Genomic DNA, 72089 nt, shown 5'->3' with positions numbered 1-72089 from the left:
GCTTAGCCTTCTGAGAAGGAAGCTGTTCCCTAATGCTGTGCTGCCAGAGGGACCCAGGGTTCCCCACTGGGACCTGGGTGCTGGGAGGTGAGAGGCACCAACAGCAGCCATGGCTATACAGGCATTAGGTGAGTAATGAGCCTTCCTGAATAACGAATATAGCCACAGCCAACTGTTGGCAATTAGTTAGAGCAAAGCCATGCTGTGCTCTGGATGTGTCAGCTGGGACCTCCGGAGGAGCAGAACAGTGAGAAGAGTTAGAAAGGAAGGAAGAGTTGAAATTCTACCTTCCCTGTCCTAGGCCAGCACTCTGGGTCTGTAATGATCCTGAGTTAAGCCTTCCATAACCATATGAATCTGATACCTCTTTGATTGGAAATACATATATAAAGCAGTGAGGGGCCTTATGGGGTCATCTTGTCTACCTTCCTGCCTCTGCTTGGGACCACTCAGCAGCGCTTCTCAAAGTTTATTCTGGGTATAGTTCACCTGGGAACCTGGGAGCCTCATTTCCAGGTGATTGCTGATGCTTCTGATTTGGGGACTACACACTGAGTGACAAGACCCATAGCCAGAGGCTGGGGGCAGGGGTGAGGGAGGAGAGAGAGAGAGAGAGAGAGGGACTTTATTTCATTAAGTTGAGATCTTAGTCTTTATACTTAATTCATCATTTATATGTTCATTCATCCAACAGTGCTAGGCAGCTGGATTCACTTGTATTGATACAGAGATGGGTAAAAATAGCCTGGAGGAACCGGAGAGATGCTCTGGGGCTAGGAAGAGGAGACTCGGGAGGCTGAGTGGGTAGTGGACTGTCACACTGGAGTGAGCAGCCGAGGCCTCTGGGGGCCTGCGTGTCTCCTCCCTTCCAAGGATGCCCTTCTAAAGCAGCAGTGACAGCTACCAAGGGCCAAGGTGGGCAGTGGGGACAGAGAAGTAATGCTCATTTTCTCTTCAAGAGAGAAAATGCATCTTAAAAGCAGTGGGAGCTAATTTGCTCTCTATAATCAATCACCCAGTACAGAAAACAGAAACACACTGCAGCAAGCCTGGGACAGCTGAGAGGGGGTGCGAGGCTGGCAGGCAAGGGGGGTGGGCCTGCAGAGAGGATCGTTTTCTCCTTACGGGTTTAAAATAAAACGAATCTTAAAGACGTGTGGCACGTGTGTGCATAGGCGTGGCCGTGTGCATGTATGTTGGGGCTCATGTCTGAAGTGGTGCCCGTGTTCTGGTTCCCAAGCAGCTCCAGCCTGCCCTGTCCTCCTGCCTCTTTTTTGATGTATATGTGGCAGCGGGGAAATGATGACTTCCGTTAAGGCTTCTCTGTACTTCTCCCTCCGGAAAGGGTCCCCAGCAGCCTGGAGCTTCCTTTTTGAAGAGCTTTCCCTCTTCAAGCTCATCCCTGGATAGCTTCTGTTCCCTCCTGGGTCTTAGTTCCCTCCTCTGTGGAATGGGGATTCATTCTCCCTTCCCTGTTCACATCGCTGGAGTGAGGAGAAGTGGGGCATGACTAAAACTGATGTAACATGAACTGCCAGAGAAGCTGGTTGCTCTGGCTATTACTATCTGGGTCTTGGGTTTGGGGTGAGGAGGACAGCCCCAGCTAGTCTTAGGCAGTAGCCCTGGAGGAAGCACCCTCTCAGAAATGCCATGTGGCACGTGTGCCATCTCCAGCTGCCCCTATCTCACTGTTAGAGACGTGTCCCCAACCAGCTCCCTTCCTCCTCCTTCCCTGTCTTTTCTTCCTCTTTCTCTCCCTTTCCCTTCGTGCCCTCTCCTTTACCCCTGTATCTAGCATGACCATATTTTTCAAATTAAAAATTGGAACACAGCCTGATAGTGGGTCAGAGTATTTGAAATCTGGATGTTTACAGGCATTCTAGAATGTACGATCACTCTAAACCCTTCTTTATGCTTCCTCCTTTGCCCTACTGCTGCTCTGGGCTATAACTACATGGCCATAAGACAACCAGTTGGGGTCATCATGATGCCAAATATCCAGATGTTTAGAAATGTCCAGATGGTAGATTTAATTTTGCAGTTTTGTTTATTCTGGGTGCTTCATGCCCTGTGGACACAATTCAACAAAAACAAAATAGATGAATAAATAAAGATGACCTCTATAGCCTAAGCAGTGAGTTGTTTAGCATCTTGTCTTCAAAACAACTGGTAGACAGACTAGGAGTTTTTTCTTCCTGTTGACGTTGTTTTGGTGGTGTGTTGTGCAGACTTCACATAACCTGTCTCTGACCGTGCTTTCTGGGGACCCTCCCAGGAAAGAGACTCTTCCAATGAATGAAAGAACAGCCTGAGAAAGAAAATCATGGCTTGGTTTTCTGGAGCCATAGGGTCTGTGTAATAGTGAGTGGAGTCCCTCATCCAAATCCCTATTACATCATCCACCCATCCATCCACCCACCCATCCATCCATCCATCCATCCATTCATCCATCCACTTATCCATCTATCCATCCATCCACCCACCCACCCATCCATCCATGTACCCATCCATCCATCCATCCATCCACCTATCCATCTATCCATCCATCCATCCATCCACCCATCCACCCATCCACCCATCCACCCATCCATCCATGTACCCATCCATCCATCTATCCATCCATCTATCTACCCATCCATCCAGCCATCTATCCATCCATCCACCCATCCACCCACCCATCTACTCACCCACTTGCTCATTTACCCACATGCTTCTCCTCCCTGTTTCTCTCCCCTCTCCCTTCTTTCCTTCTTTTCTTCTTCTCTTCTTCCCTTTCTCCTTCCTGCCTGCCTTCCTTACTTTCCACCTTTAAAACTTATATGCCTACTATTTGCTCTGCACTTAGCTAGATACTAGTCTTAGTCTGCTATCACTGAGTTTACTGGCTGAGACAGATGTGCACACAGCTATTAAAATGATGTTGTAGAACATACAGGAGTGCATTTCTTCCTTGGACCCATCCCTGGGCATTCCCACCTTCTCCTGGCTTTAGGTTTCCCCCCTCCCCAAGGTGGGGGCATTATGTCCAGGAGTTCAAAGAATCATAGAGAAGGGCTGCTCCTTTGTGGTAGGTAGGTCTCATTCCAGACAAGGTGGGTGGCTGGAAGAAGGACAATTTGTATATAAAAATTTGAATGATATCTTTTATTTATTTATTTTAAAGATTTTATTTATTTATTTGACAGAGAGAGAGACAGCGAGAGAGGGAACACAAGCAGGGGGAGCGGGAGAGGGAGAAGCAGGCTTCCTGCCAAGCAGGGAGCCCGATGTGGGGCTTGATCCCAGGACCCTGGGATCATGACCTGAGCCGAAGGCAGACGCTTAACTACTGAGCCACCCAGGTGCCCCAAATGATATCCTTTTATTTCTTCTCCCTCTAGAGCTCTTAATTCATGTTTCTTCACAGAATAGCCACCCTCCAGTATGGGGAACAGCAAGCCTCTGATGAGGTGGAGGACATTTCCTCCCTCAGAAGGTCCTGCTTTAACATCATCACCCCCTAGTGAGAGCAGATGGACAGGGAAGCACAGCCATTTATTTATTTCAGTTCTGGCTGGTGTCTGGCCTGGTGGGAGAGTATAACCCAGAAGACAGAAGGCTTATGGCTTTTGGACCTTAATTAAACATACTTACAAAACCCAGGCCTGGTTAGCTAGTTAGGCGCAATGAGAGGCTGGTATTGTGTTGTAAGATTAATAAACCAATTAAATAAAGATTGCAGCGCCTTGGCAACCCCATTGGGGGCAGGAGGCGATTTTGACAGCTGTTCCTTTCTGATGATTGCCACAAATTTTAGAAGAAAAGACAGCCTGTGCTTCCCCCCTTCCATGAGAGAATACCCCAGGCTGTTGTCTTGTCTAATGGCTCACACTGCAAGTCAGGTTGTTTCCCGAGCCTGTAGGTCGGATGTCATGTTTAGCCAACTGGGAAAAAAGAAAACAAAAGCTATTTCTTCCCCTCTAATCCTTTAAAAAAATATCAAAACCCACCACTATGAGACCATTTATTTCTCGCTGCAGTGTAACATTTCTGGGGGGCAGGGGAATGGGGTAGCAGGGGAATTCTGGGAGTCCCAGCAGGAAGCTGAAGAGGGGGCTCCCTGTGGATGGAGGCCCCAGCTCCAGCTGGTCTGTTCCTTGTCCCCTTCCTCTCAGTGTTAGCATGCTCCCTCAGAGCTCTGCTTCTCTCAGAGTCAAATCACTGTTTGGATTTTTAACAGTGCTTTATTAGGTTCAAATGTGCCCCCCCTCACCCCCCCCCCATTGCCTGGGGCATAATTTGTAAAAACAGCCCCCTTTGCTAAGTGTGATGAGGACCTTTCTTTTGTGAAGCAATAAGTACCCTTACTCAGGAATGGCCGGGAGGAGTGAGCCCCACACACCTCTCTTTCCTCAAGACCTGTAGGCAAACCCTTCTCTCTGCTGGCGGCCAGAACCAAAGGCTTTCTGCTTAGAACCCTGAGTGAGACTGTGGCCAAAGAGGTCCCCACCTGATGGGACATGTCAGTTAGGAGCCCTTGCCTTCAGGGATATCCAAAAGCATGAAAGAAAGAGTGTTAGGGACTTCCTACCCTGGCCCAGGTGTGGGAGCCCTGTGTGCTTTGGGGGGCCTGATGTCACACCAGCTTGCCTTGGCTTCCTTCCCACAGCTGTCAGAAGTGCTCTAGAGGATCAGGAGTCTGGAGAATGTTGATGGGGCTGGGCAAGTCAGAAAAGATTCTGCGCGGTTTAGTTTTCTCATTTGCAAAAATGGTGGAGGGATAGTAATTATATAATTATGGTAATAAAAAATCAATTATAATAAAATAATTATAATAAAAAATCAGTTCTGTCCACTTTATAAAATTGGCAAAGAAGCAAGGTAAATAATGGACTTGGAGGGTTCTAGATAAATGTGAATATTTGTAGTTAGCTGGCAGTCCCTCAGTTCCTTTGTGGAACAAAATAGAGAATGAGTGAATCAGACTCACCTGGGACGTACCAATTATGATCTTGCCCAGTTGTTTAAACTCTGAGAGCTTCATTTTAAGTGGGTGTGGATTTTGGCATCACGATCAAACCTTACTTACCGGCTGTTTAACTTTGGAAGATTTATTTGTGTCTCATTTTTCTCATCTGTAAAATGGGAATAGGCATAATCCCTGCCTTTTAGGGTTATTGTAAAGATTCATTAACATCGCTCATATAAAGTTTACAGCTCAGTGTCTGCTACTTAGTAAGTGGTTAGTATAATAATAATAATAATAATAATAAATAACCTTAATTATCCTCATTAAAAATGAGATTATGTCTATAAAGCATCCTGCACAGTGCATGGCACATAGCAGATGTTCAATATATAAATAGGTCCCATCTCCTCTCCTTCCTAAGTGAACCATCCAATCCATGCACTAAAAAAAAAAAAAAAGGTCCAGCTGTGTTTCCTGTTTAATAGAAAGGCTGTTGTAACGTAGAGTGAGTAGATAGAGCCCAAAAAGTCCCATGCCTTTGAAAACCCTGGCCAACACGGTAACGGCTTTCTCCAGGAGAAAGAAATGCCTTTAAGGAACGAGCTGGGGAGAACAAAGATAGAAGATCACAAGCCACAAGTAGCCCCAGGGTGGCTGCTGAGGCCAGGATGCACCCCCCCCCCCGCCGCCCCCCGCCATGGCAAAGGCAGTGAGAGCTCTGCAGATGTGTTCACTTGCCTCCCACCATATCCTAAAATCTAGGCAGCCCCTCAAGCACCCTTAAGTTAACATCTACAGTTTTCTCCCTAAGTTGAAATCATTTCAAGATATAATTTCAGGGTATTATAAATATGACTCTTTAAAGTGAAACCATTATCCCTTGTTAAATGTATTCAGTGGAATCCAGATACCACAGTGATTTGATAGCCATCATCATCCAGTTAAAAAGCATATGAGCAAACTGTTTCTTTAACATCAGGAAATTTTATTTCATTCTTTTGCTTAACTCATCTTTCTCTTCTGTCTCTCACAGAGAGATACTACTACATTATCCTAATGTAGTATGTTTTTATGTTTGATAGTCCTTGATAGTCACCAAATATGCATTTCCTAAATATTATGTACGAAATAATATATATGCAATATAAAATATTATGTATGAAATAATATTATATATGCAATATATAATATTATGTAAATACCAAAAAGCTTTTTCTAATTTAAGTTTTAGTTAGTTAACATACAGTGCAATATTGGTTTCTGGAGTAGAATTCAGTGATTTCATCACTTACATACAACACCCAGTGTTCATCACAGTAAGTACCCTCCTTCATATCCCCCATCTAGCCCGTCCCCCACCCACCTCCCTCCATCAACCCTCGTTTGTTCTCTGTCATTAAGAGTCTCTTATGGCTTGTTTCCCTCTTTCCTTTTTTTTCTTTTCCCCCTTCCCATACATTCATCTGTTTTCTTTCTTAAATTCCACATATGAGTGAGATCATATGGGATTTGTCTTTCTCTGACTGACTTATTTCACTTAGCATAGTACACTCTAGCTCCACCCACGTCCTTGCAAATGGCAAGATTTCATTCTTTTTGATGGCTGAGTAATATTCCTATATATATATATATATATATATATATATATATATATATATATATATATATGCCATGTCTTCCTTATCCATTTATCTATCAGTCGATGGACATTTGGGCTCTCTCCATAGTTTGGCTATTGTTGATAATGCTGCTATAAACATTGGGGTACATGTACCCCTTCAAATCTGTACTTTTGTATCCTTTGGGTAAATACCTAGTAGTGCAATAGGTCATAGGGTAGATCTATTTTTAACTTTTTGAGGAACTTCCATACTGTTTTCCAGAGTGGCTGCCCAGTTTGCATTCCCACCGACAGGGCAGGAGAGTTCCCCTTTCTCCATGTCCTTGCCAACACCTGTTGTTAATTTTAGCCATTCTGACAGGTGTGAGGTTGTATCTCATCATGGTTTTGATTTGTATTTCCCTGATGATGAATGATGTTGAGCATCTTTTCATGTGTCTGTAAGCCATCTGGATGTTTTCTTTGGAAAAGTGTCTATTCACGGTCCAGTTTCATTCTTCTGCATGTGGCTGTCCAATTTTCCCAGCACCATTTGTTGAAGAGTCTGTCTTTTTTCCATTGGATATTCTTTCCTGCTTTGTCAAAGATTAGTTGACCATAGAGTTGAGGGTCCATTTCTGGGTTCTCTATTCTGTTCCATTGATCTGTGTCTGTTTTTGTGCCAGTACCATACCGTCTTGATGATGACAGCTTTGTAATGTAGCTTGAAATCTGGAATCGTGATGCCTCCAGTTTTGTTTTTCTTTTTCAGACTTGATTTGGCTATTTAGGGTCTTTTGTGGTTCCATACAAATTTTAGGATTGTTTGTTCTAGCTCTGTGAAAAATGCTGGTGGTTTTGTGATAGGGATTGCATTAAATATGTAGATTGCTTTGGGTAGTATAGACATTTTAACAGTATTTGTTCTTCTAATCCATGAGCATTGAATGCTTTCCCATTTCTTTGTGTCCTCTTCAATTTCTTTCATAAGTGTTCTATAGTTTTTAGAGTACAGCTCTTTTACCTCTTTGTTGAGGTTTATTCCTAAATATTGTTTTTGGTTCAATTGTAAATGGGATTGATTCCTTGATTTCTTTTTCTGCTGCTTCATTATTGGTGTATAGAAATGCAACAGATTCCTGCACATTGATTTTATATCCTGCAATTTTGCTGAATTCATCTGTTAGTTCTCGCAATATTTTGGTGGAGTCTTTTGGGTTTTCTACATAGAGTATTATGTTGTCTGCAAATAGTGAAAGATTTACTTCTTCCTTGCTGATTTGGATGCCTTTTATTTCTTTTTGTTGTTTGATTGCTGAGGCTAAGACTTCCAGTACTATGTTAAATAGTAATGGTGAGAGTAGACATCCTTGTCTTGTTCCTGACAGTATGGAAAAGGCTCTCAGTTTTTCCCCATTGAGGATGGTATTAGCTGTGGGTCTTTGGTATATGGCCTTTATGATGTTGAGGTATGTTTCATCTATCCCTACTTTGTTGAGGGTTTATATCAAGAAAGGATGCTGTATTTTGTCAAATGCTTTTTCTGCATCTATTGACAGGATCATATGGTTCTTATCCTTTCTTTTATTAATGTGGTGTATCACATTGAATGATTTGTGAATATTGAACCACCCCTGAAGCCCAGAAATAAATCTCACTTGATCATGGTGAATGATTCTTTTAATGTGCTGTTGAATTCGACTTGCTAGTATTTTATGGAGAATTTTTGCATCTGTGTTCATCCAGGATATTAGCCTGTAATTCTCCTTTTTAGTGGGATCTTTGTCTGGTTTTGGAATCAAGGTAATGCTAGCTTCGTGGAATGAGTTTGGAAGTTTTCCTCCCATTTCTATTTTATGGAGCAGTTTGAGGAGAATAGGTGTTAACTCTTCTTTAAATGTCTATATACCAGAAAATTTTTAAAAAATATTTTAACTATGTTAAAAAAACACATAACAAAATTTACCATCTTAACGATTTTTTTTTCGGTTGGCTCTATACCCAATGTGGGGCTTGAATTCACCACCCTGAGATCAAGAGTTGCATGCTCTACTTACCGAGCCAGCCAGATGCCCTTCCCTCTTAACTATTTCTAAGTATATAATTCGGTAGTGTAAGTACACACAAAGTGTTGTATATAATGAGAAATGTTAATATTAAAATATTTCCATAAGATTCAAATGTTAAAATTAGTTCTTGAGTGGGTGATCCTTATAATTATTATAAATGTACAAATAATCAAAATAACATAAATATAACATTTTTAAATACTAAATTAAATAGAAAAAATGTATTGGACTACATTTCTCAGTGAAATTAACATGATTCTCCCAATTAGATAATAAATATCACTTACAGAATAAGGAAGGGTCCAACATCACTTCTATTCTTTTTGGAAGACTTATCTGTTTTGTTTTAATAGATGTGAACAGTGACAAATCTTGCTTACCTGAACAAATTGGTAGGAACAGAAGGTGTTCTATTGTGATAACTTTACTAATTATTTGAACTCTCTTTGGGTTCAATGCCCCAGATCACACAGTGGCCCATTATCAAAAATGATATTTTCCTTCAATTTTGTTGAAAGAGAAAAATATTTCCTAAAGGATCTGTTATCCATCATTTGAACCATTCACTTTCTCAATTTTTGGAATATCCAAAAAGCCTTTTGTAAAATGTATTCAGTGACCGCTAATTACATTTTTTATGTTTTCACCTTGTCTAATCCAATTTATGAAGAAAGGGTTGGAAAATTAAAATAGTGTTAATTTCAATCCACTTTCCCAATGCATTTAAAAAAATAAGATGCTTTTATTTTATTACATGCTTAAGTATCGTTTGTCAAATCTTAGAACTCAGATTTAGCTCATTCAATTTATGGAAAATGCCTGTGCATAATCTATTTAGCAAAGCCAGTCTTCCTTGTCAAACCAGTTTTGCAAATCAGACTTACTTCTCTAAGCAAAAGTCTGACTTAAATTTTTAATTTAGATCAACATTACAGTGTATTTTGAGGAATATTATGAAAACCACCGTAAGAAGGATTACTTCTAATCTTATAAAAAAGATTACTAGAAGCAGTCAGATTAAAATCATGAAAGATATAATTAATGTTTTATGACAAGTTATAAAAGCAAGAATAAATCTATGTTTCTCATCAGTTTCCATAATTCAGTGTTATGTGCAGCCCAAATTATAAGCTGTTTATGAAACAAAAACATGATAAAAGGTATGTCATTTTTAGGTGAATGTGCATGCATGTGTGTACTAAATCTTGGAGCTGACTTTTGGGAATAATTAAATAAGAACCTTGTATGAAAACACAGAACTAACTCCTTTAATTTCATTAGACATCGAGATAAGCTCTCCAACACATTCATGAAAGAGAAAGGTATATATTGCTGACAATAAATGTGTCTAGCAGCTAGTATTTAGTTTTCTTTCTTGATTAATAGGAGGTGTAGGAAGAAAAAATTTTAAACATTTTATGAGATAAAATAGTCTCAGGATTGATTGTAATTGTAATACATATCTCGTTATTTGATAAAATAGGTTTTAACTACCTATTGAATAATTCATATTGCATTTGAAAGTAATCACATAAAATTTTTATCGGTGGGTTTTATCCAGTACAACTTGTCAAATTTAGTAGCCCCTGAAAACGTTTCAGTTGTGTTTAAAAGAATTAGCAAACCGATCCTGGTTTGACTGTTCAAAGATTTTTCTTTTTTCTTTTTTCTTTTGGTTCCTGCTAGGGTTGCATATTGAGAATAGCTGAAAAGGGATGCTTATGTTTAACATGGGGGAGGGGAAGGCATTTTAGTCTTTATTATTCCTTACAGTGTTGTCTTTTCTTTCTTCTCCCCAGACCCTGTCAGAAACAATGCATTCTTTGACAGGACTTGAGGAATGCAAACATGACATCCTTACCAGAAAATTGCCACCAGGCCCACTGGCGGTACTCTGTAATATACTAAAAACCACTTCTATGAAAGCCTGTTAACCAAGGTTGTGGCTTTCTCCTAACTAAAGAAGGGGTAAAACAGGGAAGGAATGGAAGTCCCAAAGCGGGCTCATTGCACCTTAAGTCATCAATAGGGAGACTCACCCCAAAATAATATTTTTTAAAATTTTTAAAGGAATTTATTTATTTGAGAGAAAGAGTGAGTGAGCCCAAGAGTTGGGGGGGGGAGGGGCAGAGAGAGAGAGAGAGAAACAGGCCCCCTGCTGAGCAGGGGGCCCTACATGGGGCTGGATCCCAGGACCTTGAGATCATGACCTGAGCCAAGGCAGACACCTAACCGACTGAGCCACCCAGTTACCCCCAAAATAATATTTTTAATTGTCTTTTGTGTTTGGTGCCCTGAAGGATTTTACATCCTAGGAGTACACCATAGTAAGGTTGGGAAGGAGGAAAGGAAACACCTTTCTTTTGTAACATGGTACAAGGGCAGTTAAGAGGGGGGCAGAGTGAGAAAAGGAAACCCATATAACACCAGGAAGTAGCATGGGTGGGATTTGAGAGCCTGCACTTGATAAAATTAGCCACATCTGCAATCCCCTTGGAAAGTCCTATTGTATGGAACGTCTTTGTCCACCATCTATACACCACACCCAGACACACATACACACTCACACACACTCACAAGCTCACACTCACCAGGTACTCCCACTCTCATACACCTTCACGCTTACAAACACTCGTGTACTCACGCACACATATGCACTCAGAGACTCACATATGCATGTACCTTCATGCACACCCTCACTTACCCTTATGTTCACTCACAAAATCTCACATGCTGAAACATACAGGGCATCCACACACATACTCATGCTCACTCCCACACTTGCGTACTCACATCCGTACACACCTACAGTCACTAAGTCACACACATTGCAGAGGTTGGTGGAAGGCTCAGAGATGATTTTTTAGTTGCTTGGGTCACACAGTACGACTGTGTGTGTTCTGGTTTTAAGACCACTGCTTTAGGACAGTATCTAGAGCTTCCCTCACTCAGGCTATAAGTCTTGCTTCCTTTCGAGGAGACTAGTGTATTTGAGAACAAGAGTGTTTTTAAGTGTGAAGGTGTATGAGTGTGTGGTGAGTGTGTGTACATGTGAGTGTACATGTGGATGGTGGAAAAAGGGAGGGTGAGGCAAGAGGGCATCTTTAAAGGAATGTTGAAAGCATCTCAGTATCTCCCAGTGATGGGTGAGGACACATGAGATAATGCTTCTTTCTTCAACAGACACTGATGTGGTCCATATGGCCCATGTTTGCTGCTGGGCTCAGTGTTGGAGTTTAATGGCAAACAAGACAAACATGGTCCTTGCCCACATGGAACCTACAGTCTGGGACTCAGATTGGAACACAGGCTCTAGCAATTGAGTGTGAGAGTTACGACAGGAGCTGAGAGCACTGAGGAGGAGCACCTGGTTGCAAGAGGTAGCGTCCCTTCTGTCCGTTGGGGCCTGAACAATGGGCATGAAGTGCTGGATGGAGTAGAAGCAAAATGTGTTTGGCCCGGTGCCATCCAGTATGGCAGCCACTAGCCATTATGTGGCTGTTGAGCATTTGAAGACATGGCAAGTCCAAATTTATATGTGCTGTAAGTTTAAAATACACATGAAATTTTGAAGACTTTGGCCTGAAAAAAGAATGTAAACGATCTCAATATTTTATTCGTTAATTACATGTTGAAGTGATGACATTTTGGATTGAATGAGTTAAATAAAATACATTGTTAATGATAAGATTCCCCATTTCTTTCCATTTTTTTTCCACTGTGGCTGCTAGGAAACGTAAGATGGTGTAAGTGGCTTGCATTCTCCTGCCCTTTTCCTATTGGCCGGCACTGCCCGAGGCAACGAGAACCGTCTGTGCAGAGGCTCAGAGATGGATGAGGGTTCAGGTGTTTGGGGACCAGAATTGCCAAGCTCAGGGTTTGAGGGAGGGCTGCTGAGAGCCGAGGCTGGAGCGGTCATGGGGCAGCGGCAAGAAGGGCCCACAGAGCCCTTTCTGAGCATCACTGATGCAACAGGAAGGATTTTAATCAGGGACAGGCCTTGAGCAGATTGATGTGCATTGGAAATTCTCCTCTGGCTTCCTTGTGGAACATGGAATGAGAAGTGACAGCACAACTGAAACCAGGACGACCAGGCAGAAGATTCTAGCAGTGGTCCAGGTAGGAGAAGATAGTGGCTGGGCTTGGGAGTGCTGGGTGTGGTTCAAGAGAAGTGAACCACCAATAGGAGTATGTTTATTATAGACACACAGGAATTGTTCCAGCAAGGAATCCTACAAGAACCAGTCTGCAGTGTTTGCCTCTGACAGTCATGGACTCCCCAAACCACAGACTGAAAGGGAGCTTGCATGTTGCCTGGGCATTCTTCTTTAGGGGTTCTGATAAATGGGGTTGGTTAATCCCCAACCCCCCAAACCAGATGAGGTAGGTGCTTGGCTTCCCAGGCTTGAGAGAGGGGATTTTCTTCCCACAGAGGCTTGTTAAAACAGAAGCAGCTTGAGTGCACCCCAGGAAGCATGCCAGAAAGCCTAGTGGGCCCATCTGGTGTGCCACGTCCTAAAGGAAGCTCTGGGTGTTGCTATGCCATGGAACATCTGGGCTGGTGGCTTTAGGTTCCCTTTCTGCAGAGACCTGTGCTTTAGCTGATGCTTGGGGATTGATGGGTGTCTGTCATGCCTGGCTCCTGGCTGCTGCCCACTTTTCCAGCCCCCAGATAATAGCCCCTGGCATTTGATGCACTTGACTTAGAAAATTAGACACTGCTTGGCAGCTGTCCTTAACAGTTTCCCAACTGCTTCTCCCATGCTGATCTTTTTTTTTAAAGATTTTATTTATTTGAGAGAGAGAGAGCAAGCACGAGTGGGGAGAGGGGCGGAGAGAGAGAGGGAGAAGCACACTCCCCTCTGAGCAGGGAACCCGACGCGGGGCTCGATCATAGGACCCTGGGATCATGACCTGAGCTGAAGGCAGATGCTTAACCGACTGAGCTACCCAGGCGCCCCTCTCATTGCTGATCTTGTTCACTACCCCCAACTTTTGATTTTTGTTTGTGATGCTGATTCTAATTACTTTCTCCTTGCCTCCAGAATCTTCCAGGATGCTCCAGAGATGGAAGCCAGCACTCCTTAGCAGGCTATTCAAGGCTCTCTACCATCTGGTCCTCTTTCCTTCAGACCTCATCTCCCATTGTTCTTTCCAAGTCTCTAACCCTCTAATGATGCCAACCACCTGCTAGTTGCAGAACACGCCACATCTTGATTCATGCTGTTTTCTACCTGCTGTTACCTTCCCACTTTCTCTCCCTAGACCTAGTCTGCACATTTTCCAGGGCCCAGGGAAAACTATTTCCTTCTTGAACCCTTCTCTTCTGTCTCTTATAATTGATCCCACCTCCTCCGCCCTTCCACATATACCTGTTTAGCACTTGTCCTAGCCAGCCTTGTGTTATCGTTTCTTGTTGACATGTTTTCTTTCCCTATTATGCTGAGTTTCTTACAGGCAGGGACTCTGCCTCCTTTGTGCCTATAACCTAGGGCTATTTAATAAATTTTGGCTGAATAACTTTATGGAGGCCTTCGGATTGATCGTGTCCCACTCTTAGTCTTGCATTGGGACCTGGAGCATTCATGGCAATCTGGAGCAGGAAGCAGGGCTGGTGAGGAGTCTAGAGCATAAAATTTAAGTTGCTCTCAGTTGCTGACCTTGTGCTTGCCTGACCCTGAGAGCTAGTACCTCCTAGGTGCCTCACTTGCCTTATCCTTAGTCCCAGCAGGAAGGAAAGATTGGAGTCTTGGGGTTTAGAATGAGTCCATTAAGAGGGACAGGCCAGGTTCCACAGACTCCAGTTTCTCCTCTCATACTGACATGTGGCGCTATCTGGACAAGCAAGCCCAACCCATGCCCAAGGGCTCCCAGAACGATCCCAGAGCCCACTGGCACTAGCAAAGTGGCAGGGTCCCAGCAGATGGGAGGGTCTCAGGAATCTGGAAAGGCTGATGTTTGGAACACTGTAAACAGGCAGAAGGACAGCCCTCACATGCAGTTTCTTGAAAAGCACAAGGTACCAGTCTGTGGGCTGGGGCATGGAGCCAGATAACAGGCTTAGGTTATAGAGCTAGTAAAAACAGAGCCCCTAGCTATTGACTGGGATCTAGGGCAAGATCAGGCCTTATGGGACTTGTGGTACTAGGGTAACTAGTTAGAACTTATGAGTGGGGCCACATTTCCATGGGCTGACCTCAGTGGGCTTGGGGGTATGTGTAAGGATGAGAAAGGGCTACGTCCTGGTGGGAATGGGGATAGTGAGGACATTTAGCCCATGTCACTGGGAGCACTATGCCCTGTATCTGATGGTATCAAAGGAGAGTGGGCGTGTCACATGAAGCCCAGCACTGAACTCTTGGCTCTGGAGCCTGTCTCTGAGGGTGTGAAAGACTCCAGGTCAACCTGAAGAAAAGAGGGGTAGAGAAAGGGAGAGAGGGTGAAGCAGAGGCTGTTTAAATATAGCCATGGTATATCAGGATTGGCTTGGGGAGGGGGCCTCCCTGGACTTTCACGAAGAGCAGCCAACAGGTCCAGTTCTAGGGCTCTAGTAGTGGTCCCCTATTGCCAGGTCATGGACTAGCTGAGTCAGAATACCCAGGGACTCATGTTAAAAGTAGAGTCTTATGGGCTTCAAACCTCAGAGATTCTGGTTCCATCAGCCTAGAGTTCATTTTAACTGAACTCTCAGGGGGATATGCAGCCTGATTTGGGAGCCACTGGCTGGGAACAGAGTTAAAGGAGGCAAAGTGGCTGTCAATTCATTTGGAGTTAGTCCCATGTTTTCCTTTAGGCCTCATTTAAGCCATGAAAGACTTCAATAGGAATACCACTGATAGGTAAAGCAGAATAGGTAAAGCAGAATATTAAGGGCACAATTCTAAGACACACTAAATGTTTCCAGTTGTTATACTTCCCTTTTCTCTGTATCACCCTCTTTTGAATATCCTGGTGCTCATTTTCCTGCTTTGGTGTAGTGGTTCTCAAACTTTAGTGTGCAAAAGATCCCCCTTCCCCCAGAGGTCTTGATTAAACATCCATTAATGACCCCCTCCCCCGGAGTTTCTGAGTAAATGGGTCTGGGCTGGAGCGGGGCTTGATTATTGCATTTCTAACAAGTTTCCAAGTGAGGCTGGTGTTCTTGGTCCAGGGAATATACTTTGAGAAACACTGATCCAGTGGAACAAAAGGTGGAACATGCACGATTGAATGCCAGAAGGAGAAGAAAGAGAGGAGGAGAAGAAATATTTGAAGTAATAATGGACAGGAATTTTCCAAAATTAATGACAGGTACCAAACCACAGATCCAGGAAGCTCATAATAAGTAGGATGAATATAAAAAAAATTTATACTGGCGTGTATTATATTCAGTCAGCAGAAAATCAAATCTAAAGAGAAAATAGGGAAAGATGTCAGAAGGGTAGAAACACCTTCTTATAGAAGAACAAGGATAAGAATTAATATGGAGGTGTCAGAAATCATACAAACAAGAAGAGAGCAGTGAAATGAAGTGTTGAAAGAAAAAAACCCCACCAACCTAGAAGTCTACATCTAGTGAAATTATCCTTCACAAGGGAAGGAGAAATGAAGGCTTTCTTAGACAAAAGCTGGGGGTATTCGTTGTCAGTGACTTGTTCTGAAAGAGATGTTAAAAGATATTCTCAGAGAGAAGGAAAACAAATAGTTTAGAAACTGGATCTATAACAAGAAAGAATGAGTATCAGAGAAGGAATAAGTGAAGGGAAAATAAAATCTTGTATTTTTCTTATTCTCACTTGATCCAATAGATAAGTGTTCAAAGTAATACTAGTGACAATGCCTGGTGTGATTACAGTATATGATTAAATGAAATGAACTATAGCAATGTTGTAAGAGACAGAGGAGGAGTGGGGAATACTCTGTTAGAAGAAACTTAACGCTACCAGTGAAGTGATATAGTGATACTTGAAAGTAGCCTTATGTGAGTTATAAATGTATATTGCAAACTGTAGAGCAACTGCTAAAAATATATTTTTTAAAGAGATATAACTGACATGCTAAAGGAGGAGAGAAAATGGAATCCTGCAAAATACTTAGTTAAAACCAAAATGGCAGAGGAGCACCTGGGTAGCGCTGTTGGTTATGTGTCCAACTCTTGGTTTTGGCCCAGGTAGTGATCTCAGGATCGTGAGGTTGAACCCTGCATCAGGCTATATGCTCAGCAGGGAGTCTGCTTGATAGTCTTCCCTCCCCCTTTTGCCCCTCTCCCTGGCTCTCTCTCAAATAAAAAATAAATCTTTAAAAAATAAAATAAAAAACCGAAATGGCAGAAAAATAAGGAACAAAGAACATGTGTAACATTTGCAAACAGTTGAAAAAAAGGTAGATATTAATTGAGCTACATCATTAATCACTTTAAATATAAATGGTATACATATATGAATTGAAATACAGAGAATATCAGAGTGGATACAAAAAAAAAAAGCAAGACCCAACTGTGTCATCTATAAAAACTCACTTTGTATATAAAGACACAAATAGGTTAAAAGTAAAGGGGTGGAGAACCACCACTCTGGCAAAATCAGTTCTTAGGAAAGAGTATCAGGAATTTTTACTTTTAGTGAATTTAAGTGTTCCTTTTCACAGGAGTTTTTTCAGCTTAAGCTTCTTATGAAATGAAAGGACTTGTTACCTGTTATAGGAGTATAAGTGGGAAAGATGCAGGAAACTCTTAAAATGGCCAAATCAAATGCCAAGGCTGAATTGGTCAGGCTGTGTGTACGTGTACACTCACAGTTAGTTATCATGAAGGAGAAGCTAATGGCTGGGTGATTTTTATTCTCCTAGGTCTGCCAGAGAAATGGTTTTGTGAACAGAGCTTCATTCTGAAGGCTAGTTCTTGGGCAACTTTGATTTTTGTTTACATTCCTGGAAGCCTTCCAGGTGGGCCAAAGTGAGAAAACACAGGTTAGTACACATCATGGTGCTGAGAGCAGAAGACAAGCTGGGAGCGATTGACAGACAGCTAGAGGGAGAAAACTCACTGGGGCCATTTTGGATTTGGGTTGTTGGAGGTGTTTCTGAGCAGGGCACTTGTGGTTTTGTCTCTTTGATGCACCAACAACTAGGTGGAAAATAAAAACATAATGGGTTGCTCTGTGACATCTGATATGAAACATTTGATTGATGTTTTCTATTAATGCTCAGATGTTAGGTATTCCGGAATTTCAACAGGTGAATACTGATACATTTATATTAGAGATTCTCACATAATGCGCTGAAGAATAGTTTTATGCAAAATTAAGAGATGCTTTATATGCTGTGCTTGAGTGTATATGTGTTGTGGGAAGGGAGTGTAGTGTAGGCCAGGTTTTGAAATGCCAGGTTCGATAAAGTGAACAGGCTTCTTTGTTATGAACCTTTAATATGGGCAAATGTGCAATGGTAGTCTTGACAGGCAAGGTGGGGGAACTATACTGTGGTGTGCAATATTTCCCAAAATTATTTGAAGGACTCCCCCTTTTTTTTTTCCCCATAGAATGCCCATATCAGAGTCAAATAATCTCTGATGTGTCGCTTAAACAAAGTTAGGTTTTTATTTTACATAAAAGAAATCCAGAAGTAGGCAGTCCAAGTGACTGTGACCTCATGATAATCATCTGGAATCCAGGCTGCTTTTATTTCTCTGCTCTGATATCCTTAGTTCATTATTTCCATCCTCAAAGTCACTACATGGGTCCAGGTGACCAATAATGTGCTGCTATCACACCCTTGTTCCAGTCAGGAAGTTGGAGGAAGAGGCAAAGGGCATAAAGGATATTCTCCCTTGGTGAGCATCTCCCCCCTTAAGGAGATTTCCTGGAAGTTCCATCCCATGACTCCTATTGGCATTTCACTAGTCACATGTGGCTGCCATGGAGGCTGGCAAATATGAATTTAGAGCTGGGCACACGGCTGCCCTAATTAAATCAGAGTTTTATAATCGAAGAAGAAAGAATATTGAGTAGACAAATAGTCTCTGCACAAATATCCAACTGAACATTCCTCAGGCCAAGTTTGGGAAATGTTGATGTGTGTTATTTTCCCACTGGTCTCCAGTGTTTTGTCTTTACCCATATGCTACATGGTCTTGATTGCTTGCTATGTCTCCCATCTTTCTCTATCTCTGCGTACCTCTGTCTCTCTTTCTCACATGTACATATATACAGAAATACACATATATGTATTAGATTATCCATTGAATATAAAAGCCTGATAGAATGTTAGGGCAGGAAGAAGTTTTAGATATTGTCTAAGTCGATGATTCTCAACCCTCTAACACACTTTAGAGTCTCTCGGGGGAGCTTATAAAAATATCTATACCAGAGCCCTCTCAGTTTGAATTGTAATCTTTGGGGTAATGTCCAGATAGTCATCTTATTTTCTCTTCTAGAGTTTCCCAGTTGATTCCAATCTGTAGCCAAGGTTGAAAGCCTCTAGTCTAGACCAACTGCATCATTTTATAGGGAAATTATCTGTGAAATTATTTCTTTCATGTCTGTTTCCCCCAGTAGACTACAAAACCTATGAGAGCAGAAGAAATAGTATCTATTATGTAGTCACAGTATTCATCCCCAGAGCTTAGCACAACACTGGCACAAAGTTGAGTGAGTGAATGAATGAATGAATGAGTAAACCAAGGCCCCCAGAGAGGAAGGTCCTCATGCAAGGTCATACAGCAAATACACATACAGCAGAACCCAGATTAAAACCTTTGTCTTTTGGCTCCCTATTCAGGGCTCCTTCCGTTATCCCAAGACCTTGGGATAGTCAGATGGCCGGACCTTGGATCACTTTACTCCAGAACTGATAAATGAGCTCTTGTGTTCCTACAGCAGTTATTGTATGCTGTTGTAATTAATTTTGAGTCTCAGGTTAAGAACTGTATCTTATTTCTTCAAGCATCACCAGCCACCCACCATGCCTAGCTCACAATAATGACTGATGATAACAGCTAATTGGGGATGGGGTGGGGAGAAAAAGAAATGAAAAGCCCATGCAAGTTCAGTGCTTCTGAACACCATACCTTCCTTTCAGGGTATCCCTTGCCAAAGGCCACCTTCCTGTCTTCAACCCTCTCCTACCATGCCCTAAACCCAGATTCTACATCTTCTCTAGCCAATTACTCAATTTGAATTACCTGTCTTGTTGAAAATTTCTGAAAACTAATTCAGAGTAAAGTATTAAAAGATTGGTAAGGTTTGATGGAATACACCTTCTTGGTATGTTTGTATATTAACTAGGGACAGTGTCCTGATCCAAAAGAAGAGAAGTCTAATTGCAAAATTTTAAGCATAAGAGAACAGACCTCATATGGGGCAATTTGTGGTGTAACCAGGGGGCCTTCCTGGAAGGGTATAATTCAGTCAGTCAGAGGAAGGCAGCTAGTTGTTCATCTTTGAGTAGGGCACCTGGCAGGCACCCCTGGGGGAAAAGTTCTTGAGTTTGCCAGGTCTACTTTGAACATGGGGTTGTCATTTAGCCCAACCGTGATGGTTTAAGAGACCAGCATCATCCCTGGGATGCTGCAGGGGCTTGGCCACAGAGGCTCTGACCCACTCCCATCAAGGAGGAAGGGAATGTATATTCAGTGCCTGAGGTGGAGCTCTTAATAAATGTTAACTCTCTTTCTTCTCTCTGCAGGGATTGCTCAGCCAGCAGCCCCAGAGGGAACAATTAGGTTGTTTATCCAAACCTCAGCCACTTTGCTATGTAATTGATTTTTCATTGAGTGTATTTAGGAAATGGTTATTTACATGAATACAGGCACACCAGGGACAGAGCTGCATCTGATCATAGGAAATGGGAGGGAATCTAGATCAAAGTGTGGCATCTAGGGGGAGGGAGGGTGGGCTTTGGAGGCAGATAGCCTACACCAACATCTGTCTCTGCTCCTGACTGTACATATTTGAGCAAATTATGAGCCCTCCGAGTCTTGGTTTCCCCATTTGAAAAGGGGGCAAATTTACTTCCTAGTAGGGTTGCTCTGAAGGTTAAGTTAATGCTAGGAGTTGGGCTTTGCTCCATCCTGTATATCAGTAAGATATTGTTATCTGCCTTTATTGTTATTAGCATTACTACTGTTACTGCTCATCCTAGGGAAGTTTCCCTTCCTTCCCTTAGCCCACCGCAAGCCCACCCCCCCCCCCACCCATCTCAGCGCTTGGCCTCAGTCCCGCCTCTTCCCCAACATCTTCCTGACAGCTCCAGTCTAGTTCCTTCCACCTCCCATGAACATCTGTGACATTGAGTCTGTAGCACTATATTTTAAGCCTTAGTTATAAGCAACAGGATTTTATTGTCTTTTTTTCCTATCTCGACCAGGGCTTGGCAGACTATAGTCCACGGGCCAAGTCTGGTCTACGGACTGTTTTTGTATGGCCTGTGAGCGAAGAACAGTTTCCACATTTTTGAATGGTTGAAAAAAAAAGAATAATGTTTTATGACACATGCAAAAATATTTTGTGACACAAGAACATGATATGAAATTCAAGTATTCGTGTCCATAAATAAAGTTTTATTGGAATATCGTCACCGCCATTCCTTGGAAAGTCCAATGGCTACCTTCAGGCTGCAATGGCAAAGCTGAGTAGTTATAGCAGAGATCGTATGACCTGTAAAGCTGAAAATATTTACTCTATGGCCCTTTACAGGGAATTTGCTGAGCCCTAGACTATCAGTTTCTTACCTGGCGGGCGGGGGCGGGGGGCAGTGTGTGCCACCGACAGCCAAGGCTCCATAAATCCTGCGGGTTGCTGATTGCAACAACTCAATCTTGCCACAAGGGGGCTCTTGTCCATCCTTCCTCTGCTCCCCTGTTGGGGCGTGGGTGGAAGATTATTTGTAGAGCAGGTACCTGTGATGAGTTGTTCCCAGGGTGGATAGGAGGTCCTTAAAGACAGAGAAACCAGTTCTTATTGCAGAGCCAAGGGAAGGAAATGCGTGTTAAGGGACATCAATATGCACAGGGCACTTTTCATGCTTTATCTTATTTAATGCTCATTCATTCATTCAACAGATTTTTATCAAGTGCCTACCAATGGGCCAGGCACTGTTCTGGGCGTGGAAATGCAGCTGGAGCAAACAGACAGAACATTTTTTCTGCTATCATGGAGTTTACTTTCTATACTGGAGCCAAGTAGGCATTCCAAATAATAAGTAAGCACAATATATTGAAATATATTTCATGTTAGATGGGATTAAATGGGAAAAATAAAGCAGGAGTGGGCGACAGTACTTGTCAGCTTTTTATTTTAGGTGGGAAGAGTGTAGGAATTTTAAATAGAGAAGTCAGAGAAGGGCTCTTTGAAAAGGTGACTTGAGCAAAGACTGAGAGTATGAACTATGTGGACATTTGGAGAGAAGGATATTATAGGCAGTGGGAACAGCCAGTGCAAAGGCCCTGAGGCAGGAGAGGACTTGGTGTGTCCAAGGAACAACAGGAAGAGCAGTGTGGCCAGAGCCAAGATAGAGAAGAGAAAGTTGTAGGAGAAGAAGGTAGAGTGACAGGAGGGAGGGGAACAAGAGAAGGAGGTAGATTATGAAAAGCTTTTCGTGTCACAGTGAGGGCTTTGGCTTTTACTCTGAGCTGGGAAGTCATTGTAATGTTTTGAACACAAGATTGAGGATATTTTATTTTTATTTTATTTTATTTTTTAAAATTTATTTGACAGAGAGACACAGTGAGAGAAGGAACACAAGCAGGGGGAGTGGGAGAGGGAGAAGCAGGCTTCCCGCGGAGCAGGGAGCCCGATGCGGGGCTCGATCCCAGGACCCTGGGATCATGACCTGAGCCGAAGGCAGACGCTTAACGACTGAGCCACCCACGCACCCCTTGATTTTTATTTTAAAGCAACAGCTGTGTGAGGTAGGTGTTACTTGTCTTCATTCCACAGAGAAGAAAATCGCAATTCGGAAAGGCCAGGTAGTGCGTGGCTACACAGGTAGTAAGAGGCAGAGGGAGGATTTGAACCTAGGCTTAGCCAGTCTCTGCACTACCCTCTCTGTCCACCTGGTTGGCACGGAGTGGAGCCTCAATCACCACTTATTAAATGGATTGCAAGGAACTTTTGGGGCTTGGGCCATGGGATGAGCTGCACGGTCCCACATGTCACTCCATCTGCCAACTGTGCCTCGGTGCTGGGAACAGTTAGGACCACGGTCTAGGGACTGTCCAGCTGGGTCTTCTGTTTTCTTTAAACTTGCACCAGCCACGCAGTGGCCGAATGACAAACATTAATCAAAGTATGAGGCAACAACCTAATTAGCTCCTAATGGTCACATACTGCCAATTAAACACCTTGATGAGTAGTTTACTCTGGAGCTTAATTAGGTATTTTTAAATAAATCTAGCTCTGTGCCACCACCTGTCAGTTTAGGAGCCAAATCTTTTCTTGGATGTGCCCTGTCTTACTTGGGAGGGAGTAGCCTGGCTGGTTTGCATGGAGAAGCGAAATCAGATATTGGCATCTGTCAAGATGATTTTGTGGTCCTGTTGTGCATTTCAAACTTGGGGAACATCACCACGCAGGCAATTGCTCACTCCCTGCCTGTGCTTCTTGCAATCCCTCTGGCAACAGGAAGCTTTAGTGAAAGGGCCCTCAAGAGAGGAAGATGGTGCGTGCACCTGACTTTTCCCTTCCGTGGGCAATGTGAAGTCTCACTCTCTGGTCCTGTCTGCTGCTTAAACACAGGCTGTCCTCTTAGCATTTGTGGAATTGCATTGTTATGAATGAGGAACCAGAGTTCAATAGCACGGAGAGCAGACTTCAGGCTCCTGCAAACTCAGTATGTGTTCACAGAACCAGAAACTGCTGAAGACACTGTGTCCATTGATGGAGAGGTGATAACGCCTGGTGGCGCATGGTGCTGGTCGGTGATATGAGCACTGAGTGAGGGGTAACATTTCCCAAGGAACATTGACAAGGGCAGACATTTCCCAGGGATGCTGTTCAGCTTGGTAAAAGGGCCTAGGAATCAAATCAGTTAAGGAGTGCATGAGAAAAATGAGAATACTTAGTCTGGGGCCGAGGTAATTCTTGGAACTGGGCACGGGGAAGGTAGCCATGTTCAGTTGATGAAGAGCTGCCCTAGACAGAGGGCATAAACATATTAGGTGTTGCTGCACAGGGCCATGCAGGTGTCCAGGGTGAACAGTACCACAGCCCACATTTTCAACCATGATACTTTCTGGAGGGAAGGGTTGAGGTTAGCTGGGTTTACAACCCTCACCACTCTTTCTCTCCATAGCTGGCGTCATTGAATCTAGGCTCTGTGACTCCTTCACTAGTAGATTATAGGGGAAGTAGCAACGTGCTAGCTTCTGGGCCCAGGCGTTCAGAAACTGGCAACTTTCACTTTCTCTCTCTTGGGTTGCTCACTCTTGGAACCCAGCCCCCACACCACAAAGAAGCAGGCAGGCATGCGGACAGCCCCATTTAGGTGTGTCAGCTGACAGTTCCAGCTGAGGTCCCAGCTGACGGCCAGTGTCAGCCACCAGACACATGGAGCGAGCCTTTGAAGGGTTCTTTGCACACAGTGGAGATGAACTGTCTCCTCCAAACCCTGCCCAAGCTGCACGTTTGTGAGCAAAAGAAATGATCGGTGTTGTTTCCAGCCCTGCATTGGAGGTAGCTTGTTTGAGAACTGGAACACAGTCCAAGGCAGGATCCCAATCCTCAGAAGCCATCCTGACTTGAGTGTCAGGTCAGCCTGACCTCAGCTCACCACCTGCGCATAGTAGTGACTCAGAGCATCGGTGGAATGAAAGAATGACTGTACATTCCAGTCATGAAAACGGAACCTTTGCCTTAGCCTGACCTCCATTCTTCCTCTAGTGTCCCAAATTGGTGTGTTTTTAAACCTGGATTTTAACAATCGTGGCCCTTTACTAAATACAATTTGAGGGTATTCCAAATAGATGAAAAAACTTAAGTGTGGAGCTGCTCTGGGTGAAGCAGGGAGGGGGCTGTCAGTCTTGCCAGCCTGGCTTCCCTTCCCTGTCTCGTCTTGCAGGGTCCCTGAGGAGCTTGGCTTCTGTGGAGCTCCAGTGGAAGCCGATGTCCTCATTCACCTTTGGTCCTCTCCTGAGTTCTGTCCTGATTCTGTCCTGACTGCTTTTCCCGCCCATGGGTAACACCGGGGGTTAAAACTGAATCGTAGTAAGTGGTAACAGAGGTCTTGTTGCCCCTAAGAGTCCTGGTGAGTTTTCTGAGAGACAAAGTTTTCCTATCTCAGCAGATGAAAGAGGAAATGAAGCAGGCCCTGCATTTGGGGGCGAGAGGCTGGGCTGGTTGCCACCATGGGGGAAGGGCAGGGGTGAGAGGGATTCTGTGCAGGTGCAGGATGGCGGTACTTAGGGAAAGGGGTCAGCAGCACTCACATTTGGGCTGAAGCTGAGACAGTAGGAGCTGTGACCCGCAGGGAAAGCTGAGTGCTCACTAGATCCTGCAAGGGGGTGGGGGAATGGGGGGCGGGACATAGGCGTGAACATGGGTCTGGAAGGTGGAATGTGAGGCCTGAAGGCACATCATGGCACAGTCCACCTTGTCTGGGCCCACTGGACACAGGGGGTCAACTCGGGATTGAGGCTGAGGTGGGGAAAAGTGGAGGAGTTCCAAGAAATGAGGTCAGAAGGCAGAAGGACATTGAAGAAGGACCGACTGAGGCAGGCCAGGGAAAGGAGGACCGGCAAAGGGCAGAGTCAGGACTCAGGGAAAGGCACTGGGTAAAGAAGCTTGCTCCCGTTGAAAGGGCCTGAAGGATAGACACGTGGGAAGGAGAAGGCAGGAGAAGTCCAGTGGAGGCACCAGGCTTCCTGAAGATTGCGAGGGAAGTGCTCAGTTTCCTCCGACACGATGGTGGGGGTGGGGGAAGGGGTGTTCCGTGGCCCATTTCTTCTTTAGAAAGTTGGTGTGGTGTAGTAGGAAGAACACTGTTTAGGAGTCAGGAGGTCTAGCTTCCTGTTCGGTTTTGCCACGGGTGAGTCAATTCAGTGTTCTGGGCCTTTCATTTCCTTATCTGTGAAATGAGAGAGTTGATTGTGATTGGTTGCCAAGTCCCTTTCCGTTCTGGAAATTGTGTTATTCAATTCAATAAGCATAGGTGGGTCAGGCTCAATGCTGGGCTCTGGAGCTGCAGAGGACAGATGCACTGCCTTCGGGTGGCTCGTGCTGTGGTGGGGAAAGGGGCCCTTTCTACAGGTGGCTGGGCTGCAACATGAAAGGGGCTGGAAGCTCTGATGCTGTTACTAGAGCCGGTTCGAAGTTAGGGTGATGCAGTAAAGAGGACCAGGAAACCCCCAAAATGGGGGCTGAAGGAAGAACTGATTGATTTGGGGGCAAAAGAAGGAGGTCTGGGACCATGTGTTCAAGGTTTCACAGCAAAGTCACGAAGCAGGCAGATGAATATGGTGTGTACTTGGCCCAATCCGTACTATGGCCTGCTCTGGGTGGTCCAGGCCCTGTGCTGAGCCCAGCGGTGTAGTCAGGGCACCCCAGGGCCCTCCTCCAGGAGTATGGAGAAGTGGTACTCCAATCCATTTCATTCCTTTGAGGCATACATTTTTATTTATTTTTTTGGTAAATGTGACAAAGTTTTATTTTGTTCATTTCTTTTTTTTAAATTTTATTATGTTATGTTAATCACCATACATTACATCATTAGTTTTTGATGTTGTGTTCCATGATTCATTGTTTGCGTATAACATACATTTATTTTTAAAAAGTAATTTATTTTCAGTGCTTAGCGAAATAAGCCAGAGAAAGACAAACACCATAGGACTTCACTCCTATGTGGAATTTAAGGAACAAAACAAAGGAACACAGGGGAAAAAAAGAGACAAACTAAAAAACAGACTCTTCACTATAGAGAACAAACTGATGGGGAGGTGGGTGGGGGTTGGAGGAAGTGGGTGATGGGGATCAGGAGTGCACTTGTCGTGATGAGCACTGAGTAATGTATGAACCTGCTGGATCACTATATTGTACGCCTGAAACTAACATAGCCCTGTGTGTTAACTACACTGGAATTTAAAAAACTATTTTCATTTTAGAAAAATTAGAAAATTCAAAAGCCAAATGATTCATAAGGCCAGCAGACAGTTAACATACTATATATCCTAGGTCTCTCTCTCAACACACAAACATACACACAATTATATTAGACTATTTTGTGCTTTTCTCACTTGGCAATATAGATGAACATCTCTCCTTGTTGATAAATATAGATTGACATTGACAGCTGACACCCAGGACTCCAAGATGGCATCAATCATGCCAGTGAGTAGAAATTCAGGACGTCAAAACAAGGGAGCTGCCAAGCTGGATACTGATGTGGAATTTCACCCCTAAGGGCACTGTTGGAGCATTTCAAAGGGGTTACTTACCATCAGCACTACAACCAGGATGTCAGTGTGAAGAAAACGGAGCATCACTGCAGTTTCTATGGTGCTGGCTTACCTGCCTCTCAACTACAGCTTTTCTTCCACAAAACCCACACATGCCCAGCCACGCACATACCACTGAAGAGCGGGGTGAAGGGTGCACACTGTAACCCTGACCATCTTTGCCGGCACCCCTGAATCCTTTCGTATCCTAATTGAGAATGAACAGCCAGTAAAAGAGGACTAGTTAAAAATATATATATAGTCACCATCATCATTTTTAATGGCTTCATAGTAATTTTATTGTGTGAACATAACAAATTATTAAACAATTCCTATTGTTTGAACTTGAAATTTCTTTCCTTTGCGATTATAAACAGTGCTTTAATGAAAATAGTCTTATGCAGGGCACCTGGCTGTCTCAGTTAGTTAAGTGTCTGCCTTCAGCTCAGGTCATGATCCCAGGGTCCTGGGATGGAGCCCCACATCAGGCTCCCTGCTCAGCGGGGAGCCTGCTTCTCCCTCTGCCTCTCCACCGCTCCCCTGTCCCTCCCCTCTGCTCCTGCTCACTCTCACACTCTCTCTTGCAAAAATAAATACATAAGATCTTAAAAAAAAGAAAAAAGAAAATAATCTTATGCATAGATCTTTGCACACTTCCCTAATGACTTCCTTGAATATGATGATGATAACAGCTTCTGGTGGATATGACTGGATTAGTCTCTGGAAGATTTGTTCCCACGTATTCCCAGTAGCAGCATGTGGATGTCCATTTCCCACCCTCTTGCCAACACCAGGCACTGTTACCCTTTTTCATCGTTGCCATCTGAAAAGTAAAGAGGGCATACCATTGTTTTAAGTCACGTTTCTTTTGTGACCATTGAGGCTGAACCCTGGCTACGCTTTTATTGTACTTGCATTTCGTCTTTCATGATTTGCTTTTTCATATCGCACCCCCCCCCCATGGTGTGTGTATAGTTTCCCAGGGCTGCTTCAGCCAACAGTCCTTTATTCTTTCATCGTTCCGGAGGTGGGAAGTCTGAAATCAAAACATCGGGCAAGGCCACGCTCTCCCTGAAGCCTCTAAAGGAGGACCCTTCCTCCTCTTCCTTGCCTGTGGTGGTTGCCGGCATTCCTCGGCGTGCCCTGGTGTGGAGCTGCATCACTCCGCTTTCTGCCTCTGTCTTCTGTCTGCACTTGTCCGTGTGTCTCCCCATCTTCCTCTTCTAAGGATGCCAATCACTGGCTTAGGGCCCACCACAATTCAGTGTGACCTCATCTCAACCTGATTACCTCCGCAAAGGACCTCATCCAGAAAAGGTCACATTCACAGGGACTGGGGTGGGGTGGGGGGGGGATAGAATCTGAACATATCATTTTTCTCTGGGGCGGGCGAGGGGGACACAATTTAACCTATGACAATATGCTTGTCTTTTCCTTATTAACTTGTAGCAGCTTTATGCTTCGGCTCTTAGCTCTTCTGACTGGTAGCTGGCCCTCTGCTTGGTCAGAGAGTGACAGAGATTTGACTGGACTTGAGGCAGGTAAGTTCTGACACCTCGCTACCTTGCCCTCCCTTGTGAGTCATGAGACCTGCGGGTCTCAGGAGCTCCTGTGTTAACCCTTTCTTCCTGGAAAAGCTAAGTGAGGGAGCAGAGAGCAAGGAATTATCTTCCTGGCATCCCTATGAGCGACTTTTGGCAGCTCTTCCCGTAGCCGGTCTCGAAGCCAGTTGGTCAGGAGGCTGATGACCAGGATGGGAAAGGGGCTGAGCCACCAGTGACAGTCTCTGAATGATGAATACGTGAATGAATGACCACTGGGGTTGTGAAGGGTGTCATCTGGCTTCACTGGGACTTTCTGGGCTTATATGAGGCTGTTGGCTAATATTGGTGTATCAAAGCATGATTTGGCTTTTTTTCCTGCTTCTCAAGCACTCAAGCGTTTCAATAGCAGCTTAGTCCTGAACTTACAGTTTCCTTGCCCCTGAATGGATCATGCTCATCACAAGAAGCAGAATTATACAAACTAAGAAGACTCTCTGTTCTCCCAGGCCTCTGCAGGGGTCTTCCCTAAATGGGTAGGAGGATGAAGAAGAATTGGCTCCAAGCAGTAGTCCAGTGGTGAGTTTCACTGGGACCCAAGTCCAGATCCTTCCCGTCTACAACCTCATCTCCGAGGAGTGACTCTGTAGAGTCAAGAGCGAGGCAAAGCTGCTGAGAGGATCTGGGTCTCTTGAGAGCGGGGAGTGCCTTGTTCCAAGATGGTAGCAGGCGGTGTGTCAGTCAGTCTGTTTCTCAGTGAGCCTGTGGCAATAAGCAGTGTGGTAGGTCAGCTTTTATCCTTCACTGGGGTGGCAAGTGGTCAAAAGCAGCAGAGGCAGTGAGGGTGGAGAAAAGGGTAGCATGCCCGCCACTGTACACTCCTGCTCAGGAAAGAATGTGAATATCAATACGAATGGCTTCCAGGAGTTGAAAGCCTACCAGTGGAAAAGTGCTGGGGTAGGGGATTGAATTTGTATTTGGATTTGAGTTTAGGATTTGAATCCCAGCTCTGCAATTAACTAGCTAAGTAGCATGAGTTAATTCTCTTAATCTCTTTAAGTTTCAGTTTATCTTTTGTGGAAGTAAGATAATATTTTCATAAGTTGTTTATTTAGCAAGTAAAATGAAATAGTGAGGAAAAGCCCATTAGAGGGTCTGGCACATATCTTACACCGTATACAAAAAAATAAAACTCAAAATGGATTAGAGTTGAATGTAAGACTGGAAACCACAAAATTCCCAGAAGAAAACATAGGCAGGAAACTCTTGGACATCAGCCTTAGCAACATCTTTCTGGATTTGTCTCCCCAGACAAGAAAAACAAAAGCCCAAATAAACAATTGGGATTGCATCAAACTAAAATGCTTTTGCACACTGAAGGAAAACCATCAACAAAATAAAAAGACGAACTACTGAATGGGAGAAGATATTTGCAAATCATATATCCAATAAGGGGCTCATATCCAAAATATATAAAGAACTCGTTAAACTCAGTAACAAAAAAAAACAAAGAATCCAACTAAAAAATGGTCAGCTGATCTGACTAGACATTTTTCCAGAGAAGGCATACAAATGGCCAATAAACTAATACATACAGATGCTCAACATCACTCATAATCAGGGAAATAAAAATCAAAATCACAATGAGATTCACTTTACACCTGTCAGAATGGCTAGTATCAAAAAGACAAGAAATAGCAAGTGTTGATGAGGATGTGGAGAAAAGAGAACGCTGGTGCATTGTTGGTGGGAATGTAAATTGGTTCAGCAACTATAGAAAACAGTATAGAGTTTCCTCCAAAAATTAAAAATAGAGCTACCATATGATCCAGCAAATTCCACTGCTGAGTATCTATCTGAAGAAAACAAAAACACTAATTCAAAAAGACATATGCACCCCCCTATGTTAATTGCAGCATTATTTACAATAGTAAAGATATGGAAGCAGTGTAGGTGTCCATTGATGGGTGCATGGATAAAGAAGATGTGGTATATATACTATGGAATATTACTTAGCCACAAAAAGAATAAAATCTTGTCATTTGAGACAACATGGGTGGACCTTGAGTGTATTGTGGTAAGTAAAATAAGTAAGACAGAGAAAGACAAATACCACATGATTTCACTTACATGTGGAATAAAACAAAACAAACAAAATGAAATAAAACCCAGACTCATAGATACAGAGAATAGGTTGGTGGTTGCCAGTGGGGAAGGGGTTTCAGGGTGGGGATTAAGAAGTACAAAATTCCAGTTACAAAATAAATAATTCATGGTAATGTAATGTACAGTATGGGGAATATGGTCAATAGCGTTGTATTAACGTTGTATGGTGACAGATGGTAACTAGACTTATCATGGTGACTATTTCTCAATGTATACAAATGTCAAATCACTATGTTGTACACCTGAAACTAATATAATATTGTATATCAATTATATCTCAGTAAAAAAAAAGAACCAGTCCTTTGAAGGATTAGGCATTTTCATCACCAGGGGGGAATGAGATACCACAAGAACTACTTTGGCCTTCTTCCCACGGGGTTCATAACTCCATAGACTACGACTCTGGTTATGTGTATGGAGCAAGGGGACATTATGCTCTGTGTGACTGAATGTGTGATTCATTTGACACTGAGAATAAAACCAGGTTGAATAATAAGAAAATATAAGCCTCAGAGGATATGAGAGAAAGCCTTGAAATCATTGTCAAATCATAAATTAACACCCATAACAAGAGTAGAAATTTATCCTGAATTTAGGACACACTGTTTTCATTTTTTTCTACTGAGTTTAAATGCTTCCCATAAATCCCAAATATCTGGGGGCTGTAAAGATGATTAAACACCTGAAATGTAGTTCCCTGGGACATAAGAAGAAAAATATTAAGCACTTTCTTAAAGTCCGTAAGTGAGGACTGAGTTATGGTTTCTTTGAATAGTGAGACTTGTGCCTTCTCTACTGAGGTCAAAAGGAAGTAAAGAGAAAGGAAATCAATAGGAAAATGAGTCTTACACTTGAATCATTATTTTCTTCTTTCACCAGGCACCTGCTATTTGTTTGTATAAGTTAACAGTAAACAGTAGTTTAAAACATATTCAGACCTTGAAGGAGAGTGTGGGGGCAGTAGCCTGAGCAGAAAGATCCTTGCTTCATCATTCTGCCCCCTTGGTGCCCCCTCGGTGCCCCCTCCACCATCCTTTCATCCATCAGTGGAGCATGACTCATGCCTTAATGCTGCTATGACATTACATATTTATATGGTGATTCATCTTTTAAGAGAGTTTGTGCCTCGCCTTGCAAATAGTTCAGCTGTCCACATTCTATCAGCTCTTCCCACCAATACTGAACTATGACATCCCCATTGCCCAGAAATATTATGCTGGTTGTCCTCCCACTCGCAGTGAATGGGTCTACAGTTTGATATCCTTAATCATAAGTCAGACGGTCGAGTCAGTAAGTATTCAATGAGCACCAATTCTCAGATCCTACTGTTTGATGCACGAGGCACATTTGTAGCAAGCTGACCCATTGGCACCCAGGGATTCGGGGCAGAGGCCTCTTACCCATGAGATTTATTATCTCCATCTTTTGTTTTGTTTTTAAAGATTTTATTTATTTATTTGACAGAGAGAGACAGTGAGAGCAGGAACACAAGCAGGGGGAGTGGGAGAGGGAGAAGCAGGCTTCCCGCTGAGCAAGGACCCCGATGTGGGACTCGATCCCAGGACCCTGGGATCATGACCTGAACCGAAGGCAGATGCTTAACGACTTAACCCAGGCGCCCTATCTCCATCTTTTGGAGAGGTTAAATAACTCACCCAAGGTTCCAGGCTAGTAAATGGCAGATTTGAACTCAGGTCTCCTTGATCTAAAGGGGGGAAGTAGGGAGTGACAGAGACGATAACTGGGAAGTTTAAGATAACTGGGAAGCTGGCCCGCCATTGCCAGCAGGGAATTTTTCACATCCTTTCGGTATGCACTTACTTTGGTGAGCTGAGTGTATTTGATGTGTTGGAACAGACAGACATCAAGTACATACTTAGCACAATTCCAAGTACTGTGGGGTTATAAAGTGCCTGCCAGGACCTCACTTCCACTGCCTCTGTCACTGCAGACTTGAGTCAAAGGGGAACAAAGTTGGAGTCTTGGATGAAGGAAACTTCATGAATCAAGAACTAATTCACAGGGTTAGACAGACAGCTGGGACCAGCTGCAAAGAGAAGAATCAGCCACAGAGCTCTGGTCAGGAGAGAAAGGGAGTCAACTCTCAAGCCTGGAGAAGTCCCCTCAGGTGGTGGAGGAGAACAGAGGACCTGCTAGGCTTTTCTAGGCCCGGTCTTTCTTCTCTGTCTGAATGACCCCATTTTGTCATTTTGGTGGTTTTCTTGCCCAGAAACAGAGCCCCTCTATAGCTGGTTACTTGACTTGAGGCTCATTCTGGTGCCTTGGGGCTCTGTCCTACCTCTCTCTCCCTGCATGTGCAGGGCTGGCAGATCATCCCCTGACCCACTGCTTAAGGTCCCCCTGGCAACATTCCTTGGAGAGCGGCCCCTTCTTGCTGCCTGAGTCCTAAATACCAACTGCTACTTGGGGTCTTTGTCCTCTTTCTCCCACTAAGTGGATCACAAGATTGCAGCCTCTCTCAGAGCAGGATCCAGGTTTGAGACATCCTTTGGTGAATCAGGGAGGCAGAAAGAGGAACAAGTCAAGGATCAGCTCAAGAACCTCACACTGGAGTGGGGTGGCAGCTGAGGACACTAACCATAGAGGATGTCTTGAACCTGGATCCCGCTCTCGGAGAGGCTGCAATCTTGTGGATAAGCAAAAAGCATGCAAACAAAACAGATGGAGAGCATTGCAAAGTAGGACACAGTCCAGTGCTAAGCTGTGTGATGTGACATGGTGTAAAGTCAGAGAGAGGGAAGCACACAGAGCACTGAGACCAGGAAAGCCTCCATGGAGGAGCTGAAGCATGCACTGAACTGGGAAGATAACGTCAGTCTTTTATTTCCCTGTCCTGGCCACAGATGCTCTGTGCTTCCTTTGGGAGAATGGAAGTCCTAAAGCGTGTGGGCTCCCAGGTCCACATTTTTGTATATGTGAGTGCCAGCAAAGGGGACTAGGTGGGTAAGAAGGCCACACCTCCCTCTAGATGGCCATCGAGAGCTATTAGTTAGGAAAGCAGCTAATGACCAACAGCTACTCGATCTTGGCAGCTTGTCTATGTAGGTAATGATCATAATGAAATCTACTTTTCTGCCAAATGGATATGGATAAGAGCTTAGAAAATGAAGAGATGCCTTCTTTGACAGGGAGCTGGAAGCACCATCTATCTGTAGTAGCGGGGGTCCCATTGTCAAGTAAGGCTGCAGGGAAGGGAAGAGCGCGGGCGGGACTGGGGCAGGCAGGTAGGGAGCTGTGGTGGGAAGGGAGCTGGAGTTGTGTCTGGTACAGAAGCAGAGGTACGGGGCTTTTGAACCAGAAGTTTGTATAGGGGACCCATGTGGAACTCTGGGGGGTTGCATGTGTCAGGGTAATTCCTGCCCTGGGATTCTAATATGGGATTCTATGTCTGGTGGGGGGAGTCTAAGGTACACCTCTCCAGGTAGATCATAAGGGGACATGGTTATAATCCTCACTCAAATCCCAAGCCTACCTGAAACTTGGGAATTGCTGACTGAATGAATAACAGAACCCTTTCAAGAATGGACAGGACCTAGAAACCTGGTGGGTCAGTGCTTCTCCAAGTGGTCTGTGGGCCACCTGCACCAAAATCAGCCCAGATCTAACGAAGAGAATCTCTAAGCGGTGGCAACCAGAAATCTGCCCTTGTAACAAACACACCAGGACAGTAGATACTTACATAATTGCATACTAAGGTTTGAGAGCCATACAAGAAACCTTAGTTTCTAAGTATGGAGGCATAGGAGCCCACCAAGCTCATACAAGTAGTGTTAAAAGTGGGATTCAAACCCAGACCTGGCTGACTCTGGAATGCATCCTTGTTTGGCCAGTTGAGTGGTCTCTGAAGAGCAGGCAACAGGAAGGATTCCAGGTTGGCAATGCTTGGACACGGGTGACTGTAGGATGACAGAGTGTGGCAAGAGTCAGAGAGGACCCCTTCACAAAAACTGATGGGTTGAGGCAAGACCCAACCTCAGAGGGACCGGGTGAGGATGCTAGTTAATGCCTTTGTCCAGCAGGGGTCCAGGAGGAAGGGCTAGTATAGGACCCCAGTGGCTGGGACAGAGATACAAGGTGGGGACTTAGTTTTCAGGAATAAGAAAAAGATACAGACTGGGGAATCAGGGTAAAGATTAGTTTCAAAATTAAGGATTAGCCTCTGATTAGTGCCCAAATCTGAAAAGTGCTCCTGGCTGGATACATACTCTTTCCTGGGTAGGAAGCTGTACTGTCTTATTTGACATAAATGTTGATTGCCCAATATTAATTTGAAGGCTACTGGGAAGGTTCCATGATTATGCCCATAGACCAAAGCCTCCCACACAGGTTCTAGTCTTTCTACCACCATCAGCCCAATCATCCTAGAGAGACTCTCTTTTTTACATGCTGAACCTAGGATGACAACTCAACCCCTGACTCCTGATCTTTTGCCTGTGATAAATATTTCTTTCTTCTTCTTCTTTTTTTTATTTTTTGGGAGTTCCATATTGAATCTCCTTTCTTATGTTGGAAGAATTTTTTTTATTTACTTATTTATTTGAGAGAGCGAGAACGAGAGAGAGAGAGCGTGCCCATGATGGGGTGGGGGGTCAGAGGGAGAAGCAGACTCCCTGCTGAGCAGTGAGCCTGATGCGGGACTCGATCTTGGGACTCCCGGACCACGACCTGAGCCGAAGGCAGTCGCTTAACCAACTGAGCCACCCAGGCGCCCTTATGTTGGAAGAATTTTTGACCCTCCAAGTTTTACTGAAAAGCAGCTCTGGACTCTGCTATAAAGGCCAGATACTTAATTTCCAATCTTCTGTGGCTAGAGTGGGATAAATGACATAGGTTCAGCCAATCAGAGAAAATCATCTGGACTTTATTTGGGAGCTAGTTTCTAAGGGCAGCAGGGTTTAGGGCCAATGGCCTGTGCCAGTGGTGCTGGGAGAGTGGTCCTGAGTTCTGGTGCTCACCAGTGGCTGTTGAGGACTCCTCACAGTGGTTTCTGTGGAGTGCCTTTGGCTTTGGATCTTGCTGTGATCCTGGCAGCTCTGCAAATGACCCAACATACTTCTAATAAATGACTTTTCTGCTTAGACCAATCAGAACATATCAAGTTTCTTTTTTAAAAATTTTATTTTTTTTAAAGATTTTATTTATTTGACAGAGAGAGAGAGAGAGAACACAAGCAGGGGGCGGGGCAGAGGGAGAGGAAGAAGCAGGCTGTCCGCCAAGCAGGGAGCCCAATGCGGGACTCCATCCCAGGACCCTGGGATCATGACCTGAGCTGAAGGCAGACGCTTAGCTGACTGAGCCACCCAGGAGCCCCTCAAGTTTCAAATAGGAGAAAAGAAATCACCTTAGACCTTTCAGTTGGGGGAATTTAATAGCAGGAGTTTCGTACAGGGTGATGGAAAAAGCTGGAAAGCCAAACAAGGAATGGTGAGTCAACCCAAAGATTAGCAGTTGCAGGACACTGCTGCTACCTCTAGAACTGGGGTCCAGATGGGAGGAAGTATGTTTTCGGATCCCACAGGCTGGGGCTGACCCAAAGGAGCTTGAATCATGCCTGGCCTGTTTGGTGCCTTAGTCAAAGCAAGAAAGGAAAAATACTGCTTCTCCCCTGTTCCCTACTGGCAGGCTGCCACCCGTGCACCACTGGCAGAATCTACCTAGAGGCCAGCTGCAAGGGACCCTTGTTCCCCAAAATACAGAACAGAGCAAGGGAAAGGCAGCAAATGAATATGAGAGGCGACACACATATGACCAGCTCATGGAGTTTGTCTCTATTGCTTTCATCTGAGTACATATGAAAGGGAAGGTATTGCTTAGGTCAAGGGATATTTCAGCAGAGAAACTATAGGTACAGAGAGTCATTACAAACTACTCAGAAATGCTAGCAGCCATGTCTGTTTATTTCACTGTCTCCTACTCTTGGGCTGTTGGCTCTTTTTCTTTCAGCCTGGAACCCTGGGGCAGTCATTATCTTTTGTGACAGCATTCCAGGAATAACCAACGCCCTTTCCAAACTTCCAGATTTCCAGTCTTTTCTAGACTTCTCTTAGTTGCTTGACTCTGAGGTTTTTGTCCCGCCAACTGGTTGGAGTGATATAGCTTGTGAGGATGAATTAAGTCATTAGGGCACCAGGGTGGGGGGTGGGGTGCTAGACACTTGGCAGAGGAGGGACCCAGAGTTGGGAGAAGCCCCAAACACTTTTTTGTGATTTTGCTCAGAGCTTTCCCCTGTCTTGCGGAGGAGATGGGAAGGGCCTGCCCTCAAGTAGAAGAATCCATTCCTGTGGTTTATGATCCTGGGATCTCAGCTTCTAGAGTTTTCCTTGCTTTGCTCTACCCCTGAATCAAAATTAGGGCCTGATTTTTTTCATCTTGGTACCTCCAGTGCTTAACAGAGATCAATATAAGTGTGGTGAAGAAAAATATTGAATGAGAAAATAAGAGAATGAATGAATGAGTAACAGCCACTATGACAACCAAGGTGTATACTCCATTGTACAGCCATATGAGATAAATATCTACTAACTGATTGCCTTTTTGGTGTTTTTTGCTGTAGATGGGCATGTGTACCTCACTCTCTTTGCTGTTATGAGAAGGAAGATGATGGGAAACCCAGAAGCCCAAAAGCTTTAAACATGCAGAAATATAAGAAGAGGGCTCTTTCTCTTTGCTACTCCAAAGAGATGGCTCAGTGGCTAAGAATGTGACTGTGTTGGGTTGAACCTGCTTTTCTGCCTTTGACCTACATCTCCCCAGTCACACTACTGGCCAAGTCAGGCTGGTGTAGAGAATTTCCCTGGGGAGACCTGCAAGCTTATGTCTTTCTCTTTTTAAGTGGGGGGTTTCTGTGATGGGGAGAGAATGGGGATTGTTACCCCTAAAAGCCAAACTCAATTTTCACTATGGTAAAAGAACATAAAAGCAAGGGGAGACCTTAGTTCACAAAGTCTGTCTCTTGTATATGACTTTCCATCATGAGGAAAGGGTTCCAATGACAAGAGGGTTCTAAAGCCCTGTAGCTTGGAAATGGAAATGGCTGGGTCTCTATTGATGGACTTCCACTGCCTCCACCTACTTCTCCAAGAAAACCTGTGTGCGCATACACACACACACACACACACACACACACACACACACACACACACACACACACACACTGGTGTTCTGCCAGCCTTGACACCTCCTTCCTGCTGTTAATTTATAACTCCTCTGCCCTGGTGTCTGTTTTGGCTGATGCTCAAGTGACTAGTCTCCCTTTGGAGATCTTTGGGAAACTCCAGGAAGCTGGAAAAGATCAGGATATGGAATTAACATCTGGTTGGATGAATAATGGGTACAGAGGGACACCTAGCAGCTTGCCAGAGACCAGGAACATATGCTCCTTAAGGGGGGAAATGTCATCACATCTCCTGGGTGGTCCATTTTCCTCTCAATAGAAGGTGAATGGACATGAGATTGCCCTGATGTCCTGAAACTGGCTTTTTTAAAAAAACATTTTTTTGACCAATATCCGGGTTTCCAACTTTAAAACTGGAAGCCCTTGAGCCAGAGTTGTAGGAGTAAGTAGGAATGTGAGAGCCACAAGGGATTCCTAGGAGCCCAGCTAGCTGGTCTCTCTTACTGGGGTCCTCTTATTAACCCCCAAGAAAATATTTGGATCACTTTCCACAGTGCAGTTCAGGTCCCATTAACAGGTTTAGGGCTGCCCCTTGGGCATCTAGACAGAAAAAAGATGCATATTTGGGGTAATTTTTTAAACACCAGAAATGTTTCTCTCTGCCTCTCACACTTGATGTGCAGGAGTGTGTATATGTATGTTTGTTTCCCTCGCTAGCATCTCTCTTTTGTTTTCCTTAAAGACTTTATTTTTAAGTAATTTCTACACTCAATGTGGGGCTTGAACTCACAGCCCTGAGATCAAGAGTCACATGCTCTACTGACTGAGCCAGCCAGGCGCCCCTCACTAGCACCTTTCTATTTCTCTTTCTTATTCTTTTCTGTTACATCTCTCTGTCTGTGTCTCTCTAGTTCTGTCTCCTCCTGCCTCTGCCTCATTCTCTGATTTGGTCTCCTCTCTCTCCTTTTTGTTTTTTTCTGTTCAGGTTTCTCGGTCTTCCTCCTCTGCCTGAGTCTCATGTCTTTGTTGTACTGAGTTGAATAGCGACGACCCCCCATCCTGCCACCAAATTCATGTCCCACCTGGAACCTCAGAATGCAAGCTTATTTGGAAATAGGGTTGTTAGAGATGAAATGAGGTAAGTTAAAACGAGGCCATATGGGAGTAGGGTGGGCCCTTAATGCCATATGATGGTGTCCTGATATGAAGAGAAGAGATTCAGAAACAGACTCATCCAGGAAGCACCCATGTGATGACGGAGGCAGAGAGGCACGTGAGGCAGCTCCAAGCCAAGGAACGCCAAAGACTGGCAATAACTAGAAGCCAGGAGGAGGCAAGAAAGGATTCTTTCCTCCAGCCTTCAAAGAGAACATGGCCCTGCTGACATCTTGATTTCAGATTTCTAGCCTCCAGGACTGTGGGAGAATATGTTGTTTTAAGCCATCCAGTTTGTGGTAATTTGTTACACCAGCCCCAGGAAATGAATACATTTATCACTAGGTTTCTGCATATTTCTCTTCCCTAGCCACAGCTCGTTTTTTCAGATACAAACCATTAACCTCATCCATCGCATTTCTGGCATCAGATATCGGCTGGCTCTTTCTCTCTGAGGGCAAAGCTCACATCTGCTGGACTCACAGCTCAGCAACTGTGTGGGCTGCTTCCTTGCTCAGAAGTGTCAAGGTTTGTAAATATTTTATGAAAGGAACCTTCTTTTGACCTGATCCTCCCAAGTGAGTATGCCTTCTTCAAAAAGCACAGAAAGACTCAAGAATCTGGGTTTTAAATCTCCATGTGGCCTTGGGCAAATCTCTTAACCTCTCTGTGCTCCAATGTCTTCACCAATAAAATAAGGAAACCACTTCTGTCTTGCCTGCCTCCAGAGAATGTTGTTAATGTGGAAGAATCTTCGAAGGTACAGAGAAGAATACAATGCAATTCTATAGCATTTTACTTTCATCCCGGACTTAGGATGCTGGGATGAAAGTAAATATTTATTGAACACCCAGAAAGATTCAGGGACTTTTTTGGAATATTATTACATTGAATCTTCAAAGCAACCTACCAGATGGGTGATCCTCATTTTTAAGTGAGGAGAAAACAGACTTGGACAGAAGTGAAGAAATGTCACTTGCATAAGAAATAATACAGTTCCTAATTAAACTCAGACTTCCTGATATCCAATCAAGAGATTATTCTACTGCATTACACTGTGACCCTCTTATATGTTGACTGACTGATTTTTTTAACCACAGACTTCCTTCATACCTTGTTATCAGGAGAAGTTACTAACCCAATAGAGTCTGGTTCCTTTTATAAGATGAAATTTTTACAAGTATGAATTTTAACAACACTCCCAGAAACCATAGAGGAGACATTTTGGTAGAGCAATTGATGACAATAGACAGGGGTCTATCAGGAGGTGAAGGGTTTGGGTATTTGTAAAATTGAATTTTAAGCAAACCTTTGGAGGGGACATAGGAAAGACTGCATCCAGATAGAAGGATTCAGAAGTTACAGTGGGCTAGAGAATGCACAAATCCAGGCCCACGCTTTGCAAGGGGTGGGAAGGTGGGGGGACAATTTGGAGATCTAGAATTTTATCTGCATCTGTAATATGTATGTGTATGTATCAGAGAGAAAAAGAATTCCTTTTACGTCTTAAGCATCTTCTAAAAATGTACATGCTTCAGAAATGACCACTTTCTCCCCTACTGATTCTCCCTACTTTCTATGCATCTTCCCACTTGCTGAGTCTCCCCTTTCCTTCCAGAGCAATAGGAACGTCAACTCCTTCTTTAGGGCACTTATCTGGCATCGGCCTCACTGCGGAGGGAGCAAACCCTTTTTCCTTCCTTCTCTAAGTCCCAGTTGTAGCTTTCAGCTTCCCACCCCGAGTGTGATTAGGGTGAAGAAAAGCTCATAAAAAAGAAAATCAAACGTCGGGTAATTACGGCCCGTAATTTGTTTATCTTTAAGAAGCCCATGTTGGAGGAGCATTACTCACTCTGAGGATCCCCGCGTAGGCAGATGCATCATTTATACCGAAGTATATTATCTGCTGTGATATTTATGATGAAATGAGTTCGCCAGCCATCGTCGATCAGGTCATAAACATCTTACTCAAGCTTGAAAAATGGCTTTTAATACGGTCTTGTTGCAAGATTGGGATGGATGTGCAATGTGTGACTTTCCCACCTCTGCTCCCGGGAATGGGGGGTGCAGGGCTGTGCCCCAGGGCGGGGAGCCATGTGTGTTTGCCTCATCTACACCCCCACCCCCTCATCCATCCAGTGAGATCATAGGTTCTTAAAAACAGAGTCCGTATCTTGCTCATCTTTGCATCCCCTGCGTCAGGCACATGGTTGACTGTAAACAAATCAACAAAATGAAATAAAATGAACTGATTCACACATCCTCACATGTGAGGATGTTTAGAGCCTAGGTTCATAAACACACGAATTCTTGGGGAAAAACAGAATAAATGCTTAACATGACTTGAGGTTACTTGTTTTTTCATTCATTTATTCAATTATGTATTTGCTCATTCATTCAACAAATGCTCATCAAGAACGATTGTGTGCAAGGCTCTGGACTAGGTGTTGTGTGGGCTAAAATGATTAATAAGACATGGCTTCTACTTTCAAGTAGCTTATGGTCTAGTATTGAAGGTAGGAGAGAAATAAATGGTAGAGAGAAGACAATAAAGCCATTAAAATGCTATTGCTGTTCCGAAGATGAACAGATTGCTTCTAGCTGGAGGCATAGGCAGGAGTGAGTGCTTGAATAAGATCAGAATGAATGGTGTTTTTGTTTTTTGTTTGCAAGTAAAGTAAATCAAAGCTAATCTGGCTTTAAGATGTTCACAGGGAGTAGGTTGTGATATTTTACGGAATCTAAGGAAGTACTCAACAAATAAGTCTCAGGTAGGGTGGGAATCAGAGATTCCCCAGGGGCCTCAATAGGGGAAAGTATGACCCTTCTCTTGAGAGTTCCACTGTCAATGTGATTCAGTGCCAAAGATTCTCTGTCTTTCTGGTCCAACCTTCAACTTCTGGGACATATAATATGATTAACCAAGCTGTGTGTCAGGGGTTCAGCCCCTAAACCAATTAGCTATGGCCAGAGGAACTATCCCTAGAAACATGGCAGCCAAGACCTGCTTTGGGCAGTGGAAACAGTTTCTAGAGAATAAGAGCTGGGCAGCCCCTCTGGCAAGGGGTCCCTATAGACGGGTAAGTCTTGGAAGTCTCTGGACATGGGCATGAAGGACATCTCAGGTATGGGGGTGTATAGGACTAAAAGCCTTCCCACCAGGACTCTTGGCTTTGGTTTCCATCTGTCCTTCTGGCCTCGGCTGTGGTCATTGATTCTCAATGCTTCCTTTCCAGATGGGTTTGTGTATGAGGGTATGCTCTTGTGGACCTGCATGTGAGTGTAAGCGTAAGCATGCGTGACTGTGCATGAGTGTGTCTGCATGTCTGGGCAGGGGTGTGTGCATGTGCAACAGTGTGAGCATGAGTGTGGGTGTGAGTATGCATGTGTGGGCAGGCATGAGTGTGATTATGCTTTGGGCAGTAGGGTGGGGACCTCACAATCAACAGCCCATCTGAAACTTCTCACTCCAGATGAACTTCTTCTTGGCATAACTTTTATGTGCCAGTGTGAGATGAGTCCCTTGTCCTCCACCTGAGAAAATTACTAAAAGACTAAATGCTCCCTTTTGTTAGCTCGTCTTGTATATGCACCAGCCCAGACGGCGGAGTAGAGCAGGGAGGCACACCTGTCCTGCAGCATGACCAGTTGCTTCACGCCCAAACCCACTGATTTCTTTCCCACAGAGGAGCTCATTTCATCCTCTTGAACTTTCTCTATTTGCTCCTTGTGATAATCCCTAGACTGAATATAGCCATCTCCCTCTTTCTCACCTTCTTTCCAGACAAAATAACTGGTTCTATCCACTTCTGTGTGCTCCCTTTCCCAGCCCCTGAATGCTTGGGCCGCTCTACTCTTTGCACGTTGTGCTTCTCCACTTTCTTCTGGCTTCTCTTTATGCCCACAGAAGCCCCATGTTTTCCCAATAGCTTAAGAAAGTGGACTTTGTTTCCTTCTCTTCACTGAGGATCAAATGGAGATGGCTACCTTTCCAGGGAGGGTCTGCGTGTCTCAGTAGAGAAGTCGTTGGCAAAGCCTGGTGGTATGAGATAGCAGGCATGCGCAGTTGGAAAAAAACAATCCTGGATGTAGTTCCTGGCATGAAGAGTGGACCCTACCCTACCGACTGGCATGAGCAAGAGAGTGCCGCATAGGTAGCCCACTGGACTTACGTTTATGTAGGAAATATGGTGGTTTGACCAAATTCTCATGCTCCCCACAAACCCCCATTGTTACAATGAGAGAGAATAGGAGTCTTGACCACCTCTCCATGCCTTTTATAAAAGAGCCACCTGGCTGGCTCTGCTGCTTCATTCCCCGCTGGAGAAAGTTGGTTGCACGCATATCATGGCTATAGCCCGCCAGCACAGGCCCTGATTTATTTATTCATATTATTTATTTTTTAAAGTATAATTGACATGCAATATCCTATTAGTTTCAGGTGTACATTATGGGGACATGATATTTTTATACACCTGATATTTTATCAGCCACAGTTCATTTGTAAATTATTCACCTTTCAAGAGTCAGCGTTTGCTCAGGGCAGCCCATCATCACCACCATAAGGACTAAGTGAGGAACTGTAGTCTGAGGATCTTGCATAGTGCTTGGCATATAGTAGGCATTTAATAGGTGAAAGCCAACTGGTCTTAGTAATTACAGCTAGAAAAGATAAATGGTAAATTCTCAGACAGGAGAGTTGGAGTTGGAGGTAAGGGGCCCTGTTGGGTGGCTACTGTCCAGGAGAAAAGATGATGAGGGCAATGATAATTGGAATGGGAAAGAAGGCAGAGATTCAAGAACCGTTAGGAGACCAAGTCTTTAGGACTTGCTGGTCGATTGGCTGTTGGAGGGAGGGAAAGAGAAGACCGAGGATGATATCAAAGATTTCCCTTAGCCAGCTGGGAAAATGGTGGTGCAGTTAACAGGGAGAATGTTAAGGGGAGAAGGAAGCTTATGGGGGAATATAAAGCATTGAGTGTTGTACATGTTGAGGGTGCTTAGAGGACACCCAAGTGAGGATGGACAGCCAGCAGGCAGTGTACCCTGAGACTGAAACTAAGGAGGAGGTGAGGCTTGGGAGCATCACTTCTTCTGGGCCACACCCAAGCCCAGAAATTAGCGATGACTGTAAATGTCTCTTCCTGACCTCACTAGCCTTGTATCTTCCTTACTCTCTATTTGCATATTTAGCAGAGTAGCGCTATTGTGTAGAAAACCAAATTGCCTGGCCTGGATTCCTGCTCCCTCCCTGATGTTTCCCTCTTTATGCTGCTCCCTCCTTTTGGAAGACCTTTCCAACTTTCTTCACTCAGTAAATTCTTACTCAGCCTTCAAGACTCAGCTCCAGGTTCAGGGAGCTTTTTAAATATTTAAATCAAATTCTACGAACAGCCCTCAGGATTCCCATAGTCCTCAAGGCAAATATACCAGTTGGTTTTGACAACTCACCTTGAGTCACATCAGCAGATGCCTATGTGTCGTTGGGTTTTCCTCTCCCCTTCCCTCCTTTCTTTCTCTTCCAGGCTTCTTTTTCTTTTGTGCCTGCAGTTTCACATGCTGCAGGGCTGAGTGGTGACTGCAGATCAAGAAGCTTCTCTCCCAGTGGGCTTCTGCATCGAGGTGCCTCTATGCCACCCTTGCCCTGGGATTTCTCAGCCACTCCACTGTGATTTGCATTGGCTTATTGAAAGTCAATCACAAGTCAAAATGACAAACTCACATGGGAGAGCATGGTTGTTTGGGTCCAGCAGCTCTGGAATCGATACCTTTACCTGTCGAACTTAAAGTGAAATAAAAATAGGAAGGAAGGAAGGAAGGAAGGAAGGATGGAAGGAAGGAAGAGAGGGCAGGAGGGAAGAAGGGAGAAAATAAGGAAATAAGGAAGGATTTATTGAGTTTCTACTGTGTACTAGACTTTTCCCAAAAAGCTATTGATCCATAGGTTCATTCAACTTCCATTTATCATGCATCTACTCTGTTCCAAATATACCAGACACTGTGGATATAGAGGTGAATAAGTGCTCACCCGAGCTTTAAAAACTTACAATCTAGGGAGACAGACAAGCACCTAATGAGTGCACAATGAAGTGATTTTGATGTGCATAGGCTGTAGAAGCACATCAAAGAGAACAGTTTTCTCTGCTGGGGACAAAGGTGGGTCAGGGGAGACTGCACAAAGGCCTGATAGGCGCTCTTGAGCTGAGATGGGACTGAAGACTATCCTGAGCAAAGATCTGTAGACACAAAGGCACGGGAGCTCACACAATGCCTGTATGTTTGGGGATTATTAAGTACTTTGGCTCCAAGGGCCTCCTATTTTCCAGCGCCCAATAGTCTAGCTCCCTGAATATTTACTTTCTTTATTTACTTTTAATAATTAAACACTAAGGAAGTGGCTTTGATTGTCAGGCTCACTCTCGGGGTTAATTAGATATTTCTAAATAACTTGCCAAATGCTTGCTTTTGTCCCAAGCTTGGCTCCCCCTTCTCTCCCTTTCCCCAAACACTGATTTCTCTGGAGAGCTCTCGTTGGAGAATTGACTAGAGCTAATTATTCCAGATAATTAAGATCGTTAAGCAAAGCAATTTAATGCTTTCTATTTCTTTCTTTCTTTTTTTTTTTTTTGAGAAATGTTAATGCCTGCATAGCACACCATCAATAAAACTCCTTTTAAAAGGTTAAGTTGGCTGAACACAATATTGAATTGAGAATGAATGGGATCAAATGAAATCCAGTAAAGATATTTAGCAGAGTAATGAAGTTTATTCGGGACCATATGGCTTTTCCTTATCAGAGTTTGCTTTTACTTGAGGCCACGTTGAAATGGGGAAGAACCAATCAGCCTAAGCCAAACGTGGGAAAAGAAGTTTGTTTTCCAGCACTCACCTTCTGTGTTTGTCCTGTATCACCATCCTCTGCCCTTTCCCCTTCTCCCTCCAAAGCATAAGGTCTTAGACTCTGGCTTTCCCCTCTTTCTCTTTCCCTTCCAAGACTGCAATTCACTCAGGTGTCCTATGCATCACAAATATGTGACAGCTAGGTCAGAATCCATGGTGACAACTTTCAGAGGAGGATTGGAATGTATAGCATTGGAAAAACAACCTGAATGATGTTGCCAACATTGAAACATTTGGAGATTTCACATAGACCCGGTTTCTAGAAGCCTGGCATTCCTGCACAGTAAAAACTGACTGAACAAGCCAGTTGCTGTCCCCTTTAGACTAGGCATGTGGGCCCCAACTTACCAACACCCACCCGTTTCTTATCTTCATGTATTGCCCCCCTCTCTTGGCCCTGTGGGCATTCAGGTTTGAAATCCCCAATGGAAACTGCTCTTTTCTCTTTCTCCCTTCCCCATGGTACCCACACTAGCATTTTCTCTTTTCTCGGACAGATTTTAATTTTGTGATAGGATAACAATTTGATTAAACATATCCACTTATTGAGACTAAATGACTGATAGTCTGCTTAATCCCTCCAGGGATAATACATTTCCAAATAGTTTCACTTGGACCTCTCACTGTGAGGATTTGGGGCTATGTGCCAAAGGAAAATGACGAATATTACGTGTAGTGTGTGAGGAGTATTGTGGATATAGCCAGGTTTTCCTGGGGTGTCTCCAGATACTTCCACAATTATAGTGTCCTTTAGTGGACAGAGCATGGGCTTTGTAGGCAAACAGATCTGGGTTCACATCTGGATCGTCACTTATCTCTGGTGACCTCCTGGTTTCTGAGCCTCAGTTTCCACATCTGGAAATAGAGCTTGTTAGGACTGTTGGAAGGTCCTTTTGAACCACCTGATATAAAGTGCCTGAAACATAGGAGCTGCCCAAGAAATGTTCCTTTTTCCACTGCCACCTTTCCTTTCCTTTGGGCCTGGGGATAGATATACTGAATGTGTCTGGATGACTACAGCATCACTGTCTGATTTTTTTTTTTTTTTTTCCTGAGAGAGCACGAGGGACTTGGGAGAGGGGCAGAGGGAGAGGGAGAGGGAGAGAGAGAATTCTCCAGCCAACTCCCCGCTGAGTGTGGAGCCTGATGCAGGGCTCAATCTCATGACTCTGAGATCATGACTGAGCTAAAATCAAGAGTCAGACACTTAACCAACTGAGCCACCCAGGCGCCCTTGTCTGATTTTTTATTTACAAAGTATTATATTTAAAATAAATGTCAGGAAACACATTCACCATTAGAAAAGGATGTACTTAAATTAATTGATTTAGTGATGTACATACACAGCCATTGACCTAGCTAGAACCTACAAGAAGCATAATTCATTCACTTATTCATTCTCTTATCAGTGTATCTATTTATTCAATAAACCTTAATTGGGTATGGTATTCATCAGCTTTTACTAGTTTATGATGTATGATGTAGTTAGAAATAAACCCAAACTTCCATGACCTAAAACCAAACACTCATTTCTTCTTCATATTATGTACTGATCGCAGGTCAGCTCTGCTTTTGGTCCTGTTCCAAGATATGTTTTGGCTCCCGGGATCCAGGATGAAGGAGCAACCTCTGTCTGGGACACGCTGTTCTCATGGCAGAGGAGGGAAGGGAGAAGGCGAAATCATGTAATGCTCTTGAAGCTTCTTTTGGGAATCGGCTGTCACTTCCACTCGCATCTTATTGGCTAAACGAGTCACATGATCATGCACGATGTCGAAGGGCTGGGAAACTACTCTTTCCCTTAGGAGAGCACTGCAGGGCATGAGCGGTAGGGAGGGATTGTTAATTCTCTTATGGAGAAGAGGGGAGAGGGATTGGGAAACTGTACTCGAAGTGCTGGGCATAACGGAATGGATGAGATATGTACTGTGTTCTCAAAGAACTCACAGCTTAGAGGGGAAGATGGACCTGGCAATCATTATTGTGAAATATGATTGATGGCTATAATATCTCACAATAAGCACTGATCTTGGTCATTTACATGTATTAAACAATTTAATTCTCCTACAACTCCTGAAGTAGAAACTGCTATTATCTCTACTGCATTTTTTAAGTGAGCAACAGCAATCAAGAAACTGAACTCAAGATCACATAAGCAAGGGGTCCTGGCTGGCTCAGTCAGTGGAGCATGTGATTCTTGATCTTGGGGTTGAGAGTTCAAGCCCCACGTTGGATGTAGAGATTCTTAAAAATAATTTAAAAAAATCGTTTCTTTCTTTCTTTCTTTCTTTCTTTCTTTCTTTCTTTCTTTCTTTCTTTCTTTCTTTCTTTCTTTCTTTCTTTCTTTCTTTTAAAGATCACATAAGTGATATGCTGCAGAGATTAGACTCAAGCCCGGGTCATCTGGCTCAGTTATCTGTTTCCTTGACCATGGTACTGGACTGTTGACCTGGGTATGACAGTTGAGTGTCACAGAGGCTCTGGTGGTAGAGGCTGGAGGTGGGGAAGTAGTGACATTAGAGGAGACTCTCCTTAAAGACTGAGGAGGAGTTAGCCAGCTGGAGGAAAAGGCCCTCCTAATGGAGAGGAAAGAAGAGGCAGAGGTTCAGAGTGGAGCCATGTCTTGAGTGTGGCACCATGAGCACCACGGTGCTGCTGAAGCCAGAGGTTTGTGGCTGCAGAGTCAGAGAGGGGTCAGAGCCTGGGGTTGGCTTTTATTTTGAAGTCACTGGGGAGCCATTTAGGGTGGATTTGGGAGTAAGGATGGAAGCGGGGAGACTAATAGGAGACAATTGCAATACGTTCCTCTATCCCCTTCCCCAAAAGGGACTTCCTATTAGGAAATGACTTCTCCTATTTGCATGATCATTTTTTCCTAGCTGTCAGGCTCTGTCTCCCCTGGGCAGTGGCACCAAGTGTGGAGGGGGGGCCAGGGGGTGGCGCCCCGTGTGGGTAGAAGAGCCAGGCCATCTGACCCGCTCGTTGTCTTTTCTCCTGCATCACACTGTGCTGTCCTCCACAGGTCTGCAGACACACTGAGCATTTCTGTTTTCCCTCAGAAGCAGAATGTCAGCAGCTTTATTTTCTCAAGGGTATCACACTGAATGTTATTTATTGTTCTTACTCTGAATTCAGTGGTGTCTTTTTTTCTGTTTCCTTCTGACAGATGATTTGCTCTTGAACAATTAACAGACCGAAGGCTGTGTTCCATCTCCTCATGGGCTCCCGCCAGGCACCCTTGGGAGCACAGGAGGAGAAAAGCTTTCTTCTTGATCCTATTACTGCTACCCGGCATCGGGAAGGATTAATTAACCCACCAGGTTCTGCTTCATTACCAGGAAGAAGGAAAAGCCCATGACAGTAGAATTCAAACACGGAAGATGCAAAGCACCCGAGAGCACTTCTAAGACTCAGCTGGGCCGTGTGGCGCAGTGGCTGAGGGTTGGGGGCGTGACCTGGTGCAAGTCACAAACTCTCTCGGCCCTTGTGTATCATCCTCCGAACTCATACCTCAGCTCCACCAGATCGACCGTGTACTCTGACCTGAGCCCCAGAAAGGCCAATCAGCAACAGAAGCTTCTCGTCCCTCAGAAGCGCACTGTCTAGTAGGAATTGGGGAGCTGAATCATACCTACTTCCCCGGGTGGTGAGAATTCATTAAATGTGGTACCATGTGTGAAAGTGCTTTGTAACGAAGCATTATGTAAATCTTGTCAGTTCCACATTGATATTCGGACATTCTAACAATTCCTGCACAGTTATCAGGGCAGAGGACTATACTTGGAGCTAATGGTTTAGTGAAAGAATTTGGAGACATTGACTCTACTGTGCAGGAGGGTCCAAAAGCCACACATGTGAGATAGTTTAACAACAAAATCAGGGCCTTAAAGAAGTTTCATGTCATGTGCTGGCCATGGCTGGTTGGCTGTGGCCGTCTGTGTATCAGGCTGAAAGTATCATGGATTCTGAAGCTCTTTCTAGGCTCAGTTTAAAAGGATGTAGCAGATTAAGGGGTGCCTGGGTGGCTCAGTCGGTTAAGCATTTGACTCTTGGTTTTGGTCCAGGTCGTGATCTCAGGGTCATAAGATAGAGTCCCGCCAGGGGCTCTGTGCTCAGCATGGAGTCTCCTTGAGATTCTCTCCCTCTCCCTTTGCCCCTCCGCCGACTCATGTGCTCGCCCTCTCTCTCACAAAAAATATATATATATATATATATAAATAAAATATTTAAAAGGATATAGCAGATTATAAATGAATGCCATGGTCACAAGCTTGGCTCGTGGTGATACATGTACTAGGTATTTTTAATGCTTGATACTAGGTAACACAATGGATGATAAAAACAACTGTTAACAATAATTTAGCAGAAGTTGGCACCTGTGTGGGCTTGTGTGGTTAGCAAATGATGTAGAAGAATTTAGTTGAAAGTTGAGCTTGGCCTTAAATTATGGGTAGAATTTCAGTGGGGAGAGAGGAAGACTATTTCAGTGAAGGGTTGCAAAATGCAGATCGCCCAAGAGGAGAGAGTGGTTGGTACAGTATAGAGAACCCTGAACAGAGTCAGGAGACCTGATTCAAAGCCTCGGTCTCCTGGAGGTGAGCCATGTGGCTTGTGGTGCTGTAACCCTTATGGTCTCAGAGCTTTCATATATAAAATTATACAGCTCTACCCGATGTTCTTAAACATTCTTTCTAATTCTGCAAAACAGTGCATCTGTGGGCTAGATGAGCCTTTACCAAATTGTACTTCATGGAACGATGGTTCCATTAGCTGCTCCGTGAAAAATGAGTTTCATCATCAAATAATTTGGGGGAAATTCTGAATTCTATAGACTGTTGATTCCTATTCCTTTCCTTCCGTTCTTTCTTGAATCAACTTCAACTGGTCCTTAGAGTTGGGGTTGGTTTTTATTATAATTGTTATTATGATGGTAGTAAAGATGGGAAAAGGTGTACTCCACAGACATTTCAAAGTATAAATCAACAGAACTTGGTGATTAATTGCACATAGGTAATGAAGGAAAGAGTCAAGCTAAGAAGACAAATGTCTCAATCTAGAATATGGTTAAAGTATGCCAAGGGAGTATTGACTGAAAAAGAGAAGTTGAGCCAGGTTTGGGGACATGGAACAGAGTTGGGGGAGGGAGAGGACCATCCTGCAGGCCAGGCGCTTCATGGATTTCATAGAAGAGATGCATCTAGACTCCTCATAGCCATGGACATTTGTTGCAAATGTATAAGAAAGGGTGCAGGGGCACCTGGGTGGTTCAGTTGTTAAGTGTCTGCCTTCGGCTCAGGTCATGATCCCAGGGTCCTGGGATCGAGTCCCACATGGGGCTCCCTGTTCTGCGGGAAGCCTGCTTCTCCCTCTCCCACTCCCCCTGCTTGTGTTCCCTCTCTCGCTGTCTCTCTCTCTCTCTGTCAAATAAATACATAAAATCTTAAAAAAAAAAAAGGGGTGCAAAAGATGAGGTTATTACCTCAGCAGCCACACAGCGTTTGGATCTAAAGGGACCAACCACCTTTTGATTTGTCCACACAAGAGTTTCAGTTCAAAACTAGACAAGTCTTAGGCAAAGAGAATTGGTTACTCAGTTAGGGTATTAGTTCCCTCACTCTAGGGTGGATAGCTGGATTCACCATCAAAGGACAATTTATTTGTTGCTAGCAATTTTTGCTGAGGAAGGATTCAAGAGAGGGATGGAGAAGGAAGGGGAGAAATAAGACGAGCAGAGAAAGACAGGGGGGATAAGGGGGGGAGGGGAGAGAGGAAGAGGGAGAGTGGATAGTCACCACCAGGCTTTCTGACCCCACCTAATACATTAGTTAGACACATTATTGCAGCTAAAAGGGTAAAGCATGTAAACAGCGCATACATTTACTTTAACACAAATGCTTCCAGCTTCCCACACAGGACTCTACCAGAAGGTGCAGGAGTTTCAAGGGACCTGTCACTTCAGATAGCTCTTTGACTTCCAACCACCAACGTGCATTTTGCAATGTCAATGTCATTTCACAGAGAGGGAAGTTCAGCCAGAGTGTCTGAAGCCCAGGCCAGCCTGACCCACAGAAGGAGGCATCAAGGCTGGAAGTTGGGAGACCCAGGTCCTAGCTTCTTCTCTTCTATGCTGCATTGTGTGATCACGAGCAAGTGGCTTAACTTCTATGGATTTTGTTCTTCCAGCTTTTCCCAAAGGATGCAATGACCCACTCTCTTTTTGCTGGGAGGAGCTAAGGAAGAAATTACCTAGCACAGGGATAAGAGGGCTGGTGCAGGCTCACTGCAGCCTGGTGTCACAAATACAAACACTGCATGGTCTAGTCTCCCTTATTGGTTACTCGGGACTTCCAATCTTCCTGGGCTCTCAAAAGCCAACAGGAGCCACACAGTTAACTTCAGAGGTTATGATTTGATATAACTAGTATATATATAAGAGGAGGCCCCAGGGTCTCCCCAGACTGCAAGCGAGTAGGAGCTCAGCCCTGGGAGAGTCCAGTTGGAGATGAAATGAACTTTGGCATTCAAGCCTTATCCTCAAAGGCAGGCTGGGACTTGGAGCACAAGGTGAAGGTGGAGGTGGCAGGTCAGCCCTAGGTGAAAATCATGCAGTAGACGAAACCTGTCCTCAGAGCCAGATCCAACATCTGGGCAAGTGAGTGATAACAGCTGGAAGTTATAGTCCCCAGGAGAATATGTTAAAAGGGATCAGAGCTTTATCAGAGGAATGTCTGGGAAGTAGAGGAGAAATAGCTGGGAGCTGCCAAAAAGTACAGGAATAGGAACCGGGGCCTGGAGGCAACGTGCCACAAGCAGTGTTGCAGGCAACCAGAGCTGCACACAACTTCATGAGTTGCAGCTGAAAAGCTGGAATATACGTTTGGAAGGTGAAGTCCAAGGTTACGTCTTTCTCGCGGAGTCTTACCCTTTGGACCCAAGACTGTAATGATGTATAAGTACCGCTAGGTGGCGCTGCACGAATGCTTTTTTTTTTTTTTCCGCCCCCCCTGCTCTGAAAGAATTGCGCTCTGGGTTTGTCTCCTAGCTCAGTCTTAATACAAGCAACTGACTTCATCCCTGCCCCGAGCATCTACAGAACACCTTTCGCACCCACGAGTGCCCGCTGCACGGGAGGGCAGGTGTGCCTGTGTGTGTTTTGCGCGTGTGCGCAGGTGCATATGTGACCATCAATGTGTACTTTTACTTCAATGTCAGTGACCAGCAAATGAGGCAGCAGGGACACTGGCAGCAACTGACCGCTCGGGACCACACTCTGTGAAAATGGATTGCCTCTGTCTTCTCTGCTTGATCTTCGCTGGGGAAAAAGATTTAAATTAGATTTCAGGGCGTGCTCTTCGGCAGCCCTCTTCAAAACAGACACATTCGCATAGAAGACACTGAGTCTTCCGGTTGGCAAAGGCCACCTGGTTCTTTTGCCCTAGACAGACAGGACTCCTTTCCACCGTCACTTCTTTGCCTCTGCACTAGGGTTCTGTGGCTGGTAAAGGCTGCTTCTCGTCCTGCTCCTGCTCTGCTCTCTTGGGGTATTAGCCACACTGTTCACCAACTTCGTACCTCAGTATGGGATTTCTACCAGCTTCCTAACCCCTGGGGAGCACCCAGGAGCCAAAGGAACAAAACCAGCCTTTCTCCATTTATCCAGGGTGCACTAGGGCTCACATTGGGGGCAGGGGAGGAGGGTTACACATTTTTGTTAATAAGTCACATCAAAGATAATGTGTTGTCCCAAAGGAAAATGCCACAGGGCGAAAGAAACATTTAAAACTGCAGCAGAATAAATTCCATTTTGGCCTCAGTGGTCATCCTATCAGCAATTTTGCTCAATCTTCTGTTGGTTAGAGTCTCAAACTGAGTGCCACGGGAAGAATTTCACATGCACTCCTTGAATTTCTCCCTCACGTGAGGCACAGGGCTAAGGGCCACAGGAGAGACCCAGTTGGTAAAACTCAGTCATCGCTTTGCAGGAGATTTTACCCAATTAGAGATTTGCTAGCTCCCCCAACCCCACAAACATGCACGCCGTGCTGGATGGCACACACGTGTGTAACACACTCCCGTGAGCGGGCCCAGGTCAGGCACAGCTTCCTCCTCTGTGGGCTCAAATGCACCCCTTTTCTTCCTGTGTGAAAAAAAAACATAACAGAAGAGTCAGTGATCCTGCAGGAATACTACTGAATCTGCTCCATTTTGCACATTCACAAAATTTGAGGCTATTTAGTCTAATAGATGAAAATGGTACATAAATAATTAGCATAGGAGTGAGGGAAGAAACAACATCTAGTGAATTCTGGGCTTAGGAGAGGGAGAAATTGTAGCCAACCGGGAGTAGGAAGGCAGGCATTAGGTAGGCACCATCATTTTTGATGGATGGATAAAGTTTTTTTAAGGGCTTTTTTTTTTTTCAGCTTTATTGCCGTATAATTGACAAATAAAAATTGTATTGTACAAATTAAATCATAAAATTGATATTTAAAGTGATGATTTGAGATGTGTATGCATTGTGAAAAGATCCCCACCATCTAGCTAATGAATATATCCATCACCTCACATATTTATCATTTTTTAAAAAGTTTTTTATTTATTCATTTTAGAGAGAGAGAGAGAGTGAGCAAAAGCAGGAGCGGGGGGAGGGCCAGAGGGAGAGTGAGGAGCAGACTCCCCACTGAGCAAGGAAGCCAGATGCGGGGCTCCATCCCAGGACCCTGGGATCATGACCAGAGCCAAAATCAAGAGTTGGATACTTAACTGACTGAGCCACCCGGGTGCCCCTATTTATCATTCTAATTTTTATTTATTTATTTTTGGTGAGAACATTTAATTTCTACTGTTAGCAAATTTAAATAACATAATACAGGTAGTCAGTCAACTCTAGTCATGTTTTACGTTAGCTCCTCAGACCTGATACTTCTTTTTTTTTTTTTAAGATTTTATTTATTTATTTGAGAGAGAGAGAATGAGAGATAGAGAGCATGAGAGGGAAGAGGGTCAGAGGGAGAAGCAGACTCCCTGCTGAGCAGGGAGCCCGATGCGGGACTCGATCCCGGGACTCCAGGATCACGACCTGAGCCGAAGGCAGTCGCTCAACCAACTGAGCCACCCAGGCACCCAGACCTGATACTTCTTATGGTGAAAGTTTGTGTTCTTTTACCAACCCTTCCCTATTTTCCCCACCCCCAAACCCCTGGCACATTTCTATTCTCTGTTTCTGTGAGTTTGAGCTTGACTTTTTTTTGTTTTTGGTTCCACATGTAAGTGATACCAAGCAGTATTTGTCTCTCTGTCTGGCTTATTTCACTTAGCATTATGCCCTCAAGATCATCCATGTTGTCACAAATGGCAGAATTTCCTTCTTTTTATGGCTGAATAATATTTCATTATATCTATCACATTTTCTCCAACCATTCATCCATTGTCCAACACTTGAATTGTTGCTGTGTCTTGGCTTTTGCAAACAAGGCTGCAATAAACAATGGGGTGTAGCTAAATGAGGTAGCAAGTTCCTTTCCTTTGTATATACCCAGAAGTAGAAGTGCCGGATCATATGCTAGTTCTATTTTTAATTTTTTGAGGAACCTCTGTAGCAGTTTTCATAGTAGTTGCACCAATTTACATTCCCATCAACAGTACAAAATTATTTTCTTTTCTTCACATCCTTGCCAACACTTAACTCTTATGTTTTGTATGATAGCTTTCTAACAGATGTGAGGGGATATCTCATTGTGGTTTTGATTTGCATTTCCCTGATGATTAGTGATGTTGAACACCTTTTCATGTACCGGTTGGCCATTTGTATGTCTTCTTTGGAAAAATGTCTGTTCAATTTCTCTGCCCATTTTTTGATGCCTTTTTTTTTTTTCCTATAGAGTTATATGAGTTCTTACATATTTTGGATATTAACCACTTATTGGACTTATGGTTTATAAATACTTTCTCCCATTTCATAGGACGACTTCTCATTTTCTTAATGGTTTCCTTTGCTATGCAGAAGCTTCTTAGTTTAACGTAGTCCCGCTTGTTTATTTTTGCTTTTGGTGTCAAATCCAAAAAATCATTACCAAGACTGAAGTCAAGGAGCTTACCACCTGTGTTTTCTTCTAGGCATTTATGGTTTCAGGTCCCACATTCAAGTCTTTGTGTTGATTTTTTGTATATGGTGTAAGAGAGAACTCTGGTTTTCCCAACACCATTTATCGAAAAGACTATCCTTTCTCCCATTGTATATTCTTGGCTCCTTTGTTATAAATTAATTGACCATATATACATGGGCTTATTTCTGTTCCATTGATCTATGAGTCTGTTTTTTATGCCAACACCATACTGTATTGGTTACTATAACTTTATAATATAGTTTGAAACTAGGAAGTGTGATATTTTGATGCAGCTTTGTTCTTCTTTTTCAAGATTGTTTTGGCTATTTGGGATCTTTTGTTGTTCTATATGAATTTTAGGATCGTTTGTTATATTTCTGTGAAAAAATGCCACTGCAATTTTGATAGGGATTGCATTAAATCTGTAGATTGCTTTGGGTAGTGTGGACATTTTAACAATATTAATTCTTCCAATCCATGAGTCCAGAATATCTCCATTTATTTGTGTCTTTTTCAATTTCTTTTGTCAACATCTTGTAGTTTTCAGTGTGTAGATCTTCCCCCTCCTTGGTTAAATTTATTCTTAGGTATTTTATTCTTTTTGCTGCAGTTGTAAATGAGATTGTTTCCTTCAAGGTATTTTTTAAATCTTTATTGAGATATACTTCAAATACTACAAAATTCACTCTTTTAAAGTGTATAATGCAATGATTTTTAGTATATTCACAGCAGTGTGCAACTATCACAAATCCTATCACCAAATCTAAGTTTAGAACATTTTTGTCACCCCAAAAAGAAACCCATCACTAATGAGCAGTCACCCCTATTTCCCACCCACCCCCGCCCACCACTCTCCAACCTCAGGCAACCATTAAACTATGTTCTGTGTCTATAGATTTCCCTACTCTAGACATTAATGAAATCATACAATATGTAGTCTTTTGTGACTGCCTTCTTTCACTTAGCATGATTTCAAGGTTCATCCATGTTGTAGCATGTATTGATACTTCATTTCTTTTTATAGCAGAATAAATCCATTGTATGGATAGACCACATTTTGTTTATCCATTCATTAGTTGATGAACATTTGGGTCATTTCCACCTTTGACTACTATGAGTAATGGTGCAACGAACACTCATGTACAAGTTTTGGTGTGAACAGAGGCTCTCATTCTTCTTGAGTGTATACCCAGGACTGGAATTACTGAGTCATATGTTTATCTCTATGTTTAACTTTTTGAGAAACTGCCAAAGAGTTTCCCAAACTGTCTGCACCTTATTACATTCCCACCAACAATGAATGAGGGCTCCAATTTCTCCATAACCTTGTTATTGTCTGTCTTTTTGATGATAGACATCCTGGTGGGTGTGAAGTGGTATCTCATTTGGTTTTGATTTGCATTTCTCTAATTACTAATGATGTTGAGCATCTCTTCATGTGCTTTTGGCCATTTGTGTTTGTGTTTGTGTGTGTGTGTTTGAGAAATGTCTATTCAAATCCTTTGCCTTCTTTTTAATTGGGTTCTGTGTCTTTCTATTATTGAGTGGATGGATGAGTTTTTGAGAGGCAGAGTGCAGGAGTAAAAGCTTAGAAATGGAGAAGGGTGAATGCTAGCAAAGAATAGGAAATTAAACAGACTGGCCAGGGCATAGCATGGCATAGGAAATGTGAATCTGTACTTAGCAGAGATGGCTGTCAAACATCTCTATTTATTTATCAAGTGGGGACAACAGTGAGAAAATTATGATAAAGAACCAGTGTTTACACACAGGATAAACTAATAAATAGAAGGTAATACCACTGCCTTAAATGGGCTGGTCACTGATTTAGGAATATTATGTGTGATCTGGTTTAATCCTCCATTCTATGACTTATCCCATTTTTCAGATGAGGGAACTAATGATCAGAGAAGTTAAGTAACTTGTCCCAGGTCACTTAACTAATAAATGGCAAAGGTGAAATTCAAAACCAGGTCTGTCAGCCCCTGAAGTACAAGAGACCGACAATGTGCTAGTTGGGAGATAGAATTAGAAAGGAAGGCTTGGGATCCTGTGGTACAGGGCCTTGACTATTCAGGAAAAGAGTTTATGCTTAATTTGCAGACATGGGATAGCTGCCATGTATTAGCTAGGGCAATTAGGAACTACATTTTGAAAACGTAGAACAGCGTGGTTGGGAATGGGGAAGGCCAGAGCTGGGAGGCAGGTTAGGAAGCTATTAAAAGAGCCCAGCTGAAGTATACAGAAGACAAGGACCGAAGAGGTCACAGGAACCCTGGGCAGGAAGACAGACACAAAGTGGTGTGCTCAGGAGAGCTAGTTATTAAATTTTCAGCCAATTGTTAAATGCTGCCTTTATTATGAATTAAATTACATCAATGTACAATTTAACATTTTTACATTAAGAACAAAGGTAATAGACACTCCAAAGTCATGGCTTCCTAATGATTTCACGGTATTTTGCTATTATCTGTGCTCTTGAGGTTATTTTCATCTCTTTTCCCTGCGTGGTGGAAATGCTCTATGAACGGTGCTATTGTACATCTCTTCCCAACTTCATTGACATTGCGATGGTACTTTGATATTGGCCATGATAGAGTATTTATAGCACCAAAATTGACAGATCAATAAGTCAGGGGTTTTCTTTTGGGGGGGCTGCTGGTTGTTAAAGGTTTACATGTACCCCGCTGGGGAACAGAGGTGTTGGGGAGGCAGAATATATAGAATCGGGCAGTTCTGTAGATAGATGTAGCGTGAAAGGGCAGGCAAAGATATATAAGGTTTCTGGTCTGTGACACATGCCTGGAAGAGCCGGCTATCCTGATGCACGTGAGGAATGGGGGATGTGGAGCAATGGGAAAGACAGACTGACCAGGAATGCTTCCTCTAGCAGGCAGGTCTGGTTCAGGGTTTGAGATAAGAGGAGGGATAGGTACAGGAATGGCGGTATACACGGGACACCTAACTTGAGTCTTTGCATACTTTGTTGGTCACCTGATTTCTCCAGCCACAAGATAAAGGGTGGGACTTTCCAGGGTGAAGACCATTTTATCTGTGCCTGAGTGCTCACTTCATGGGGGTCTGCTAGGTGCTAAGTAGGTAGGGTTTGAACTGAATTCTCCTTTCTGGGAGTCAAGCTGGAACCACTGCTCTCCACCTTTCTCAGACAGGTCAGAAAAAAATCCAACAGGGTCAAGGTCTCTGGGGATAACAGCTGGGGTGGGAATCCAATGTCTACTTACAACTAACCATCAGAACTTGGACAAGTTACTTAACTGCTCTAAGCCTCACTTTCTCATCTGTTCAATTAGAGTGTTGGACTATGAGTTTGCCCAGCTTGGGTTCTATGAGCCTTTGCCCTTCACACCACGTCTCCTTGATATCTCCTCAACCGCTGGACAGGCTTGCCTGAGTTCTAGGGCTCTGCTCCCAAGATGGTAATTTATGAAGCAATCATTCATCTGGCCATCATCTATCAGGTGGGAAAGGAGGACCTGTGATCCTGTCAGCCTAAGTAAAGGCGACACAGAAGGGCTTTATCAAATGAAATGGGACGGATGGATGGCAGGCTTCCCAGTGTCAGGGAAATATTGATTCAGGCAAATATATGATCCTTCACATGAATATCTCAGAGGCTGTTGCAAATAGAGACACTGCAGTATGGAGAGTGTCTTTTACATGATGAAGGATGGCTTTTTGGTGCCGCATCATTGCAATGAGAAGTGATGCGCAGAGCCCCAGCCTCACTCCCCGAGCCTTGCATTATAGAAACAATGATGCTCTCTCATTACCGCAGGTAAGTGGGGAAATGTACAATTATGGTCCTAGTAAAATCAGAGGAGAAGAGACGGCAGCCGCTTCCCCAGGGATCCAGAGTTGCCTGGGATTAGGAAGGGTGCAAGGCTGCTAATTGTACTTTTTGGAGCTGTCTGCTGGAGGGAGTTTTGAGGTCACTGCTGACTCCCTGCATTATCTCTCTTGCCTGACAGTCAGTGAGCACACAGGGCCCCTTTATCAGGCCTCAGTTGTGCAACTTATTATAATCACCAGTGAAATTATCTTAATCACAGATGACCTAACGCACTGTATTGGTATTTGAGCATATAAACCAACCTGCTTTGCTGATGCAGGAACTGGACTCAGAGAGGTCAGGGGGCTCATTGAGCCTATTCTGCTATCTAGCACAAGGACTAGGACCAGGATTCAAGCTTCCTAAATAAATGATCCAGGGCTGATTTCCACTATATGCAGTTCTGAAGCATAATACAAAGCCCCATGCCCCATTTGAAAATCTCCAATGCTGCACTTCTTCCACACTAGTGTTAAAGAAAGAGACAATTTTTTTGTCAACCTTTCTACTTTTGGCTTGAGAGGGTCCACTTGTTTCTCAGTTTTGGCTGTGCTACTTTCTATTTTGTGTATTCCAAATACTTAACTATTTCTAAGCCTCTGTTACCACATCTATAACATGGAGATGAATTCATTCCAAGCGTATTAATTGAGCATCTATTATGTGTCAGGTACTGTGATACAGATGCTGGTAATAATAGCACCTACCTCACAGGTGTTTTGGCAAACATGAAATGAAGACAAGTAAAGTGCTAAGCATCATGGCTGGCCGATGATATTCAGCCGGTGTTGGCACTTAACATACGTCAAGTTCTTCTACATGCCTTTATTTCCCTCCTTTTACATGTATTTATTTGAAGACCTGATAAAATCTTGGGGTTCAGGAATGAATAAAACATAGTCCCTGCTATTGACAAGGTCTGTCTTATGGCACAGGTCAACCTGGGTTTGAATCCCACCTCTGCTCCTGGCATAAGCATACAGGCTTCTGTGAGGTGTCAAGATTATAAAAGTCTAGTCCAGTGCCTTGAACACAGTTTGCATTCAGTTAATGATGCTGTCATTATTATATTATCGTTACTATCAGGTTATTATTAAACAGAAAAACAGATATTTCAATGCCATGTGAAGATGCTAGAGGGAACAAAAAGAAAACGGCCCATCAAGGGATGAGTTCACAGAGCTGGTTCTTGACAGGTGCCTTGAAGTTGCCCTGGAAGAAAAGGAAAAGAAGATCTGCCAGAGCAGAGGCAATAGAATTTGCAAAGGCTGGAATGTTCAGGGCAGAGGACAAGCTCTGTGTGGCTGGAGGAAAGGGACCGTTGAGGAGGGTGTAGCAAAGTGTGGCCGGAAAGATGGGACAACATTGTCAAAGGTCGTAGAAGTTACTAAGGAGTTTGTCTCGTAGAAATTGGCAGTGAGGGGCCAGCAGATGTACAAGGGCATATTTTGGGATGGGCGACAGAGACCAGGCTTTGATTACCTGCGGCATGCTGCTTTCATCCCACCTACTCATCGAGCTAAATTCCCGGGCAATGGCAACGAAACTCATGCTCTCCTGTCCTTGCTATTGGGGTGCCGACCCTGGGGTGGTCTAGGGTCACCATGCCCCTCTGCATGGCCCTGCCTTGCCTGCAGCTCCACTGAGCATCTGAATTCATCTCCAAAGGCAGAAGGAAGAAAAATTCTGAGCCAGGCTGTTTGACCAATGCTTAGCAGACCTCAGTTTCCCAAGTGTATGCGTTCCGGAGACTTGAAGGCTCAGGCAGTGTCCCTGGGGTCGATGCTCCAAGCGTGATATGGGAGATCCTACCAATCAGTCTCTCCCTGGGCGGGGAAAACAAGGAAAAAGCAGACAGGAGCAAAATCTCTCCTGCAGGCTGACCGAGTTAGGGAAATTTCAGAGGCTCCTTGTTCTTCCTCTGCTTCTCTTTCATCGTTGTATATTGGGACATTTCCTCAGGGCTGCCTTTCTGTTCCGTGTTAATGATGGACTGTTTTCCACTTAAGCCTTTGAGATCTTAGCCCTGTTATTAACTTGTCAACAGGTTTCCCCTCCGTTTCAATTACTCTTGCTCAGCAGCAGATGGCGGAACACGGACACAGCTGATTTCCAAACCACTTCTCCCCTTCAGGAGTGGTTGTCCCCTCTTTGCTGGCGACCTCTGTGAGTGAAAGTCACCTTGTCCATGTGGCGGCTTTGCTGGCCCAGTTCTCCCTCTCAGCTTCCTTCGATGGCAGGAAGCTGCTTTCCCTTGCTGCTTCTGGGAGTTTTTGAAGTCACGTCAAACTTCTCACCCCAGATGGCAGGACTATGTTCACGGAGCAGAGAGTCCGGGTCCTGTCTTGCTTGTCCTTTCTGTCTTCTTCAGAATGAACTGCCTTGATCCCCTGTAAAAAGGAGGTGAAGTCTACTGGTATCAGCCCTCTGATTTGTTGTCCTAAAGCTTCCAGAGCCTCCAGTGTTCCACGGAACCCCGTCGGGTTCTGCAGGAGATCAAGGTCTCTCCTGACTCCCCTGATCAGAAATAGGTACATGTCAGCAACCAGCCCTCAGAAGACAGGAAGTCCGCTTTCTCAGGTAATCCTTACCCGTAAAACCACTTAATCTCTGATTAGGGGTCACTCCCTCTAGCTAATTTTTTTCCCCCTAAACAAGAACTTTTAGGATACTGTGCCTTAGCCTCTAGTGTGGTGGTGGCAGGAGCCTTGTGGGCAGACAGACCTTTGGGGCTCTCGAGCTGCATGTACTAGGTAAGCAGCTGCCTCTGTCCTGCTGCTTCTGCTTGGTTAGCTTTTCCTCTGGCTTTGCTGAGAATCCTCACGGGGATAATGGCGCATGGTAAGCATCTCAAGGTTGTTCCGATGTAGCTGAAGAGAGGAATGGCTTCTCGTTTCTAAGATTCCTTCAGTCAGGACCTTGGAATTTGTCCCCACTTCTCTGGGTTGCCATCTCTTATTTTGTATATATGATGTGAGTCCCCAAATAAATCATAACTTCCATGAGGTCAGGGACATGTACCTATGCGTTCTGCAGATCGTGTTAATAGATGATCCTTGTTCAAGGTCAGAGATAGTCATTATCTTGATAGTCATTTTATTTAATAGTTTCAAAACTATGTGAGGACAGGTACCATGATTGATTGCCCTTTTACAAATGAGGGAGAAGAGCTGAAATGCATTGGTCGGGGCCCCAATAAGTGGCAGAATTGGGATTTTGAACCCAGCTTGACAGATCCTGTGCACTTTCTCCCACATCATACCAAACAGCAAAAGCACCAGTTCTCTCGGCTTCTAGGCTATATGATGACCGAGTCTGTATCTCAAGTTCTTGCTCCTGAACTTAGTAGCCTCATCTGTTATCTGGTCAGTGCTGATCACAGTGAGCCAGTAGAAGGGAGGGTTCCGGGAGAGCTGGTGGGAACGGATAAGCCTCCGAGGGCAGGCATCTGGGCTTGCAGTCTGATAGCCCGACTTTTCCACCCTTCATTAATTTTGATTTTATTTTGTTTCAAAGACATGCATGTACACAATGTTTTTTTTCTAAAGACATTCCTCGTTTGAACTACAAAATCAAGAATGTGATTTGAGGGACAATCTTCTCAATCCCCCTGAGGATGATGCATAACTGGTACCACCCTAGATGCATGGGGAAGAAATGAATTTGTCATGTGTGATGGATATCTTAGGGCAGTGGTTCTCAAACTGTGGTGCTTGACTCCCTGGATGTCCCTCAGACCCTCTCAGGAGATGCCTGAGGTCAAATGACTTTTCATACTAAACACTGGGTTGACATGTGCAGTGATTGTGGAGAAGATGTGGTGTGTGGAATGGCTGGAACCTTAACATGAATCAAGCAGTGGCCCCAAACTCCACCTGGCATCATAGTTTTTACTATCACACAACTGCTGAAGAAAAAAATCAGGTTTTCCCTCAGAATTTCTTCATTAGATCCTTAAAACAATTTTTTGTGTGACAAAGTAAGAAGTGTTTATAAAGTACGTCTGCTGCATACCCAGGTCCCATGGGAATCTTGAGGAAAAGCAGTTGTGTGATTGTTTGAGCTGTGGGCAAACCAGCTACTTTTTCCAAAGAATAGCATTTTTGCTTGAAACAATGACGGGTTGACAAACTATCATTATTCATATTTGGGTATTGAAAATGCATAATGTGGGCCAGTCATTTCAAGGAAAACAACTGACAGTATTCTTGCCTAAGATAAAATTGAGCTTTCAAATGAAAATTAGATTTTGGAAAACCTGTATGTATCACTCTAAGTGCCACAGCTCCTCAGTTGTTAAAGATTTTTCTGAGGAGATCGATGATGATATTAATGGTTGTATGATTTTTTTGATATTGTATAATGAAATATGTCAACATTTGGAAGATGTGCATAAGTCAGTAAATAAATATTTTCCAAATGATCAAAGCGTATTGTTATAAAGTCATGCAGGGATACAAGAACCATTCAAAGTACAAGATAGGCCAGTGGATTTTAGTGTAACAGAGTACATAAAGTTCACTGATATGATTTCAGATTTCATGTCCAATATTCTGCACAAATTGCTATGAGAAAGGCAGGCAATCTCATCTTCTCTAATAGCCTCCTGAGAAAGATAGATGTACAGGAAGTCAACTTCTTGAGAACTTGCCTGTCTTAAAATAACATTATTATACTCTTCTACTTAATTGATAGTTTTGTTTCGAAAAAAGATTGTAGACTGTCTTCCTTGCCTTGAGTGTCCTGAAATATCAGGTTTATTTGACAGTGTTCTGTTTGTTCTTATTCATTTCAATGCTGATGGGTACTTGGTAGATCCTTTCAACCTGGCAGCTTACGTCTTTTGGTTCTGGGAAATTCTCTTGAATTGTTTCGTGTTTGCTTTCATGTTCTCCAGGGTCTCTTTCTAGAATTCGTTCTATTTGAATATTGGACATTCTAGTTTTCTTATTCTTGGATTGGTCTTCTAATTTTCTTATTCTTTCTCTTCTCATTTTCCTTCTGTTCTCTCTTTTTTTCTTACTCCCTTCTGGTTAATTCCTAGGAAATGTCCTCAATTTAACCTTTGAGCTCTACTGAGTATTTGATTTTTACAATTGTCTATTTAATTTCCAGGGACACTTTTTTTTTTGTTCTCTTAATTTTCCTTTACCACAGTGTGGGGTTTCTGCTTCATGGATACAGTATCTTTCCTGTTATCTTTCTGAGAACACTGATGGTACAAAACTTTAAATGTTTTGTTTTCCTAGGATTGTGTCTGTTTCCTGCAACTTATTATTTTCCCTTTGATTTTTGTGTCTATCTTTCCCGTGAGGGGATTCCCTCTGGTGTCCTGGAATTCTTGGTCACTTGCTTATGTTTATGAGCAAACACTAAAAAGCAAACTGAAATCTCTGCGCGTATAGGTGGGGTTTGTTGACTGTTGAGCTTTGCTCTAATGTGGTCTGTGGGGGCCATTTGCTGGGAAACCTCCACTGTGAAAATCTTTAACTCTTTCCTTTTGGGCTGTCTTAGAGATTTTTATGGAAGAAATGTCTTTCAAATATCTATTTTACAGGCCTAGCTAAAGCATTCTGGAAACTGACTGGAGGGAGAAGGCTCAAGGCCACAAAGTATTGTGTATAAATGTTCATTTTGTGCTTGCTTATAGTACGACCCCTGTCTTCAACTCTCGTTGATATCCTCCATTCCAAAGACTCTCTGTAGAGATTAAATCTTCAGTGTTCCTGGGCTTGGAAGAGGCAAGTCATCCAGGTACTTGGAAGGGGAGAAGAGATCTGGTTGTCTGTTATTTTTAAAATAAATTATGTCATATTTATATAAAAGACAATATGCAAATATCACATACAAAAGCATACAAGTGATACATATGTAGATTATGACCCTCATTAATAAGGTGCACATCAATTAAGCACTAGAACATTCTAAATATTTTTGCACCTACATCTGTGCTCTGTTTCTTTCCCATCTCCCAGCCTTCTTTATCGTCCTGACCTAGAGGTAATTACTATCATAAATTTTGTATTTGTCATTTCTCTGCTTTTAAAAAATAGTTTAGGGGTGCCTGGGTGGCTCAGTCGGTTAAGAGCCCAACTCTTGATCTCAGCTCAGCTCATGATCTCAAGGCTGTGGAATCAAGCCCCTCGCTGGGCTCCACACTCAACATGGAGTCTGCTTGAGATTCTCTCTCTCCCTCTGCCTCTGCTCCTCCCCCTGCTTGCTCTCTCTCTCAAAATAAAGTCTTAAAAAATAAAATAAAATAAAAAAAGTTTAATGTATATACCATATATGTATAAATCCATAAGCAATATATGGTTTTGGTTTTGTCTGTTTTGAGCCTTATAAGAATGGTAGCATACTGTATGTAGTTCTTCTATAATTTGCTTTTTTTTCATTCAAGATAATGTTTCTTAGAATAACTGCTTCTAAGCAGACTTTAGGTCAGTCCTTCTGTTTGCAATTCCAACTTCATCCCCACTTCCAGAATTGCCTTGTGCTGCCAATCCCTGAGCTTTTGGAGTTTCCTCAGTGTAAATTGCCTTACGTGTTGGATTTCTCTACTACCAGCTTAGGGTTTAGATTTTCAAGGTTGCTAAATCACCACATTACTATTTCTAGGTGTTTTCCAGCTGCTAAAATGTTGCTTGTGCCTTTTTGTTTTGTTTTTCAAGGTTTACGCTTTAAAACCCCTTGCGGTAAGATCAGGGAGGTTTGGGGAGGGAAGCGATGTAACCGTGTGTTTAATCTGTCATCATTATTTACAAGTCTTTACTTCCTCCCTCCAAATGGATTAAAATCACCCAGGATGGTCCAACTTTACCACATTTCAGTGGCATCCTCATTTTCAGAGCCCGCTCTATAGATAGATACATATGCATGCATGTGTGCCTGTGTGAGAGAGCAGGATCGCGTGTGTGTACAAGTGTGCAGATAGGTCCCCACTGCTCCTTTTTGCCGTGGGTTTCATGGCGACTTATTCAAGCGTACTGAATGGCTGTTGTCTGTCATGCATTATAATAGGCGCATCAGGATATAGCTACTTATGGCTCCGTTCCTTAGAGAGTTTATACTATAGAGAAAAAAATGTAAACCCATGAAATAGTACAGCGTGATACATAATCACTTTGAAATTGCAAGGCATTGGGATTGGGTGATGTAGGACTGAACAAGGGGAGAGAGAGGGGGTATACTAAGGGTGTACTTTGGAGGAGACAAATGGAATGGAGGCCATTCCAGAAGGGGGGCCCTTGGTACACCCTCTCTTTGGCCTACTGAGTGCTAGCTCTGCTAGCATGCTACCTCCTTGCATGTGCCAATATCTTCCCTCTTACAGGAGACAGGCTCATGCTGTTTCCTGCCTAGAATGCTCTTTCTTCCATTCTTCCCTTAGCTCACTTCAAAATGTAAATTAGGGGCGCCTGGGTGCCTCAGTTGGTTAAGGGTCTGCCTTTAGCTCAGGTCATGATCCGAGGGTCCCGGGATCGAGCCCTGCATCGGGCTCCCTGCTCAGCTGGGAGCCTGCTCCATCCTCTCCCTCTGCTCCTCTCCCCCCTGCTCATCTCTCTCTCTCTTTCTAATAAATAAATAACATCTTAAAAAAAAAACTTAAAATTTTGCTTCCTCAGGTAAGCTTTCCTTGACTCCCTCAACCAAATGACTTGCTTCCTTCCACCCTCATCTACCAAGTTCTACACTCAGCATGCACTGTACTTTTCCTTCTCAGTTTCTCCACAGATTTTTAATTGTACATTCATTTGTGTGATTAAATGATCTACTCTATTTTTCACATTAAATATGAAATTCAGAGCAGAAGAAACAGGCTACTGTGCTCATGGCTATATCACTGGTGCTTAGCACAATGCCCAGCATGTGGAGGAGCTGCATGGACAAGGAAGGGTGGACAGAGCGAGGAGTCTGAGGTACCCAGCCTCCAACATGGCCCCCCACTGCTCTCCACCTCCTGGTGTTCACATTTTTGTATAGTCCTCTAACACTGCCCTAGGAAGTACTGTGTGACCAAAAGAATATGCATGCCACTTCTGAGATTGGCTTATGAAAAAGTGTAACTTGCATCATGGGTTCTTTCCCTCTCTATTATTTGCCTTGGGGCAAACCATCTCCATGTCTTGAGGACACTGGGCAGGCAGCCTTGTGGAAAGGCCCATGCATCAAGGAACTGAGGTTTCTGGCCAATAGTCAGGGAGAGACTGAGGCCTCCCAACAACCACATGACTGAGCTTGGAAGCAGATCCTCTAGACTTAAGAAAATCCCAGCCTTGGCTTACAGCTTGAGCGCCACCTCACAAAAGATGCTGTGTCAGAACCACTCAGCTAAGCTATGCCCAAATTCCTGATCTCAGAAACTCTGTGAGATAATTAGTGTTTGTTTTCAACTGCTAAATTTGGGGGTAATTTGTTATGCAGAAGTAGATAACCGATACAGGGCTTGATGAGAGAAATAGGTGCATTAGAATAATCCTGCTTCTCGTCTTGATCCATTTAAACAACGCTCACTTGTGGCTTCTTCTGAGGGAATCTTGGATCTTGGACCCATCCCTTCGGAGAGTCTTTATTTTTGTCCCAGCTGTTCCCTCACCGAATGGCTCTCTCTAGTCCTGTGTTTCAGTCCGCTGGCGCTTGTCAGAGGGGCTCTGACTATACTCACAGCTTGAATCTTCTAATAGATTCAAAAGCTCTAGCTAACTCTGAACACAGACCTCTTCAGGGTGTGGTGAGGAGGTCCCTTCCCTAAGTTAAGATTTACCAGGATGCCTCATCTTGAAAATCCTCTCTGGAAGGAAGAGAAAAGGTAAAGTGTGCCACAGGGGCCTCACTTCCTTTCAGACATGGGGGAAGTGGCTGCCCTGAAGAGGCTGTGGGGGATTAAGGTTCCCTCACCTATAAAATGGGGGTAATGATACTATTCATCTTCACAGAGTTGATAGAATAATTATACAAGGCTGCTCTTTAGCACAGGGCCCAATGAATAATGGTGACTTTGATTGCAAATGACAGACTAAGACTGAGTCAGAAGCTAGTGTCATGTTCTAGATTTGCCTCCAATTAACTGTGAATTTGGGCAAAAGGTTTCAGTTCTTGGTACTTTCATTTCCTTATTTATAAAATAAGGGGGTTGGGCAAGTCAGTGCTTTAAAAAAAATATTTTTTTTTAAATTTTAGGGTCGCCTGGGTGGCTCAGTCGGTTAAGCAACTGCCTTTGGTTTTCAGGTCATGATCCCAGAGTCCTGAGATTGAGCCCCGCATGGGGCTTCTGGCTCAGCAGGGAGCCTGCTTCTCCCTCTCCCTCTGCCTACCACTCCCCCTGCTTGTGCTCTCTCTATCTGTCTCTGTGTGTCAATAAATAAATAAAAATCTTTTAAATAAATAAAAAAATAAATTTTAATTAATTAATTAATTTTAATTTTTAGGAAGACAGTGTGCATACAGGGAGGGACAGGGAGGGACAGAGAGAGAGAGGGAGAGAGAGAGAGAATCCCAAGCAGAGGGAGAGAGAGAGAGAGAATCCCAAGCAGGCTCCATGCCCAGTGCAGATCAGATGGGCTCCATCTCAGGACCCTGAGATCATGACCTGAGCTGAAATCAAGAGTCCAACACTTAACCGACTGAGCCATCCAGGAGCCCCATGTCAGTTTTTTTTTTAAAGAGTGATCCAAAGAACTATTTGCATCTGAATCACCCAGGTGCTTAGTAACATAATGCAGATTCCTAGGCCCACCACCGTCCCGCAAAATCGGAATCTCTGAGTGGAGCTCAGAAATCTCTGTTTCAAAGTGCTCAACATCGCTCGGCATCAGGGAAATCCAAATCAAAACCTCAATGAGATACCACCTCACACCCGTCAGAATGGCTAAAATTAACAAGTCAGGGAACGACAGATGTTGGCGGGGATGTGGAGAAAGGGGAACCCTCCTACACTGTTGGTGGGAATGCAAGCTGGTGCAACCACTCTGGAAAACAGTATGGAGGTTCCTCAAACAGTTGAAATTAGAGCTACCATTCAATCCAGGAATTGCACTACTGGGTATTTACCCTAAAGATACAAATGTAGGGACCCGAAGGGGTACATGCACCCCAATGTTTATAGCAGCAATGTCCACAATAGCCAAACTGTGGAAAGAGCCAAGATGTCCATCGACAGATGAATGGATAAAGAAGAGGTGGTATATATACACAATGGAATATTATGCAGCCATCAAAAGAAATGAGATCTTGCCATTTGCAACGACGTGGATGGAACTGGAGGGTGTTATGCTGAGTGAAATAAGTCCATCAGAGAAAGACATGTATCATATGACCTCACTGATATGAGGAATTCTTAATCTCAGGAACAAACTGAGGGTTGCTGGAGTGGTCGGGGGTGGGAGGGATGGGGTGGCTGGGTGATAGACATTGGGGAGGGTATGTGCTATGGTGAGCGCTGTGAATTGTGTAAGACTGTTGAATCACAGATCTGTACTTCTGAAACAAATAACGCAACATATTTTGAGAAAAAAAAAAGAAAAAGAAGAAGATAGCAGGAGAGGAAGAATGAAGGGGAGTAAGTCAGAGGGGGAGACGAACCAGGAGAGATGATGGACTCTGAAAAACAAACTGAGGTTTCTAAAGGGGAGGAGGGTAGGGGGATGGGTTAGCCTGGTGATGGGTATTAAAGAGGTCACATTCTGCATGGAGCACTGGGTGTTATGAACAAACAATGAATCATGGAACACTACACCAAAACAAATTATGTAATATATGGTGATTAACATAACAATAAAAAATTAAAAAAAAAAAGAAATCTCTGTTTCAGGCAGTTACCCATTGTACATTGCCTGATCTATCACCGCATGACTCTATAAGGCGGACTTAAGTACCTGGTGTCAGGGGAACTTACCACAGGGCCTGAAGGATCCTTCAGAACATGACTTTTCCATCAGGTAGGTAGATTCAAGTTCTTCCTTAGCCCACACCAGGAATACTGGATCCGTGGAATGAATGTACTTCTTTCTTATGCCCACAGGAGGTCAGTGAAACATTAGGCCTATCTTTCTGAAAATTTCAGAACAAAAGAATTTTGAACAGTGCTGGTCTAGGAGTAGAATGCTTCCACATTACAAAAGATAAGCCTTATTTACTAACAGGCTTCTCAGGTGAATGTTTGAGTTTCTATGCAGCCCCAAATCCAACAGTGCCCTGCTCTTTATAGAGGAAGGTGCATTAGCTTTCAGGTTCATAAACTTTAATCCATCAGTCGGTTTTCTAACAGAACTGTCCTTTGAGCTCTGGGAGTCATTTTAAGGCAGAGAAAATTCTCTGCTTTGAATTTCTCTACAGCGTCTCTTTAGAAGAGTTCTAGATATCTGGCATATGCTGTTTCACATACCTACCCAAAGGACCTGGGGTGGGAGGGCTATTAGCCGGACTTAGCGGTGGGATAATGGAAGCTCAGAGAGGTCAGACCACCTGACCGAAGGCACACAGTAGTAGAATGATCAGACCCCAGGTCCACCAACTCATCATTGAGGACCTTCTTTACAAGATATGATTAATATCATAGGTGTTCAAGCTCCATGTTCTTTTAGCCAACAATGTATACCATCCTGTTTGTCTTTTATTGAGCTTCTGTCTGGAGCTCAGCAGTTGGTCTTTTTCCTAAGCTCAGTTTCTTTTTTCTGTTTGAACCACAGTTATCAGGGGAGAGTGGAAGAAGTAGAATTAGCAAGGAAGAGCCCCCAGTAATGTGCAGATGGGTCTGTATCTACTTCTCGAGCCCTGTCCCTGTCTGGGTGTCAGACCCTGGGCTTGTCCTCAGGGCCCGCGGCAGGTCAGTTGGAGAGTTGCTGCTGAAGACCTAGATAAGCATTCAGTGTTAACAGGAGCTGAAGACGTCAAAGGTTACCCCCTTCGGTGGTTTTCATCTTTGTTAAATGCCCTCCTTTGTAAAAGCTAAGTGGTAGCCCGTTGCAGAAAGCAAACACACTTGGCAGACGTTCCCATGGCTGGCCCAGCATCCTGCTTCATTTTGTTTCACTTTAGCCATTGCTGGAGCTTGAAGGAACCCTACATTTTGGGAAAACTGCAAAGTCGTAAGCCAACCCACAAGTTGCAGATGAAGGTGGGGCCCTGATCGGATCAGTCGTTTGCCCACGGCCCTGCAGTGAATGTTGGCAGAGCATCAAGTGCAGGGCGCTTTCCCATGGTGACAGCAGAGCTCGG

This window comes from Eumetopias jubatus, unplaced genomic scaffold (assembly GCF_037043125.1).
Source record: "Eumetopias jubatus isolate StellerSeaLion01/CBP00866 unplaced genomic scaffold, mEumJub1_p1.0 scaffold_12, whole genome shotgun sequence".
Lineage (NCBI taxonomy): Eukaryota > Metazoa > Chordata > Mammalia > Carnivora > Otariidae > Eumetopias > Eumetopias jubatus.
Note: the sequence above shows the minus strand (reverse complement) of the source record.